Source organism: Trachurus japonicus, chromosome 22 (genome assembly GCF_045865225.1).
Source record: "Trachurus japonicus isolate A0001 chromosome 22, Traja_1.0".
Classification (NCBI taxonomy): Eukaryota; Metazoa; Chordata; class Actinopteri; order Carangiformes; family Carangidae; genus Trachurus; species Trachurus japonicus.
In genome coordinates, this window is record NC_140928.1 from 14,540,432 (window position 1) to 14,612,520 (window position 72,089).

At 40.4% G+C, this 72,089-nt stretch overlaps 2 protein-coding genes across 5 annotated transcripts; both read right to left on the minus strand.

Annotated features, from left to right (window-relative positions):
* Window positions 1-17,950: 17,950 nt before the first annotated feature.
* On the minus strand, window positions 17,951-40,774 carry ppp2r5ca (protein phosphatase 2, regulatory subunit B', gamma a). Of its 4 annotated transcripts, XM_085768375.1 has the most exons (16): window positions 40,420-40,774; window positions 40,256-40,321; window positions 38,751-38,901; window positions 26,964-27,163; window positions 24,858-24,968; window positions 24,610-24,702; window positions 24,395-24,525; window positions 24,228-24,287; window positions 23,869-23,977; window positions 23,523-23,576; window positions 23,248-23,418; window positions 23,015-23,142; window positions 22,440-22,541; window positions 22,175-22,247; window positions 21,229-21,345; window positions 18,374-20,394 (listed from the first exon to the last, which is right to left on the minus strand). In XM_085768375.1, the coding sequence occupies exons 1-16, from the start codon at window positions 40,444-40,446 to the stop codon at window positions 20,260-20,262; spliced, it is 1,728 nt and encodes a 575-aa protein (XP_085624501.1). In that variant the 5' UTR covers window positions 40,447-40,774; the 3' UTR covers window positions 18,374-20,259. The 4 variants fall into 4 exon arrangements, with proteins under 4 accessions (XP_085624500.1, XP_085624497.1, XP_085624499.1 ...); XM_085768374.1 differs by lacking the exons at window positions 38,751-38,901; window positions 40,256-40,321; window positions 40,420-40,774 and adding an exon at window positions 33,323-33,549 and having other exon boundaries at window positions 17,951-20,394; window positions 21,229-21,310; XM_085768371.1 differs by lacking the exons at window positions 38,751-38,901; window positions 40,256-40,321; window positions 40,420-40,774 and adding an exon at window positions 33,323-33,549 and having other exon boundaries at window positions 17,951-20,394.
* An 18,397-nt stretch (window positions 40,775-59,171) lies between these two features.
* Window positions 59,172-62,152, minus strand: htr1d (5-hydroxytryptamine (serotonin) receptor 1D, G protein-coupled). Its single transcript, XM_085767639.1, has one exon. The coding sequence runs from the start codon at window positions 61,129-61,131 to the stop codon at window positions 59,968-59,970; it is 1,164 nt and encodes a 387-aa protein (XP_085623765.1). The 5' UTR covers window positions 61,132-62,152; the 3' UTR covers window positions 59,172-59,967.
* Between the last annotated feature and the right edge of the window lie 9,937 nt (window positions 62,153-72,089).

Below are 72,089 nucleotides of genomic sequence, written 5' to 3' on the forward strand. Positions count from 1 at the left end.
TGAAACCTACAGCCTTGTAGACTAATTCCAAGATGTTTGGTGTTATTATGTTTTAGTAAAACATGGACTGAGATGAAATAGTTTTGATTAACATGTGGTGTAAATTTACCATTATGTTTACATGTGTTAAATGAAAATAAAGTGTTTGGTAAAGTGTCCATCTTCAGACAGGAGGACACTTGTTTCCTCCAAAGACCTTTTCAGAATACTGGTCTAAGTTGCATCCCCTATGGTGATGATTGTTTACCCAGTGCAGATTTACCTTGGATGAACCAAAGTATTTGGCTGCGGGTAGACGTGGGCGAGAGAGAAAGAAAGAGGGAGAGAGACACAGAGCGAGAGAGAGAGACACAGAGCAGTGTGAGCGATCTGAGCAGGCTGAGCAGCAAGAGGTTGATTTATAATTAGAGTGAATGTCTGTTCAATACCCCTGCTGTTCTGGTGATGGCTCCATTGCATAGAGAGGCAGCTTTGCTGCTGTGAACTTAATTTGAATTCTGAAGCACCACACATCTTCCAGCATTTACGGATAGCCCTGCACGTCTTGGATGATGAAGACTTTGAGCAACATTTTCATTTTTGGATGCACTACACTACGTCTTGGCTGTGACAGTCACGTGTAGCAATATCAAATCTAAAAAACAGCCTGTCTAAAGGGATTTAAATGGATTTAAATGGACACATTTATTTATGAAAAGCACTGTGGGGCAAAAAGCTAAACGACATCAGAGTTTACACTCCTGCAGACTGTAATATCAGGGATCATGTTAAAGATAGAGTGAGTCCATATTGTTTTGGTCAATACAATGTATGTTTATTGTTATTTCCTGTTTGGTGAAGTGTGGTGAAATCTTGGTCAAATATGTTCTGCTGTAGATAAACCAATATACAAGTATTCTGACACATTTTGCAGCCAGATACTTAAATAAAGAAAATATTTTTTCTCCTTTATCAATCATAATTTTCGAGATCTATGCTGTGACACAACCCTGTCAGTGAGCTCTGCAGGCTGAGGTTGAGTTCAACACCACTGAAAATGTATTTCAAGTGTCATAGGAAGGATCTGAAACTTTCATCAATGTGATATTTTTTTTACTTTTAGTTCAAATTTGCATTACTTTTTTATTCATCATCTTGGTGTACTAAAAGTTGATTGATGAGGCAAAAATTATAATCAGTATGGCTGCAATGTAAATATCAGGTGTGAAAGCACGAAACTCATCTTCATAAGAAAAACAAGGTACATAGATACTGCACTAGAGTCCCAATATTCACAATCAACCATTGAAGTTACAAACTTAAGTTTATCATATTCAATTTACATATCATTGATACCAAGTCATGTAAACATAACAGCATCTTAAGACACTCATCTGATTCACGAAGCATCATTGTGTCACTACTGGAAGACAGCTAAAGAACAAGGACCATGTGGAACTGATTTACACACTATGACAAAACCTGTTTTTATGACTATTTGGTAACTGCTGGCCTATAAAGAAAAAAGCTTTGGCACATTGACATGTAAATAATTTACATTCAAACTACAGAATCAGTGTCAGGAAAAACATTTTGAGTAAGCAGAGATTTCAAGAGAAGCATATGCTGGCATTTAGGGGACAAGGATTGCTGCCAATATGAAGATATTACTTGGCAGTCTTGACAGTAGAATTTACACACTGTTAAAGACAATTAGTTGATTTGATGTGTTTTGATGTTTTCAAGGCTTAAACTGTAAAACAGCCTTTGGAATTAAAATGTCTATAGTCTGACCTAACTTTGAATAATGATGATATAGAAACTAACTTTAACAATCACAGTTACCAATGTTTTCCAAGGACGTGCACATACAGCTGGAGTAACCAAAAGAAACAAGGAAAGCAACACTAGGTGCGTTTCCATTACCCCTAGAAATGCGCAAAACCTAAATATCGCAATAAAAAAATGGTGATGGAAACGCAGACATTTCGAAAAACCTCTCTAATATCGCTAACCTCTCATGAGGTGGTTTTTCAGACGTATCGATATAAACGTGTATCGCAAAAGTGCTATGGAAACACTTTTTTTGCATTTACATGTCGACGGAGTTGTGTGTGTCCAGCTGGGTTGGTTTATGTGACTGGAGGGGACGAATGAACAACATGTTTTTGGGCATGCATTGCTGACCTGGGCATTGTTTCTCAATGAATTAGAAAAACCTTTCCTATCATTCCCCTTTCCCGTGCATGGTTGAAGGAGATTGGCTCGCATCGACACTCCACTCCCTCCTGCGCCGAAATGTCCCCTCCAGTCACATAAACCAACCCGGGTGTGTGGACACAACCACCATATATAGTTGTCAGCACCTCATCAACGTTGGTGTCCCTTATTTGTGGCCGCTGCCAGTGCCACACGGGCTTTGCCTTTCGGCAATCAAGCACTGTTTTTGTCTTTGCAAAAACAATAACAGCAGGAGCTGTAGGCAGCTGAGATCGCTGTACCGTCACCACGGAAACGCAAGGCGCTTACGTCCATCTTCCTCAAAGTGAAGTCTCGCAGGGCGAGAATTACGGGATATCGTGAGACTAGATTACGGTTAAAACAACTTCCAATGGAAACACCTGCAAATAACAATTGTACTTTTTCAAAATTTCAGAAATATTGCTTTTATTTTGTGAAAATCTGTAATGGAAATGTACCTACAGAAACTTCTAAACAGTAATAAATATAATAAACTATAAAAATATAATAAACATACTCAGGTAAAATTAAAGATATTTAAAATTACAAGTACACAAAAAACCTACTCGATTACATTAACGTGAGTAAATGTAATTCATTACTTTCCACCTCTGAGGGCAACTCATCAGGATACACCAACAGTCAAAATGTATCAAGCTGAATTAAGCTGCTGCGCTTCAACTTCTTTTCAACGCTCTGTCTCTTCCAGAATGTGTACAGAATACAGATCCTATTCAATTTTAACCAACATGGTGTGGACATTAAACAATCACACCTGGAGACACTGTGCGTATACAGGTATTTGCTTGCAGCATCATATCCAACAGCTGTCTATGACCATGCTGGATTTTATGAGGAGTTAACTGCCAGTTGTTCTCATTAATTTGACATCAACATACAAAACACCTAAAAAAACACATACAACACATGTTAGGCTGGAAAGGAGTTGTAATCACCAGCTCTCCCAATCTCTATACCACCCAAGAGGTTTGTCTGTAACATACAGTCTTTTTTCCTAAACTATACTTGCAAGTGTACATTTTCCGGTCATTTGTAAGTAGTCATAATAGCTTTCTGCATGTTTCTGTTTGCACTGGGGCAAGAGTTTGACTTATAAACACAGCACATATACATTCTCTGTCATGTGGCTGTGGGAGTTTACTGCTGAGGTTCAGGGAAGTATAGTAAAGAATGTGTGTATCCATCTATGCTGTCTGAAACGTTTTCTTCAAAGAGATGTATAAACACTTAATAACTATACACAACATGAAAAAGGACAGTTGGTGATGGATGAACTTTCCAACCTTCCCATCATTAGGCGTCTCAAATTTGATTTAATCTCCAGGATATTTGGCCTATAAAAGAAAATTGAACCCTTTTGCACCTCGTAAAACGCACAAATGAACCCACTTTCTCATATTTCAGAGGAAACTGCAGATTATGGAGGGGCATCAACATAGTTGTTGTGCAACCCAAGCTTTCAGCTCAACTTTGTGAAACTGTCAGTATGCCAAGCCATAGGATGCGGATGTATATAACTCCACAAACGTGGTCATTACAGAGGTGTCGGTGTGAACATACTGCCTTCTCATTAATGTGAAAATTAAAAGATCAAGCCACTAAGCTCCTATATCCAAGCAATATTCATAAAGCACATGAATTATACACCTTATGATGTGAAACATAGATGTCTCGTAAAGTTTGCAGCCCCCTGTATGATTACAGATCAGTGATCAATGGCTGTCAGTAACTTTCAAATACTCGCTCCTTTAACATTCTGTTCATCGCAGGCTTGAAATTGATGGGGAAGATGGGTGAAAGATGTGAGAGGCTGAATGCAAAATATGCACAGACTCAAACTTATTTACCATATGGAGAGATCAGTGGGAGCCATGAATGCAATAAAAGCAGATATGTCAGAAAAACAGGTTGTGTGTGGGAGGAGTGCATGCCAGATGAGCATTAGTTAGTATGTTGGACATTTTCTCAATCACTGGTAAAAAAAAAAATAATAATAATAAAAAAAAAAGTTGACAAAGAGGCTAATCATTTCAACTACTACTGATGTTGTAACATACAAAGCTCCATCAGCATTGTAACATAATTATCAAAATAAAAGTAATAAAACAAATATTAAATTTATAAAAAAAATTAATAACCTTTCCCCTGGACACATCTCACCATGGGATCCTACAAATTATACTATTTCTAATTCTGATACTTTGACTCTATTCTCATTAGCCCACTTCGCACATCGCGACGTGAACCGCAAGGACTGTGATTGGTCCGCTCAGAACGTCAGTGTGGTAAATTCACCCATTCAGCCTCGACTGGTCGGACAGACCACCTCCGCAAACATCTTCTTCGTCGCCTGCGTTTCAACATTGCAATAAAAACGTTTGTTTTTCAGTTGCCATTGTTTACTGTGACCGGAAGTTTACTGTTCCCTGACGAAAACCAAGGAATCCGATATGAGCCCCCCGAAACCACACAAAGACACAGCCACACCCCCCTAGCGGTTTGGCGGTAAATTGCAGAGCAACGCGCTCCCTCGACGCAGAACTTCGAATGCTAAATGACGGCGCAGGGTCGACACCGTAGCTCCGCTGTCGCCGCAACAACTATTCATTATATTGACATATACCATTGCTGATTTGAATATGGTTTCCAAGTAGTAAAACCATCTTATCTTTTAGTTTTTTCCCCCAGTTGAAATCTATTAACCTAACATTAAGGAAAAAGGTTGTTCAAAGTGTTTGAGGCCCCAAATAAAAATAATCTTTTTATGTTGTGTTATTCTGAACACATGATGTACTCTGAGGGAGTAGTTTTGGTTTCATGATCACAGGAATGTGTCCATACAAGGACATCTACAGTATATGCCACCATTACAGCATATGATGATTCATATTCCATTCAGCCATAGGTTACATATGTAGTATGTTAAAGGACAAACATTATTGTAAATAATGTAAATATTGTCCATGTTAAGCCATCTCAAATGTACATCTCATAAGGTCTACCTCGATGGTTCTCCAAACAGTTCACTCTTCCAGGCTGTAAATCAAGCATAAATAAAGCAAAGTGTTAAACCTCGCAGACAGCGCAAAGAGGTTCAGTTACCACTGATGTAAACATTACAATGGCAAAGAAATGACCTGAACCATTGCGAATGCACTATGAGGGTGTGTATCTCCTGGGATTTTGGCCCCACAGTGTATAGAGTACTAAAAAAGTTGTAAACAATGATTCATCCTGTCTTCCAAAAGGTCCCGTTCAGTGTGAGAGGTCAGAGGTGGGGTGAGTTCAAGCTCACAGTGCAAGGTGTTCTTTTATTAAAATTATCCATCATTTGCTTTAAGAAGTGTTTATCGGAGAGAAGATTATTTGCCAATTCATCTTCACACAACCTATTAACCACCTCTGGAGCTGTATGTATTTTCCTTATTAATTAATCAATATAGGAAAATGTACAAATGGCTTATCTGCTACTAGCAAGATCTAACGCTAAATTGTAGCTGTAGCCTTGTTTCAACAACAGGTGAATGAGTTTAAGTGGATGAGCAGGATCACTCTGAGCTCTGAGTTCACCTCCACATCACCCCCAGCTTTGAGTTACCCTCCACATGCCTCGGAGCTGCCACCCACACTGTCTTTCTATTATTGTTGAGATTTTGAGTGTCAAGTTCTGGTGACTGACAAATGTGCGTAAAAATGACAGAAATTAAGAACTATATCGAATCCTCTTGTAAACACAGGAGAAATGTGTTTCTACTTTGTTCTGCTCTGATCTGAATGCTGGGTGTCTTGGTTGTTGCCACAGTGCATGAACCCGTGGAGCAAACTGTAAAAATATTAATTCATTGAGGATTTAGCTTTGCTAAGTCTTTTTTTCACTTCATGTTTCATGCAGTACATCTCATGCAAACAAAACTGACAATCCTGGTAAAATCGATGGTTAAAAAATCCCATCCTATCATTTTATTCCACCACGTTTCTATTTTGCACTGCATCTAAGCAGACGTCTCTCACCATATCCACGCAAACCTTACCCTCTAGGTGGCACCCATGAATGTACACTGCTGGGGCTCCACAAACAAGCCTTAAATAGCCGTAAATAACTCAGCTCAGCCTTCATACATGAATTATCCAGATTACAATGTTGATGATTTGACATAACTCTGGATTTATTGATTCTTCACAGCAGATTAAACTCTCCTCTGGACACTGTTGTCGGAGCAACAAGTCAGTCCTGACTCCAAACCCAAACCTGCAACAGAGCAGTTTATTGTGTAGGTAGTGGGATTCAGTAACTAAAGTTTCATGGTGAAGAAAACTAAATAAAAGTCATATAATAAAGACAAATTTGACTAAAGGACTATTAAGATAAGAACTGAATAATTTGACAACTTTTGAAGATTGCTCATTGCAGAACAAAATAACACCAGTCACAATCAAGGGTTGCGTTGACCGAATATTCCCATCATTGACAGGTTTTTTAAACCGTAGACAGAAAAATCTGAAGGCTATCGCTCATTTTAACAAATTGCAATCAACACCCATGTCCAGTTGTTGGCGAGTGCGCATATAAATTAGCTACTGTCTAGCCGTTACGTATGACCTCGTTGGCTGCATGTGGCAAAATGTCACAGTTGTCAGAACGTAGTTGATCATGTATCTCTATGTTTACAGATACTTAAGTGTTGATGTTGTTAGCGGGCACTAGCTAGCCGTCATGATAGTGGGCAGGCTGAGCTTCGGTAACATCACTGTGCTGGCTCCCATTGTCTAAATATTTCCTGCGGTCAAAGTGGCGTGAGCGGCGCTTAATGTCTTTATATGTTCATGGTGAACACATGTAAGTGATGGCACAGTGTGGATGCCTCTGTTATAAATGCACAATTTTCTGATTGAATATTAATTAAGAAATGACTGAATGAAAATGAAGTGCTATTGATTATATCTTTATCATTTTAAAACAAAAATTTGATTATGACAGGATTTTATGACCCTGTCAGTCAAAATGACGGACAACGAAAAAGTCTAGGGCAACTTCTGGTGACAATGCAGAAACAGATGTAAGATGAGACTTGAGTCTATGTATCTATTGTACATTTGCACAAGGAGAGGTTTTGCAACATATGCAACCATATGCAATTTCCACTCAATTTATCAGCAGTCAATCTTGTGAATGCTGATCAACATTTAAAGAGGAACTAAGCAGGATTTCTCCTGTGGCTATGCTACATTTTTGCCTTAATTAAAAAGCTCCGGAGTAATTGTGATCGTTAACTACATGACTTGTGACTTATTACGACTGAGAACGGAGGCTCTCTGCCTTCCACCTGGTGTCTCACGGCTGAAAACCAAACTTGCAACATCAGTGTAAGTTACTCGTTCTCCGCCCCGGTGTCCCAGCTCTCGTCTGCACACCGCAACACAAACGTGCTCTGTAACTCGTAATCTTTTGTTCATGATGGTTAAGACTACACAAACCGTAACATTGTTTATGTTATGTAACGTTTCAATTCATTGATTTTTCACCGGCTTCGTTGTAAACAAATGCACATGGCTGAGAGCAGCATAACCGGAACAGCGGAAAAGCGAGCAGACTTGCATAGTTCCCCTTTAAACACCAGTCGACCAGTTTTCAAGAGCAACAATCAACCCTCAAACTGCATCCAAGATGCCACATTAGCTCAGAACAATGACAGCATGTTAGTTTCAACTACTTGCGTCATATTTGAAGAAAAGATCCCTGGTGTCTCACAGGAGCAAAACATGAAACTGAAAAATCTCCAGATGGTCAACTTCCTGAAGAGGCCTTTAATACACTACGTGGCTTCACCAAGGAAAGTGTCCAGCTAACATGATAAGCCACCCAGATCCTGATATAGCCTATCATCTCATCAGACTATTCACTAACCCTTTTTTGTGTACTGATTTTAGCAGACAGATCATCCTGTCCAGTCTCTAATTTGGGAATACATAACCACTTAGCTATATGGACATTTTGTTGCTGTGTAGCCATTGAAGTATTGTAGAGTTGTGATGTAATTTCAGTCTGTCTCCTTGCAAAGAACAGATTTATTGTGAGGAAATACATGTCATATAGAGTTGATATTTGGCAGCATTTGGCGCAAACCAAAGCTCAGCAAAGCAAACATTTGGGAGTGATGATTATAAGGTTAAAGTTGGCGTTGGCATGAGTGCAACCAAGTGTGGTGGCAGCTTTCACCACAGAGAAAGAGCTCAGTAGTTTATGACATGAAGTTTAAAGAAAGTTGACCATCAACTCGCATTCAGGTTCTCAGTAGATCAGAAAGTACGGATAAAATTATGTAAACATGACTACCTGTCCTTTAGTCCTGTATCCAGTAGACATGTTGAGTTTCCCATTAAGCTAGTATTATGACAGCAGTCATATTTGCACATCGTCAATGTCAATATTAAACTCCTCTAGAGACCCAGGATTTTTGTGTAAACAGGAAATGGAGGGAAATGTGCCCAAGAACAAATCAAGCCATAACAGTCAAAACACTGTTGAAACATCACCACTAATCAGCAGCACCATGAGCGCATCAGACTGTGAGCCAAACAACAAGCATCAGAAACCTGATCTCAGACACGACAAGAAAATTACTTAATTCACAGCTAACACCAAAACAAATAAACAAGCCTGTTGCCTCCTAGGTAATTCATGTTGGCAGTAACGTTGAAGCACACATAAGACATTAGCTCCTAGCAGGAATGTTAGCATTAGCAGCTAATACGAGAAAACGTTGTAAAACCAGCTCCACTCCCGATCTGATGGTTTGAGGCCGAGAACTGATGTGAGGAGCTACGAACGAACGAAGTTAAAGGATAACAACAGCGGGAGAATATTTTTCCACTCACAAAGTCGTCTTGAAGCCAGGCGATCTTTCAGGTGAGCTTCAAGATAAGGTACTTGCACTGTGGTAGCAACCTAGCAACAGAAAAGAGTGAGTGTGACAGTGATCGTCAGCGTCATTTAAATATCCTAACATAGCTACTGAAAAGTGTGTGTTGGATACTCAGGTGACATTCCTGAGTCCTGCATAGAAAGCTAAAATGAACTCAGCCCTGTGATAAATCCTGGACAACAACAGGCACAAAAAATAAAGAATTCAAAATGGTCAAAAACTGCTCCAACGAAAACTTAGTCAGTGGTGGAAGTATTCAAGCACATTTACCAAATAGGCTACTTCAATTTTTAAGTAGGCTATGTGTGCGTTACATGTAACATTTCAAAAGGGAAATATTGTATATTTCAATGTGACTTTGCAGATTCAGACTTAAGAGATAGAAAATATAATGTGTTTAACGTGTTTGGTTGACATAATACTTTATGGTTACACTTTTATAATGCAGCAGCTGCTTAGAGAGTAAGTGTGTGTTGTATCAATCATGCACCAATAAAATACTAATCGTTTTCCCTGCTGATACGTAGCTACAGTAAAAGAAGCAAGTAAAGCAATGCAACCAGAGAAATTATAAGACAAAACATTGGGCATGAACACAGATTAAAAGAAAAATGTAAATAATGCAAATTGTCAGTTGCATCAATAAGTCACAGCCATGTGTAAAAAAAGAAAAAAAAGAAGAAGAATCCACTATTACCTGCTGCAATGGGCACATGTGAGTAATTATAATCCAATTCATTATAAAATACCATATTCTGAAATGTGCCATTTGGCTTAATGAGAACTTTTTATTCTACTTTGCTGAGCAGAAACACTGTGATACATTGTGATATTAGTGCACATTAGACCTAACACTTGTGATTGTAGCCTAATGAATAGCAGGCTACACCGCATTTTAGCGTTTATAGGTCTATCAAAAAAACAAGAAAGGCCAGGGAGAGTCATTCATCTTTTTTCTTTTTAGTGGACACAATGTTTCTAAGTCTAAGTCTCATATTTGATAAAAGCTCAACCCATTCTTAAAAATGTATGAGAGCACAGGGCAGTTTTAGTTTTAGAAACGATTTCTATCATTATCATCCTCCAAAGGCATAGCCTACACTGGGCCAGACCAAGAGACACATGCCTGACAAACTCACGTGACAGACGAGACTTCAGAAGAACGACAAATGTGGAGGATTATCCGTGTCGTCAGCTGGACGTCCTGGCGTAAATTGATTAATGTAGCGAAAAACAAACAAACAAACAAACAAGCAGCAAAATAACACCTGGCTCAGGAAATCCGTGGGCGTGGCCTATACGGTTTGCCGCCTAAAGTAGGCTACGCAACATCCGGTTGGTGATGCTTCCCGGTTTTACAGTCTATGTTCCCGGTCTGCTCCATGGATGTAGGCTATTACTGGTAGGCTATATTATACATTATTATAATGGATTCATGGTCTGCTCGCGCTTATTGTGGATATTTCCGTAGGTGGTCCGGGTTTTGCCCAAAATCTTCTATCGTCTTGTGTGGGTTTGTGTAGCCTAATTGAACACATTGAGTGATTTGTCAAACACAACCACTAATTTCCTGTCTGATCAAGAGACTCCTTTCAGCAGCTTTATGACCCAACAATAGACACAGATTTGTTTTTGATGCTGTGCAGTTTAGTCAGCACAGACGCCTTTTAAATGAAATGGGTAGACCGTTGTGGTAGGCTTAATGTTAAAATGGATATGGATGGAAAATGAGTGGAATCATATTAAATTGCATTAGAGAGAAGTGCAATGGTGTAGTCTACACCATTGGCATCCACTTTGCACTGAAGTGGTTTATAAGCATGCAACGCCAGACCAGTGCAGTTCATTACATTATCATCTGAAGTTGGTAGAACCCCCTGTTAAGGATATTGTTACCTACAGGACAAGTAGCCTAAAAAAATTAAAAACCAACCACAAACAAATACACTAAACCACGTCATCCTGCAGGGGGGGAAATGTGCCTGTGTTTATCAGTTGTTTTCAGACCTCTACATTCCTGATTGAAGATAATGAGATGAGGCACATCACTTGAAAATGAGGAATGAACTCTTCTCCATTCCCAGAAAATGAGACAGAGAGAGATGCAGGGCCGCGAGAGTCTCTGAAACAGCTGATTAGATTACCCTGCGGGGGCTGTGGCGAGGCTTTAGGCTGCGGCTGCCACCCCGCCACTCACCTCAGCTGCCCTTTTCCTCCATCTCTCATCTTCCATGCTTCCCAGGGCTCGTGCGCCAGTCCCTGCAGAGTAACACCTCCCCCTGTAGGAGCAAGGCAGGACTTCATCCAAGAAGCCTCAAACGTCTGGCTGCATCATATGAAGGCTTCTGAGATTACTAAACCGCATAGGCACATGTTTTCAGTGGGCTCTGGAGCGTGCACAAAAGTCAGGTGAACAAACATTTTCAAGTTTTATAAGAGTCACTGCCAATCAATGTCAAGTGCATCCAGATGTCTGATGTCCTATTTAAATATAGCATTGGCATTACATGTTGAGGAAACATCAGCTGAGCAGAGTCCAGAGATGATGTAGCTATACTAGTCATTATTCAGCCATAGAGGCATTTAGATGTAGCGTATAATGAGTCTTTATGACTGTATCATTTTCTATTTTACTCCTGTTGTAAGGAATACGAGGCAACAAACACATAAACATTACTGTCTGTCCCATAAATACAGAGTTAAGCAATCCCTCAGACAGTGAATTGTGAAATGAAAAGCTGCAGTGTGTCTGCTGCTTGTGGGAAGCACCAAATGCCTCAAATGTTAAAGATCTATGTGAACTCCAAACCAGCTTCCATCGTAACATGTAATTGTTCTGATGCCTGTTTTAAAGGATTGCTGGCCCTGACGTGCATTTAGTTGATGGTCCACAGACCTTTGAATTAGAGAGCACAACAGTAACGATAAAGCTTCTGTTCCATGTAGATTTGTAAATTTAGCACGAGACTCTAACTGTATATGATTAGAATAAGAGACAGATTTTGTCTTGTCCCTGTAGGACGGCGATCCTGGATGCATTTCATGTGACTGTGTTGTCCCTGAAATACCTTTTCTCTCTCTGCTGTCACCTTTGAAATGAATTATTTCTCTCTCTAGCTCAGAAGGGAGGCAGGGTGAAATGGTGTAAGATTAAATGTTTGCCCCAAAAATGAAGTTACTGACATGAACAGGCAGGCCAATGTTGCACTACACATTTCATTTCATTTGTGCTCTGTCTGCCACCTATATATAGAGAAACATGGGAAAACTCCTCTTGAGACAGACTCCTTCCCAGTGTGTTTCCTGTTATAAAATGCTCAGATTTTGTGTTCCATTTCTATTTATTGCACTTCTGGGGGTTTTTTTTTCCCCTCAGAAAATCAGTTATCTATTTTTGATTTACTAATAGAATCCATCTTGTGGTTCATGTTAGTCTGATATCACTGGATTAATTCACATAGACTTTTCCCACCACACTTCCTTTTATAATACAGCTTTCTTCAGAGTTAGACATCAACAGCCTTGAACAAACTGTGGAAAAAAAGACCAAAAAACAAAACAAAAACATTTCTTGTCTTATTTTTATTGCAAATTTAGTATCTCTGGGTGGCGAACTGTTGGCTGAACACAACCCGGTATTTTAAGATGTTGATTATGAAAATAATCTTTGGCTTTAGTTATGTTAAAATCTGGTTAGTGTTCTTCCTCTAGATAGATAGATAGATAGATAGATAGATAGATAGATAGATAGATAGATAGATAGATAGATAGATAGATAGATAGATAGATAGATAGATAGATAGATAATCTCCTCCACAAAAGGCACTCACCGGATACTGAGGCTCATACAATAGTGAGGGGATGTAACATTTTGTCTGGCCGTGACTGTTTCTGGCAGCCTGTGATGTTCCAGATGGTGGCAGGTTTCCCTTCCAGCAGTCTGTCAGTCTTGGCACTGAGCCACCTGTGAGTCAGGTAGGGCAGGTGAGGACAGCTTGGCAGCAGTACACTGCGATACACATGCCCAGGAGATGCTCTGGGATTTGAGAGAGCAGGCTGGTCTCTGACCTGGATCAGTAAGAATTAATTTCGGCATTGCCTTTGTTTCACCAACACATTACATAAACAACAAAGTAAGTTTGTGTAATGTTACATTCCTTTAAGATGTAAGGTAGTATAGAAGCATGCTCGGTGCTATAGGCTTTTCATGTTGTGTGTTCTGCTTTTCAACTCATATTACCTAACTGTGGGATTTAGGTGTCAGAAACGTGGCATCTTTGTTATTTTTTCTGCAGTGATTGTCCTGCAGAAAAGACCATACATTTATACCGGTAAAGTGAACACCCAGACTCTGACATTCATGCTGGCAGATATCCAAGTGCAGCACATATCCGATAATAGGTCATGGCGGGTTATGTTACCAATATAAATGTCAAGAGAAGCAGACATCACAGCCGTGACCTGCAGAAGTTATTTTCTCACAGCCCAGTTCAGAGCGCCGAGACACTTGATAAGCAAACAGTGTGACACCCTGGCTGCCGGTTCATTTCAGGTCGTGGTTAACATGCGTAACGCCAGACAGGGAGAAATTGCTTTGATAATCTTTCATTATTACTGAGGTCACGGCACATTAAAGTGTTCTACTTAGAGCAGATTGGCAGCTGTGGTTCCACGTCTGATTGTCTAACAGGGTGCAGAGGAGCATCAAGGAGCGTGACCTAAAAACATTTGGTATGACACTTAAGCTTTTTTCATTTAATGTTATAATCTGACCATATACTAATGTAATATATACAGAATGTGCATATTAGGCTACAATAATTAAAATTTCTACATTTCTACTTTTGTATAACCTGGATATAATCTTGCTGTCTTATATTTCTGTTACTGCACCATCTCCAGTCAGTGGGATGTTTTTATATTTTAACATGTGTTGTATCACAAATGCACTGTACATATAAGCATACAGAATACATCTGCTCCTATCTTATTCTTAGCCTTACTCTATATAATGCTGTCTTGGCCACATCTCTCTTGCAACCTAATAGGAGTTGCCAAATTAGATAAAATGAATATAGTTTTATGGTTAATGCTACTAAAAATAAAGCAAAAATTGCACTTGTATATAATATCAGGGTCAGTCTTTAGATTCATTTGGTTACATATTAATTTAAGACGTATATGCACAGCCGATATAACACATTGTATAATATAAGACTCTTAAACTTTGCGAATATTTTATGTTAGAGTATTTAAACCAGATTAAATAAAAGAAAGTTCATTCAGTCATTTAGTTTGGAACTTGGGAGACAGTTATTGTGTCAACGCTTTTATTCATTCGTCTTTTGAATATATTTGTGTATCGGTGATATCCATGTGATCACAGACTGGTAATGGACTACCAGTAGGCTAGTTAAAACTAAAGTTTCCTCAGGCTTCGCTATGCTGAATGAGAAGTGGAGTTAAAAAAGGACATTTCTATTGCAGAGACACAAGTGATCATATTCTCCTCAGATGTACAGGACGAAGTGATGAAAATTGAAAAGGATAGAGCGTGACAAGGGGATGAAAGGAGATATAACACAGAGGAGCCTTCACTGTAATGCCGAACCATGGAATTGCCATTATCACAGGAAAGGGAAATGTAAATAAATGTGTCATTCTCATTGGTGAACTTTGAACTCTAAAATGAAAAACTGATGATGGCGCTGAGGAGAAGAAATGAGCAAACGTTGTCGGTAAAACTCAGTGTCAATCGTAAAAAGCAGCCTAGTTCAGTGGTAGCTCTGTAGAGTAGATACAGACAATACATTAGTCAGACTCAGTACTTTCCAATGTCCCCAGTCGCTCACTTAGGCCCAAGTCCATTCATTCCTAATGAAGACTTCAATCTTTACAAATAGTCTGAGTTTTCTTCCAGCAAACTCTACAGCATTTGTTGAAGACTTTGTCACACTTAGCTTGTTGACGTGTTTTAGATTTGGAGATACACAGGCAATACTTGTCAATTGGGTCAAGTCATAGTTGGTTTCTGTCTTTTCACAGAGTTGTTTACACGGAAAATAAAGAATATCACTGAGTGTCCTTTGAAAAGAAATCTGGGGCACTGAAATGTGGTTTAAAATGGCACAATACAATCCTTTTTTTCTCTCTATTTGCAATTATGAGTCTGGTTTCAGCATTTTGAACAATTTGCAAAAAACTAAAAGCTTTGTAGTGTTTTTCTTTTTTTTTTTACAGACTGGAGGACATTTCTGTCGTCAGTCCAAATGAAAGATAGAGGCATGGAGGAGTTTGGGCTGATGTAAGCTGTGTCTTCAATATTCACTCATCGGACCAAAATGATGATCATGTACAATATCAGTAAGGGCAAAAGATAAATAATCTTGATTTGATGCATGTGTATTCAGGACGATAAATGTTCAAACACTTCTTTCAAATACTCCCTCAGTTACCTTCTTTAATGTAGTAAAAGAGAGGTGTGCTTACAACTATATGGCTTCAATCCAACTGTGTATTTCAGGCTGTTTCCCTCAGCTGTGTCAACTCAGGACAAAACAACAGATCTTGCGGAAATGTCTCGGGGAAATGTTTGGTTTCGCTGAAATCATCCCCATCCGAAAACAAATACCCTTGTTTACAAATGGCCTTCCGCTTACCGGTTCTTTGTGAGTCATAGCTTCACCGTCACCTTGTGTAACATCAAGATTTAATACTCTCTCTGAACTGGGAGATAAGCTACTACAGCCAACTGTTACAGGAACACATGGCTGACGACATCAAAACAAATACACTCTCATTACTGAAACAGGAAGTAATCCATAAAGCACGTGTTTCAACAGAAACACAGGTCGAGCCCTTTTTTTTTTTTATTCCTACGTCTCTTCCCACGAAGGAGCTTTTCTCTCTCATATCACTTTCTCAAACGTAATCAGCTCAGTGCAGAAGAACGATTAGGTCTCCATTAATGATCTGGAACTCCATTAAATTGATTAAATGCGTCTAACAGTCTCTTCCTGACAGCAGCAGTTCACCTCCATTGGTCATTTAGACTATTATAGTAAATAAACAGATTTAAAGCAATATACATGTTGAATTCAATGTAATGCTGTTATTTTTCAACTTGCTGATTGATTTCAAGATTAACTGATTAATCATTCTGTCTATAAAATGTAAATAAATAGTGAAAACTGCTTTAAATCTTCTAATCTCTGAACAAAAGACAAACAGGCCTATATTCAGTATCAGTATAACTATGTATATGATGACGATTGATGATGATAACGATAACTGAAAGTTCAATCAATGTGCAGTATTATGTAATGTTACAGTTTGATCTGATGTAAATGAAACGTACATACTGTGTTACTTTAGTCAGTGGTGAAGTTCCAGATGATTAACACGACAGTTAATTATGTGATGGTTTATGTTGCAGTCACATCCATCATGTGAGGGCGCTGCTGGAAAAGACAGACATGGTCACTGCAGTGTATTTGTGCATCTGGATATAGAGTAAATCTGAGTTTCAACTGATAAGTGGATGACTTATGTTGATGGTTACTGGATTCCACGTCATCTTTAAAAGCCTTCACAGATTAGATACTTGATGAAGCCGGCGGGATGAAAACTGCATCCAGATCAGCAGGAGAGTCTCTGCATGGTATAATAGAAAACCGGTAGCTTCTTCATGTTGCAACTTTCAACAGTGACTCCTGTTAGCAAATGTCCATTTCCAACTATCTGGCTCCCCCCTGTGTTCAAAACAGCCCAGTACATCTAACGCTGCCACGGGATCAAACCAGGTTAAGACAAACTGTACAGTCAAACCGGTTAAGACTCATTCCACTTGTTTGTCATAAAATCTTCTCATTGTAAACCATTGTTTTGTTTTTTATGACACTGGCTTTGCTTTGTAATTTTCACAAGCCCAAGGGTGTAAGAATAATCTTTGCAAAATTAACCTTTTTTTTTATCTTCTTCAAATGCCTGTGTTTTTATTTTAAACTCATTAAAACCCAAATATGTGGAAAAGTATTACAAGTGGTAACGCTGAAATTTTGCTCTTCATGCATGTATAAATCAAGCAAAAGTCTTGTTTTGTTTTATGTTGTAAATGGACTGTGCATAAACAAATACATAAACTCTCTACTTGTGATCACAAAGCCTGTGACAGTATTTTATCCTACCTTGTTTTTAAAGGCAAATTCATCAAGGAAGTCGTTAAGATTTTCAGCCTCATTAAGTATTTGGAGAGCACCAATGGAAAAGAAGCATTGTCAACAGGAATCACTGATAAATAATCAATGCAAACCATTGTATTTAACCAGGGAGGGACACATTACGTCTGTACCCAGCTCTTTGACGCCCTTAACAGAGGAGCATAAAATTCGTCAGAAAGTATCAAACTGTTAAAACCGTGTTAATCGTTTTGTGGGCTCTTGAATGACTGCGTCTGCCCAAACATTACTGGTAACACAATCCATGTTAGATCTCAGACTCATCTGTTTATATTCTACATTTAGGATGTGTTCCCACTCAAGTCGATTAAAGCCAAAATGGATGCATGGTTGAAAATATATATTCAAATAATCTCTTTATTCATTCTATATAGTTGTACACCACTAAAGACAGTGATCGGAGAACACAACGGGCTTGAACATTTGTCAGGTATTTGGAGGAGGGAGGGAACTTTGCAGATTTTGATAAGAAAAATAAGAACATTTTCTAAATTATTTAGTCACTGGAAGTACAGCCAGAGGAGGAGAAATAAAACGGTATGTGCCAGATTGACTTCTTTCACTTGCTATTGATGTTTTATTCTGTACAGAGGGACAATTTGTACAAAATTAATCTAGATATATAACACTACATGAAACAAGGTAAATCATATATACAATATTAAATGAATCATATAGTACAGGTCACATACAAAAGGACACTTTAAGTTATCATGTTTTGGAAATAATATGTTAAAATTAAAAGATCTGCAAAGATCCTGCAGAAAGAACAAGCCACCGAATCATTTTTAAATCATCTCTTGTTATCACGGATGACTTGTTTTCAGCACTAAAATAAACCTCTAACATCTCTGACTCAACTCATAAAATCCATAAAACATCTCTCCCAGCAAGCAGGACTGTTTCATAAATGCAATGACCTCAACAACAGAAATCGGTTTGGTGAATGGCATTCCTCCAGGGTAAAAGGTACATGTTTGACATGGTAGTTTTAATTTACATCTTTTTGCATTCAAGCAAATACAGTATTAATACAGTTAACAAGCCAAGTCACAATGTCAGTTTATTTTCAGCATCTGGCATTTTTGTGGCCATTTGATACCAGTCTGTTTCAGCGCTGGGCTTTTCTCAACGGCCAGAAAAAAAAGAAAAGAAAAACATAATTCAAAACCTGACATCCACGCTATTAACCTCCAGAGACAAGACAAAGAAATACAACACGTCAAATATGAAGAAATCTAGCAGACCTCCTCAGTTTAAACAATGGTACTGACTGGAAGATACTTTCCAACCTTAAACATCTTCCTCACTGAGAGGTGGACAATATACAAAAACCCGCAAACCAGTCAAATGAATCCAGGAATGGTAGCAACACAAACATGCCACACCTTTACATTGAAAACGGAGGATTTTGGTAGCTCATCAAATTATGTTGGTATTAATCGTGTCAGAATGTTAATAGCTACTGAGGTTACCAGGTCTCACGTTTGATAATAAATTAATTAATAATGATCATTATTAATTAACTTCTTTTATTTTATTTTTTTATTAATAATGATGATTTTAAAACCTTTATAACAAACAAGACCAATATAGCTTCATGCTCTTCAAAAATAAACATAAGGAGAAGAGGTCCTAGCTTAGTAATGGCTGCCAGAAACCATCAGTGAGTGGAGTATTTAGGTGTTAAAACACACGAACAGATCTGTGCCCCCTCTCACAGTAAAAACAAAAAAGATCATCTGACTATATTTCCTTTACACAGATAATCGTCACTGTTCATTTTACAGTATATATCTATATACCCAACACTCACCTTGAACATTGCACAGCCGTGCTCTCAGGTTTTCTACACAGCATGTAGCCATTATATACATGTTATAAAGCCCAGTATACTGCAACTTAGGTAGCGAATACATACAGCTTTCGTTCAGCTTTAAAGCCTCATCTACTAAACTCAAACACAGTGAGTACCATTGTTTGAACTGTCTAGGCATCACTATGGTCTGGTTTTCAAATATTGCCGATGAACATAAGGAAGCAAGCATATAAAAGCGGCATATGGCACAAAACAATAAAATGGAAAGTGTCAGATGTCCACAGGACAACCTCCTCTTTCCTTGCCATCTTTCCTGGACGTTACAAGGCTAAGGACAGGCCTCAGTTTGGTCTTAAGTGTGCTAAACTAAAATAAAAATAATAAAATTCAAACACCAGTGACCAGAAACAAAGGCAAGTGTCCCCGTTTAAGTCACAGATTAAAAACATGACACAAAAACAAACAAAGAGCACAACAGTCTTGGCACTGATAAGATGTCCGTCAGATTGAGCAAAAAAAGAAAAGAAAACATACAACGGATGACAGGAAAGTCTTGTCTTTCATTTGACCAATGGGTTCTGTTTTTGTTCCCTTTGACAGAAAAGAAAACCAAGCAGAGACCAAGAGACGATCCTTAGACAGTGAGTCAGTCAGTTCCTATGTAACCATGTCCGATCCTTTGCCAACAAGTTTGCAAAAAAAGGAATGAAGGAACCGGGTAAAAGGGAAAACAGTAGGAGAACACGCTGAATGTGGCGAGGGCTGAAAAGACACACAAAACACAATCCCGCTCCTCTTCAAATAAAGAAAAAAACCTGAGAAAGCAGAAATCTGAGGGAGGGTGGATACAGGGCTTCTGCACTGGGGCAGCAGGAATGAAGGAGAACTAAGGATTCTGGGTAAAATGACGGTGGGTAGGAGGATGAGCGCCCAGTGTGGGACACCAGCGTAGTTCTGGCGCCTGGGCCAGGAGGATATCCATGGCTGTCAAGGGGGGGTAGGAGGGGCAGTTGAACCAAGAGCCGGCAGGTGGTGGGACCTAGAGTCCGTCGTGGGTGGTCAACATGTCTTCAGCTCTGCGGTGGGACTCCAAGGCTTTTGTGGTGTAGATATCCTGAGGCAACTCAGATTTACGTCGCACCATTGGCCGCTCTTTCCGCTGGTCATGTTGCAACTGTCGAGACGGAGAGCGAAGACAGGGGGGAAGACGTTTAGGCCCATTTACAACATTTCATGTCATCATCTTCTGTCAACATGTCAAACTGTCCCTGTTCTGATCTTATCTATGAGATGAAGCACAACAACAGCTGGAGCTCAATCCAGTTACATATGTTCAAATCCAATTAACAGAGGAAAACACAGACTGACTGAGTTAAAAGCATGCTGTACTGAGGAAAGAAAAAATATTACAAAACAACAACTTTGACCAAAATACACCAATCACCCTAAACTACATTTAGGAGCACCAAAGTGTTCAATATTAAATAAACAACACATGATCAGACTCTTTCTTCAAAATCTTGTCACTTTGTCATTATGACATAAAAAGTGACACAATTAAATGAGTCATGATTATTTTAATTTACATGATATTTATGTTGTCACTTGTTATCATAAAAATGATGAAATCCCATTTCAGAATAATAAGCCAAGTTTGAAACGAGTAGCTTTTGCTTTTTTTTAATTATTGGTTCTTTTTGTAGACAATATTGAACACTCTGGCCTCCTTACTACTTAGACATCATGCAAGGGAAAGTAAACACACTAAACAGAAAAGTCTTGATTCCAGTGTTTAGTCCAGATTTGTTTGTTTTTAGCTTTTTTAAACAAACTAAAGAAAATAAAACAAAGACTATATTCAATACACACTGTATGCAGTGAGAATTACTGTAGTGTAAGTAGCTTCAGTTAAAAGACTTTGCAAACGTTGGTAATAGACAAATTTATCAATGTATGGAGTGATTAAAAGAGGAAAGATGAACAGAGACAGAGAGAAAGTCAGGTTTACCTGAGTCGCGCCCTCCTCAACTGTCTTTTTTAACCTCTGAACATCTTCTATCAAAGGGACATCCGTCTCCATTGCTACAGGACTATTGAGGTCAGAGGAATCAACATACATAGAGAACTATGATGAAAAGAAAGGGAAACAGAAAACAAAAAAAAGAAGAAAACACAAAGGGGATGGAGAAAAGACTTTCAGTCGCATGCAAAGTAGAATGAATCAAGAGGCTCTGAATGGATGAATGAATTCAAATAAGGGACTCTGATCTATTGTGGTTGTCAGGATAATGTGATTTAGTTGAGGTGTAGGATTAAAATCATGATCAGTGCCGATTTATTTGGAAATGGAGCAAATGGTGATAATGAAAAAGCCACTTGTCAGATATAGAGATCTTCAGCACAGTAGCTGGGCGGCTTTGTTGCATAATAATAGTTTGATATTTTGCCAATTGTCTGGACAGAGGTAGCTGTCTTCGTGCTAAGCTAAGCTAAATCAAGCTAGCAGTAGTTTCATATTTCTTTTCCTATTTCCTGAGCACTAACGTGTATTTCCTGAAAAGTTCCTTAAATAATTTTGGTGTAATTGCAAAAATCAGTTTTAGAAAGGGGAAAGAGGAATTTTTTTTTTTTTTTTTAAAAAGCAAGTTACTCTTGAGTCAAAGACTTTCAGGGATCCGGTCACACCATGCACCACAACTAAGCGTATGTTCAGAGCACTCGACAAAATGTCTCCATCGTTATCAGGGGAGGAATTTTGGGGAAAAAGTGTTGCATCAAAACAAAAGTAAACAAGATAAGATGGGAGGGAACTACAATTCAGAAACAGGAAGCGCAAGACACTCCTTATTATATAGCCCGGCCTACACACACACACACACACTCATACACACTTTAGTAGCGGGCGGGGGGGAGGTGGATTTTGAAATGAGTTTATTGCACACACTGCTCCTCACCTGTGGGTTCGACTTGGCGAGGTTCTCGATCTTGATCCAAGCCTCTTCGCGTTCTTTCGACTTTGCCTTCTCTCTGTCGGGACAAAAGCAAAACAAAACCTTCCTGTCAATAATCTGTTCCACTGCTGATTAAATGTGAAATCCAACACAACAATTCAGCCGCGCTGCTTAAAGGCCGACTGCAATTATGTGTCACTCAGACATCACAGTTATTGTAAGAGATTTCATTGAGTGGGAGAGGAGTCTTGTCTGCGCCGCTGCCTACTTGTTTTTCTCAGCCCTGAACTGCTGTGTGCAATCATCAAAGAGCTTCTGATTCATCTCCATGAAAAGCTTCAGAGCGTTGTAGATGAGGCCATGGATGGTCCTGTGAACACACACACACACACACACACACGCAGTCGGTCAAAGGTCAAAATTGTACAAAAAAACAGGCATAACTTGAATGGCCAGTTTAGTCCCTCAGCATCAAACCTCAATTATTATCAGAGACTGATATTCATTGACAAAAATGTTAAAATTTTGAATTGCTGTTGGTGATATTTTATGTTATTGTGAATTGGTTACGTGAAGCAACCTTTTAGAAAGTCATTATGATCAATACATCTGCTTTCACTTTCTGTGGCCAAACCCCATCTATATATATATATATATATATATATATATATATATATATATACATACACACACACACACAGCACACACAAGATATCACTATGTGAGCTATTTTCTTGGGTGTGGTGTAGGCTGGTGCTACACGCAGTGTGAAGTACATACAGTATGTTAAAGGGACATTAGCACTCTGTGCTGTGTGAAGGTGCTAAACTCTGGTGTCTTTACTTGTTCCAGTGGGTCTTTGAGTTGCGGTAAAGAGCAGGAAACATGATCGGCAGAATCTTTGCGGCGTTGTCGCTGATGAGACTCATGATGTACTCGTTGTTCCAGTAGTACAGAGCTCTCTCTGCCACCTACAGGAAACAATATGCAACGCCTCAGTCAGTAAGGGGAAATGAATAGTTGAAAATACCCAGAGTAATTATATTAGGGAAATACTGTGAATATGCAACATTTACCTGGAAGTGGGGGCTGGACACACACTTGGCCAGCTGTCTGAACAGAGGCTCCTGAACCTTGACAAACTCAGAGGGTTCGATGACGTCCAGGATCTCCTCCAGCTCGTTGAGGAACATCACCTCCTTAGGACTGTGAGTCTTTGGCCAGTACTTTAGAAGAGCCATTACCACCTGAAGGGAAGGTAAAGATGGGTAGATTAGTTTTATTTAATAACTGTTACGGCAGAAATAAAGAATGTAGCTTCTGTGTCTAAAAAACAGGCCAAGAGACATACCGGCTCAGTTAGAGTGCTGTCCTTTTCCAAAAACTGCACCACGCAGTAAGCCAGCTGCAAAACACAAACAGATAGAGACTGTTAAACCGTCACTGTATTTGAATTTACGCACAAGCAAACTAAAAGGTAGCGCGGCAGGGGACGCGGGGCACCTCAGGCACAGACTGGCTGGAACATGCACCACGAGTTTTTCGACAAACCCTGCCGCAGCGGAGGAGTGCACTTAAGGCAGGTTAGGACAAGAATATTTAAATACGAGAGGTAAATAATGCATTATGCTTTATCTCCAAAGAGCTTCTTAGTTTAAAAAAAAAAGACCCTCGATGGAGCTTCTTAACAAACTTACCTGTGGATGGTAGACACTGAGTGATTTGACTTTGTGCAGAGGCAATAAAACCTTCAACAGGAAAATTTTGTGCTCTTCTTTTAGTGGTAAGGCAAATCCATTGATTATGCTGCAACATAAAAGACAAAGGAATTGTAACATTTCAATAGCTTCAAATAGCTGGGAGGGAATTAAAAAAATACTTATGAAACATTGACATTATGAGACAATCATGAAATGCATTTTCAGCTTCATGTTTTGTTCCTTTGTGTGGTGATTATTGCATCAGTAGAAATGAACAGGAACCATTACTTATGATTATAAAAGTGGCCACCACAGCTGCACTCAACAAAGCTTGTAGCTTAAGTAAAAGCTCATACCTTCCAAGTATTTCCAGTAGTTCAGCTATACCATTATGGTGCTCTGTCTCATAGATAAACCTGTGAAAACAAACAGGAACCGATTTTAGGCGCGGAAAAGATGTCGACAGTTTGTCTTTGTATACACGATTAAAAACCAAACAGAGCAGCGGCAGAACTGCACCGACCTATAGAAAATGTTATTGATCTGTTTCCTGATGTACGCTCGCAGCCCCAGGAACTTTCCATAGATCCTGTGGAGGGTGGTTTTGAGGAAGTCTCTCTCCCTGGGATCCTCACTGTCAAATAGTTCCAAGAGCTGCGACGCCAGAAAAGTGAAATGTTACCAAAATAATGGCCACAATGAGAACTGTGTTTCTAGTTTACTTTTTACTTTTCCTACCTGCATGACGAATTTCTGGTCGATGTATTTCTTCGCTATGTTAGGCTGAAAGTCAGGCGATTCTAAAAACCTAAGGAAAAATTCGTAGACGAGCTGCAACGGAAAGAAACAGGTGTTGAAGCGGATTAGAGTTAATTCAGTAAAGTTCATGATTTCAAAGGCATCTAGCACACTTCAGTTGTGGGTGTTTCTTTGATTTGAGACACCGCTCATTGTTTCGAAGGTGATTCACTGATTAAAATGTCAACCTGGAGGTGTGGCCACGCCGCTTCAAGTGTCGGCTCATCTTCCTCTGGATCAAACTCGGCTCCAGTCGGGTTGGACGATGGAGGCAATGTCCTGAACATATTCACAGCAAACTGGAAGAAGAAGAAGGAGAAGAAAAATGAAAGTGATACCCTGAATGTTTGTTTCCCCGGACAGAATGCTATTCACGTCAGTGTCCTTTTATTTTTATAACCTGAAGGCATAGTTCATGTTTTTTAATTTAAGTTTGAAAATATACAGCTTGTGGCTCTACCAAGGTCGGTGAGGGTGTATTACAAAATGTTTTTAAAAAAAAAGAGAGAGAGAAAGAAAAAGAAACTGGACTTCCTGTCAGAAGTTTCCCACATGTGAAAAAATGTTTACTGTCGTGACATATGGTTAAACCAAGAGTGAAACCACATCAAACGACTGCTACTTGAATTCGACTGTTTTCAAGAAGCTGCAAATGGAGTGAAAGCAGCATCTCTGTTACTGAGCGTGTACAGCACAGCCTCCTCTGGGGAAAGTCTCCACACAGTCTGAAGCACATGGAGTCAGTTCAAAGCCAGAGGCAGATCATATACTAGATGCACTTGCTTGTGGAAAGTTTGCTTAAAGGTTGATTATAAATGCTGGCATCATATGAGGAGTGCAGCTAATTTATTCAGCTGCTGGCCCCTTGTGTTTAAAGATTAGGAACACGTGTTAGTGTCACATTTCATGATTTGGTTCCTCTTGATTCATCACCGCCTCAGCGTCTGGGACAAATTTAACTCAAATTTTTAGTTACGATTCAAAACGTTTTTCTGAAAGTGTCCCATCGTAGGTTATTTCTAAATTTGCTTTTCTTTTCAGGTTGATGTTAACTTTGAAAGTGGCCTCCAAGGGTTTGGCCCACAATAATCTAAGTGTGTTGTGTTTCTGGTCTCTCACAGTGTCAACTGACTCCCCTGTGGGCTGCTGTTCTCTGCCAGGCAGATCATGGGACACTGCAGGTGGCCTACTAAAACACTGGGAGCCTTGTTTGAAAAGACAAGCTACAAGGTAGATAGACCGTCCAGACTGTGCTGCACTTTAACCCAGAACAGGCTGCGGAGTCGACTGCACATTACCTCCACAATAGGACCTGTAAATGGGAATGTTATAACTGTGATTATAGCAATTCTGTTGTTGGTTTTAAATGATGAAAAGATAACGGCGGAGAAGTGGGAGAGGCCTAAATAAAACTGCAGCGTTTTCATTGTGTTTATAGCGGCCATTTCTGTTTCTCAGCACTCTCCAGACTGTGATAAAATAAAAACTGGAGCGTATGTCATCATAATATTGTTTTGCTCAGATTTGTTTAAAGTTTAGTTGCTATTAAAATCAAAGTAAAAGCAAAAGCACTGTAGCTTCTGCTGTTAATGTAAAATGAATTACCCCTCCCTGCGCCAGTGAAAAGTCCTTCACTGGGAAAGACCCTCTCATCATGACAAAGCGTTCATGTTCAGAGTGAACATTGAATCGATTGGCAATAGAGAAATTTGCATTTTATTACAAATCATCCTCCAGGTTATTCTATTGATTGAGCTTTTAAAGGAAATAAAAGACTTCAACATAATATGTTACACTGGCTTTAACCTTCTACACTCTGTCTGGCAATAACTTTATCACACCGCAGCTAGTTTTTTAAAAATCCATCCATCCAGTAGTTATACTCCTCCCCGAACTCATGCCCAGATTTACAACTACAGGAAATTAAGATTGTAGTTTGGGCTGCTAAATATCAGAAATAGGTTTTTAAATCCATTAGGTCAAAATGATCTTTGACTTGTTATTTCTGTCCAAAACCCAAACACATTCAGTTTAATAATATATACATGACAAAGCAAAACATAAAATCTGTACATTTAAGAAGTAGTTGCTTAAAAAAAAAAAAAAAAGACTGTAGGATGAGAAGTTGATACTTTGGGAAAACCAGTCCCAACAGGAAAAAGCCCCTATCATCACAAACAAACATCAGCTGGGACACAAACCCACTACTTCTCCGAGGTCGGCCCCTATCCTCAGTTTCACCCTCGCCCTCGTCTCCAGCTTTGACTGCAAACATAACCTCCAGCCGTACTGACCATGTGCACCACCTCTGGGTAGATGGGCTCTGTGATGACATTCCTGTTGTGGGTGATGTACTCCACCATCTCGCTCAACGCCGCCCGCTTCACTTCCTTCCATTTCAGGTCGCTCAGCGGGTCAGACAGGAAGTCGAAAAGAACGCAGCACTGCCGTAGCTTCTGGATGAAGAGCTTCTCCTGCTCCGCGGGGGCCACATCTAAAGAAAGACAGAAGAAGAAAAGGAAAAATGAGGTGGGTGAAGGGAAAAAAAAGAGAGAGAAGAGAAAAGAGTCCAGGGACAACCGAGAGAGAGAGAGAGTTGAAGGCGAAACACGGTGGTGATGAAATGTTGCGCTTGAGAATATCTGAGATCGGAGCCATGTTCAAAGAGTGAGGGGTCACAAGAGAAAGGAGGGGGCGGCTGCACTGTCAGGGATGACAGTTGAAGCAACAATGTGATGGAAATAAGTAACAGGAGGTAGCAAGAGAGTGATTTAGACCGGCAAATGAGTCATGAAGCCTTAAGTGCATTGAGAGAAAGGCTGAGGTGGTTAGAGCCCACAGAGCAGAGACCAGGACAAAACACAGGACGGAGAGGGAGCGCAGCGGAGGATGATGGATTTGGGAACTAGGTGAGCGGTCACACTTCGCACAAAGTTGCACCTCATTATTTAAGTCTGTCATTATACTTCTGTCCGTGGTGATTTGAGGATTTCCTCTCTCGCCTAATTTCCTCCCCGAGAGCACAGGCTTGTAAACAAACAGTCTCGGCGAGTCAACAACTTCACGCATGACAACGTAAGGAGGAAACCACTGTTGCTAAATTCCTACCTGCTCGTGTGGCGCGGCAATAACACGCACCGACACCACAATTATGTAGTTATGTGGCGTGGCTCTGACGTGGCCGGTTTCCCTTTCTCTTTCCTTAACAATGTTTGGCCTCGTCTTTCCTTTCTCCGTCCCTAAATTTTCTTCCATTACGAAAACAGCCAATTAAAAACACACAATCTTTGTACGAAAGAACAACTGTTGACAATGACATTTTAAAACGGGAGCCAGTGCCACCTTTGGCTATGTAACTCCTTCTGACAGATGCAAATAAACCTTTATCGTCCATAGTTAGACTGACATTTCAAAACAGCCCCTTACTCGTCGTTACAGATAAGATAAAAGGACATGTTTTTAAAAGATGATTATCTTGTATAAAACTCTGATGACCGCAGGATACAGACGAGTCCCTTCCCTGTATGTCTGATGGAGGTTTAGTTCTGTATTGCCCCACCTGGAGCTGTAATTAAAAAAAAAAGAAAAGAAAAGAAAAGGCAAATGAATGACGTCACAGTGTCCCTCCAGGTGTGGGGTTATTGCAAATGACAGAAGCAGCTGCGTGCAACACTGATAAGAAGATCGCCGGATCGAGATGCTCTCATGTGGCTGTCAGACGTAAATGCGGTTTAGTTTGCTCGACTCGTACCGACTCCTTCATTCAGGTCTGCTCTGGTTTAGGTGTGACCTGTGTGTGACAGAGAACAACAAACCAGACACTATTCTCTTAAAATTCAAAAGAAGTCGAGCACGGCCACAACAGAAGGTGGAAGGTGCTGAAGTGAGAATTATCTCACTGGGACATGAAAACCATACAGCATTAACCACCGTCAACAGCGTTTAACCTCATTGACGTGCAGCAAAGACTGTGTGTTTCCTCTATACCCCATAATTACCAATCAGTGAAAGGTGTGGTATTAACAATAGGGGCTACGAGCCGGCATGAGTCTCAGAGGCTGCTGGCACACGAGGAGGAGGACGCTGGCGCCGTGGGATCGGTTACATACAGATGGGAGACAAATTAAAAAAGGAAATACCTGAATAAAACGGAGGAGAAAATGCTGCCTTCCACGCAGACGCGCCACATAACACGGCACGGTGACGCAATTAAAATCCAGTCATGCTCTGTGGCACGTAGGAAAAGTGGCGAGAGGGCCCAGAGGAAAAGATCTAAAGTGACTTTGAAGGAGAGTTCATTGTTTGGGCACAGGATGGCAGGAGCCTCGATCACAAAGGCCGACCAGCGGTCTGGGGTTTCAATAGGAACAGCGAATGAAGCCACATCTGCATTTGGATCAACGGTAAAAAGAGGTCAGTGAACGGGACCAGACAATACGGTCCACAGCGCTGTGGCGAGGAGCGGCTCTTCCTCAGGTGACCGGTGAGGAATGTCAATACAGGACCTGATCAGACCGTGTCGGCAACGACGACAGCCTGTCGAGAATTACTCAGAGGGATGGGGAGGGATGTTATACTGGGATTGCGGTGCTTAAACCCTTCATTACAAAGATGAATGCACATTTGAGAGCTGAGCGGTGCAAAAACCATAGGCACTGGTGGTGAGTGGGGTGGGGGGGGTGGGATATGATCAAATGAGTCATCCTTCAGTATATTCTCCACAAGTGGGCGAGTGCATGTGTGTGGCGTTCGTTCATTAAAGAGAATGGTACAATGCTTGACCCTCTCTCTCAGTGTTGTCTGTCTCTAATCTAATGGAAGTGGTCTCCTCTGACGACGCCTCCACACAGTCTCTGAATACTTTGACGAGTATGACAATGACGTGAATCATATGCTATGGCCTTCACAGTCACCTGATCTCAATCCAGTTCAACAACTATGGCGGATTTTGGGGCCGACGGCATTCTCCGCTGCCGTCATAAGCTAATATCTCCAGGAGAGCGGTCGTCATCCCTGCAGCAGAGTCGATGTGAAGGAGTATTGAAGCTGTTCTGGTGGCATCAACACCTTACTGAGACACTTAGTGTTGTTTTTCCTTTAATTTATCACCCCAGTCTGCACATGGCGTACGTCAGAGGAAAAAAGAAAGCAGATGGATCCCATTCTTCTTCCGTGACTGTACTGTAACCTGTGGGCAGGAGGCTTCCCATTACTAAGATAGGCAAATCAGGTTTGAAGATAAACTGTGATTTATGAATTTGGCACCGGGATTAAAGAAAATGCATAAATAATAAGCATGTGATATAAGGGCAAAGGGCATTAATGCAAACATGCTGCATTGACTGATTGCATTAATGTAGGAAAACATATAACATATAACTCTTGAGTTATGTTAAATGCAAGAGTGTTAATGAGCAAAGACACAGACTGGAGTATCTGTCAATTTGGTCAGTGCAATAGGAAGGAAATACTTGCAGAGAAATAAGTGGCAGCAAGACTTATTTGCTGATGTCCGAATTTCAGTGAGAGTACACAAAAAGCGTCAAAAACCATAGATAGGAGCGCGCGCATTACACGCACACACACACACACACACACACACACACACACAGACAGAGGTGGTTGACATTCTTGCAAACAGGCAGATTCAAGGTAAGAAGAGATTTATCCTATTCAGACATAATGGAGACTTGGCTGGAACACACACACACGCACACACACAGGGACACACACACCACACTTCTGCAGTGTCAGTTTCAAGTCGGCCAATTTATCTTGATGACAGTGAGAGGCTGGGAATTCCAGAGGAGAGAGGGTAAGTGTGTGAGCCGCCATAATCGACCATTTCCATAAAGATTTGACAGCCAATGAGGCTGTCGCTGTCACGAGAGGAAAACACTGAGAGTCAAGTACTCCTGATTATAACACATTAGAGAGAGAGAGAGAAGGGTTTGTGATATTTATCACTGTCATTATGATTAATATCTGGTCAACATATAAGCTGAGAATTGGTTTTGAAAGTTGGAGGAGCACATTTCAGAGTGGTCCTTTCTGTTATGTTCATGCATATGTTTATCTTCTGGTGCGCCGCCTCTGACTCTTTGTATTGAAACATATTTTGCAAGTTGTGCTGGTTGCACTGGGACATGAAGCTGGACTGGAATGTGTTGCCATGCCTTGCACCCCTGACCGTGTCAGACTTGTGTTGCTCCTATTACATAAGTCTGTCTGCCTTGTTATAAAGTTTCTGTACACTCCTAAAATACCCAGCGGCTTGTTGTGTAACAGATAAAGGCCCAGTGTTGAGATCTCAAAATTGATGTTAAGCACAATGTGACTTCTATTAATGTAACTAACAGAAGCCTTAGGAGAGCAAGCATGCGCATGCAAAGACACACACACACACACACAAGTATCATGTTTTGGAGAGAACAGAGAAAGATCTATCTTAATGCCCCCCTGTGCAAAACAAAGATAATAAATAACTGGAGTCACATTGGAGCAACAGTCTCTACTTTTCTCTGTAAATAGGTCAAATTAACAGCTGCTAGTCTGAAGCTAGAACTGGTTTGCCAATCTGCTTTATCGACAACATGTTATGATCAATGTAAACATTGACCGATTACTATTTATAGATATGTAGAGGGTCAGTGCGTTACAGTTGTGAAGGCATAAAAAGTGTTCATTCATTTGAACTCCACCATGGTTTGTAAGCAGCGCCTGAAAAGTGCATGAAGCATTTGTACTTTATGCTGTTGTGTGAACTTCCTGGATCAACGCCCACTGGTTGTTTGAAAATAACTCTTAAGGTATGCATTATTGCCACACATGAGACTCACAGCAGCAAGTTGCAAGTAGAGTAGTAATGGCGAGGCCTGCTTCATTGTGTTTGTCATTTTGAGTCTTGCATCTCAAAAAATAAAATAAAAGAAAAGATGTAGGCTAATTTAAATACAGCCATGGATAGATGCATAATATGCTTAAAACTGTCCACAATATGATCTGGCAAATGAATTATGATTGTGTGTGTGTGAATAAAGCACTACTACTACTACTACTGAGGAAATGTTGAAAGATGGAGCCTGATTCACAGGTGGCCTGGGGTTCATGTGTCCAAACAGGTTAAGTGTGAATGCAAATCCACTCCAAACAGCAGTCCACTGCTTTGTAGTGTAGTGTGTCAAGATTAAAAAAAAAAAAACTAAACAAACAGTGGATGATGGTTTTCAAGTCTGTAGCTGGACTGTGACACCACAAACACATCACAATTGCTTTGGTTAGTAGTAGTTTCAATTCCCCCCCATGTGTGAGAAATGAATTGAAACCTGCTCTACAGCGGTCACTCAAACGTTACACTGAGGCATCAACCTGCAGCCGGTCTACACTGTATCTAGAGTCAATCTGGAAACATCTAGCCACGGGACATTTGGTTTGAACAGGGGTTTTGAATGATAAGGACACACAATGGGAGGGAAGAGATAGAGAAAGAGGCAGAGAGTCTGATTGTTCCCCAACACTGAGTTGTCATTCAAGGCAGTCGCCTCTGTGGCTCAATAGAGTGTAATCAATAATTGCCTGAGGCTTCATCTAACGCTGGGCTGCACCCGAGTACAGTGGTAACAGGCTGGGCCTTTCAAACATGACTGAGTGCATTGTACACATATTAAGAGGCCGAGCCCGATGTTGTAATCCTAAAACATTTGCTGCTCTGCTCTGACAAAGATGGCTGGGTCGCGTTTGACAGCCGTGCTTTGTTGACAAAAGATCTGCACTTAGGAGAAGAGACACATTGTGGTTTCTTTTCCTTCAGCCTTGTTTTGATGAGAGAGAGGAGGAAGACGAGGAAGACGAAAAAATGTCTTGAAGGTGCCAAAGCTGGAGGAGGGTAACAAGGGGGGAAAAGGGAGGGGAGATGGAGAAAGGGGGGACTGCTGCCTGCCTGCCTGCCCTGCTGCAGAGCAGTGGCTGTCTGAAGCCGACACACTATGACCAATTTGTGCCCAGATGAACTGGAGTGTGACAAAAACGCTGGGCCGGTGGGAGAGCAGCTGAGGAGGAGGACAGGCTGGGTTTGATTTCCTCTTTAGCTTCTCCTTGAGGAGGAGGAGGAGGAGGAGGAGGAGGGGTAAGGTGGTAGTGGTGGTGGTGGTTGGGGGGTTACGGCTCATAATAATAATAATAATACCTGAACACACAACTAGCCTACAGAAGCGCACAATTACAATCAAACAACATGAAAAAACTAAAAGGATAAGACCCTTCCCTGGGCTATGACCTCACTTCCTTTGACATCACTGGCTTCGGCGGGGGGATGGGCAGAAAGCAGCAGCTAGCTAGTAAAACCTGATTTTTATGTAGCTCCCGTGTCTCACACAGCTATGCACACAAGCCTCACAAACAACTAGTCCCCCCCTTTCCTCTTCCTCTAGCTCCCCTTTCACGTTCAACGGGGCCGTTTACCGAAACGCGCAAAAAACAACAACGACGTTATGTTAAAACGGCTGAATGCTGAGTAACCCAGCGGTAACCAGCGGAGGGGAACAGGAGCACAGCAACACACAGCACAGCTCTCTCCCTCTCTCTCTCTCTCTCGTTCGCTCGCTCTCCTTAATTCCCCAGGACAATACAGGAAGAATAATTCGTCCTTACGTACCTCTGAAGTGCATAAGAGCCACCGGCTGAAAAGGCCCATTGGAATTAGGTGCATCCACAACCATCCTGTCTCCAGATTTATTGCATGTCAACATCTAAACCTCAACCAGGAAGGCGATCCACTCAGGGCGAGAGGCCAGCCTCCATTTTAGCACAAAAGCAGATCAGAAAATGAAGCTCTGCTGCTGGAGGGAACTGGCTAGTTAGTGATGTAAGCAGTGAAGGCGCCCGCTGATTGGTCGAGCCGGGGCCGCTTCGGAGCAATGAGGGCAAAGGCTGCTGGTAGAGAGGGCGTGTGATTGGCTGAGAGCACGCAAAGGGGGCGGGACATACGTTGGAATTTTTTTTTTTTTGGTCTGGCCCCGCCTCCTCCCCGCTCACTGGTCTCTGGTGACGCGCTGCACGGCACGGCAGAGCCTGCTACAGATCTTAGATCAGATTGACTTAAGTCTCTTCCACAGTTTAACCATTAGCAGGGTTTTCAGCATAATCTGACTTAGGATAAGCATTTGGAAATAACTTACTCTTACTGCGCTCAGAGTAAGAGAGAAGGAGAGAAAGAGAGAGGGAGAGGCCCCAGCTGAATCTTCAAAGTCTTTCATTGTTTCCTCCTGTCATCTGTGCTTGGTTCTTTATCAAAGGGAGGTGGAGGAGAGGGTCAGAGGGGGCCTCAAATCTTTGGATTCAATGAAGAACAGAGGCAGATGAGAGGAAACCACATAAGGGGCTGAGGACAGGACGGGGACTTGGTGCTCTCTAGTAAGAGAAGCCGCAGAAATACATAGGAAGGTTTGGTTATTCACTGCACGAGATGAAAGAGCATGGCAATCGAAAGTGTAGTCTAATGCTGAATATTTAGGTTTAAATCGAACAAACTTAAAGACCCAGCTGAGAGACTGTGTTAGACGTGCTTTTCTCCAATAAGAACAAAAATGAAACCACAATCAACCACCTTCAGCAGCGCCACATAATGTACTTTGAGAGGACTGAGTCACACACTATTCGGGGGCAAAGGCAGAATTTGCTGCATTATGTTATTCCGGGTGATGTACTGCTTAGAAAAATTAGCTGTAAACAGGAAATGAAAGCAAAAGGATGGAATATTAAATGCACCCAACAGGAAAATACTGCAACTTCAAACAGCGCACACACGCGCACGCACACACACACACACACACACACACACACACACACACACACACACACACACACACACACACACACATGCAGAGCCTGTCTGCAACTTCTTCTAACTCTGTGTTTTTAACTATTCACTATTCTAAGTCATATAAGACAAAGGTATATTACACTTCTTTTTATAGGTCGTGTAGCCTATATTCAAATTAAAGCTAAAGTGAATATTCATTTTTGAATTCATCACCCCAACAGAAGTCCAACACTTCAAGGTGAGTAATCTGCATTTCATCTTTACATAATGAGGCAGTTTCCTCTGGTTTCATGTGATTTATCACAGGACACACTGAGCGGAAACCACATCCATGCCACATGGCCAATCAGAGTTTTCATAACATTCGGACTCACCGCACCATTTTCACAGTCCTTTCACAGGCTTTTAATAACAAAGGGACGGTTCTGTCTTCAAGCAATAGACACAGTCAGACAATTAATTGAAATTTTAATTAAGAGTTCAGAGAGAGAGCGGCTGTGATGATGAGCAGTTCTGCATCTGAAATGATCATTTAAAAAACATCACACTCAGGTGAAATGTTGACAACTGAATGTCTTAATTAAATAAAACAAATATCCCCAAGCACAAAACTACAGTATATAAACATTTTTAAGACATATGACTCAAAAAATAATAATAGGAGAGGAGAGTAAAAGAGGAGAGGAGAGGACGGTGAGTCTATAACTGAGCACTTCTCACTCTCGGCCATTACATTCCACAGCCATGACAACGGGCGCCGGTATTTGCAGAGAAGCTGCCACTTACTTCCTACTAGCAGGACAGGCTGGGTAAGAAAAAAATCTCTGAGAAAACTCTTGTGGCCAGTAATCTGTAGCTATATTTCATTGTAAACAAATCTAATCAAAGGACCACAACCAACAATAAACAAGTCTTCTGTGCAGCTCGATATGAAGTAGTAGGATTCTCTAGGCACAGACAGGTACAGGTCCACACCCTACCTGTCCTGTAGACTTGTCATTTACTGAGACACTAACTGAAACTGACACACTGTTGGTTTTGATCTTTTCCCGAGGTTTGATGGGAATAAACACAACAAATAGCACAAGTCTTACCATTCACATGAAGTCAATGTCTTACAGTAACTCAAACACAGAGGACAGCTGAAGATACTTCACCATGTCATTTTTTAACCAGAAGATGGCAGCACAGTCGCTGATGTCTACAGGAGCCGTCTGTAACACAAGCTCATCACTGAATGTTTCACCAACACTTGGAACAACGCACTGTTTATTCCTCCTCGTCATCAGACAGTGAGGTGCTACTCTCAAAGTCACATCCACAGCATCAAGTGACCAATGAGTTTCAGCGTTAGATGTTATTAAAGACTAGACAATGAGAAAAAAATGTATTATATTTTATTCCCTTATCAAAATACCCTATGTATGACTCTCATCTGATGATTTTACACAGAGCCATGTTTCCCCTTTATCTCTGTTACACACAGATACACAAAATGGCTCACACACACAAAGAGAACAAAAAAGTAACTAGACAGCCTGCAGCATTGAAGGGCCATTTGGAGAGGTCTGCATAAAAATGTTTTCTCTTGCAGTAGCAAACAAACACTGCCCTGACTTGGCTCTTGAATTCTTGAATTGAATTCATTTTTTTAGTAGTTTTCCCTGTAGGGTTTTTTTTTTTTTCTCCATGAACAGCAGTTATTTATATCATGTCATTTATATCATTTATATCACCAAATATCATGTGGTGAAGGTAGGACAGCAAAACATCTAACATATAATGACATCTTGTAAACACAGAATAGCATATGTGCTATGTTATGGGATATGTGCAATGCTGTTATGTCTTGTGTTTGCTGGGTTGATATGGCTGAGGTGTATTGTTTTTTTTGTCATTGTGGCCAAACGAATTTCCCTGAATAGGACAATAAAGTTTATCGTATCGTAAATTCTCTAAAAGCTAAAACAGGTAAACCAATTCTTTCCTGCAGGGAGGCCATAGATGCTTGTTTCTTAATGTCACTACATAAGATTGTCACTGTAAATGTGTAAATATTTCACTATCATTTGTTTGAAAGACAGACGAATCATACACAAATAAATAGTACAGAGATCAGGCAATGCTAGTGCAAAAGATAAGGATCTTTCCAGTAAATGATTATTTTTATCATTGATTTGTCTGGCAATTTTTTTTTCCAGTAATCAATTAATTGTTTGGTCTATAAAATGTAAGAGAATAATGATCTAGGTTATATTGGACTTTTTGCTTGAAAAATCAATTTTTATCAAATAATCACATATTTAAAGAGTGTTGGTTAACCCTACCAATCTACAAACGGATAAATCACCTAATGTTTCATTTTTAGTCAGTATTGAGGGTAAGTCGTCTGAAGTAGAAGTCTAAGATAAAACTTACAGACTTCAACATACATCATCAACATACTACATGCAACTACAAATTGCCCATTGTAAGTGGATGAGTGAACAAGTAGGCTCTTCCGTTTGTAGAGTCTGGAATCACAGAGCAGGCCATGAACTGTCAGGAGTGTAGTTTGAGATCGTGTTCAACACTCTGCCTGGTCATGCATGTCTCTTCAGGTCACTACAATCAGCTGAAGGGTCAGGGAGGTTGTTTTGTTATCCCTGAGATAACAGCTTTTCCAGCTTTTCCTCAAAATCACAGAAATTGAACATGTAGAACTAGGGATGTCACGATTACAATTTTCTTGGTACAATTATTGTCAGAGAAATAATCACGGTATTAAGATTATCACGATTAGTATGCATTAATTAATTTCACAACACTATGAATGTGTAAAATCAAATATAGTCAAAATATAATTACATTACTCATTGTTTACACAAAATATTTCAAATATCTATGAATATATGACCAATTATTAACCCCCCAGGGGAAGTGTTTGAAATATTCAGGTCATAAATTGTCATCTATACCAAATGTTTACATTTATTTTAATAATTTTTTGTTTTATTTTGTGTTTTTTTTAAATACAAATGGCACACTAACATTTAAATTCCTACCGAGTCAATGTTACATTAAATAAATGGACCAGTATCGGTGCATTCACCTTTATTTTTGCGCACATCTGCCGATAAGGTGCCAACATCATCTTATTTGGGAAGTGACGGTATTTAGGAATCTTTACGTTTAATTAATTGTGGCGTGTAATACCGCGATTAAATGTGAAAACAAGTAATCGTGACATCCCTATGTAGAACAGTAGAAAACAGAAATTTAACACAGTGTCTCCACATCCCCATCAAAGTTGCAAATCCCCTGGGCTGTGCTCCTCTGTTGTTCCTCCGCCATGTCACCCAGCTCATCCAGGTATGAGAACAAAGCATAGCTGGGTATAGTTTACAGGAAACCACTTAGGGTCAGATCCTGTCTGTAATGATGTGTGTAAACAAAGAAGCCATGAAAGATTGATGTAAATGTTCAAACCTCAACCTCACTGTGTTGTCTAAGAATTGGCATCCGTGTGATACAAATAGAGCCAATCAATATAATAAATTAAAACAGTGACAGTGGGGTCAGCTTGCCTTGCTATGATTATCATGGTTACATAGGCCTACTAATTGGTAATCAGTGAAATAACTTTAAAACAAGTCCAAGCCCTCATTGCAATTTTCATACTGCTTTGTCAGGCTGTATTACTGTATTTAATATTAATAACACACTCTGTGCTCATGCTAGAGTGCAATACAGGCTGGAGTGTTTATAGGATCCTGAGTTGCTTCCATCTCCCGATCAGGGTTTACAGTTTATGTTTGATTTGAGCATATGTTTTGAGTTATTATTGGATGACCCAGATTCTACTGTCTTCTGGTCTCCCATCCATGCAGTCTGAGTCAGAGTTATCTTACATGAGCTGGCCCTCTGGGGGTAATATCTGTTTCCTCCAGGTACGGCTGGAGATACAGCTGATTGAGCATCATTTGCATTACAGATAAAGCTGTTGGACAGTCTGCTTAGCTATAAATTATGTAGTGAGCAGAGACCTCAAGGTTAAAAAGGTGGTTATGAGGATCCACCAAGGCTATGAATTGTTAATATGATTCCCTTCATCCATATAGGCCAAACATGCAATCTAAGAGAGCTTTTTCCAGAAGAGAAGGGCATATGCTTATGCATGGATATGAGTTATTGCAGATGTGGAAAATATAGAGGAGCAGCACTTGAAGAAAGCACGAAGAATGGCTGCTTATTGAGATACTGAGTAGTGGAGGGGGCATACCTGCAAGTGCAGGTAGTTTCTGTAGTTCTCTGTTTGCACTGAGAGGGAAAGAGGAAGTGCTGAACCTCTTCTCCCTCTTCATGGCCGAATGTGACCCCGGCTGCTTTACTCTCATCAGCTGAATTGCAGGAGGCACTTTCTTATTGGAGCCCTGCAGAAACAAGAGGTGCAGATGAAGGGCTTGTGTTACTTGAGCAGGGATAGAGCAAGGTAGTTCCTGGCCCCAAGGAAATGACACAGGAGTCATTTTACTGAACTGAACTGAACTGAGAGGAGAGGAGAGGAGAGGAGAGGAGAGGAGAGGAGAGGAGAGGAGAGGAGAGGAGAGGAGAGGAGAGGAGAGGAGAGGAGAGGAGGGAAGAGGAGGGGAGAGGAGGGAAGAGGAGGGGAGATAGGGTGAGGATATTGTGGTTAAGGGTCAAGTTCCTTTCCGAATCAGATCAGGTGATTTTCAGTGAGGCAACCTGATCACAGCCGGTGGTGTGTTGCACTGCGTCTGTTGACAGAGTTTGTGATGGGCCTCAGTGGACAAAATAATTGAGCACAGATAGAGCTGATAAAGCCGTCGATGGGAACAAACAGCAGGTCCAACAGTCAATCAATCAGGTCTCTTCCAATCTCAATGTGCTACTCTCAGCGTCAATGTTGTACGTCAGAAATAATAAGGACAAAAATAGCTTCTACAATGCCTAGTACTATCCTCAGAGGCAAAGCGGGGCATGACGAGGAGGGCTCGGGTTCGAATGCAAGCAGTTTCAGAGAAAATAAAGTCATGAGATCCTGCTGCGATGTCACATGAGAAACTCTGTGTGCATTGACAAAAGGTCATTAAATCTAAAAACAAATGGATGATTAGCTGGTTTTCTAGGGAAGCTGTCAACAATTGGTCACAAAGAACATGTGTAAAATCAACTGTTTAAAAAAAGTAGTGTAACAAAATTAAGAGAAACAATGGGACGTTTCATATAGACAGAGTATATCTGACATGCATGTGTGTAATAGTCAGTTGTTATCCTCACACTGAAGCAATTGAGTTGAATCTCGAGTTGCATCTCAACATTCACTAGCCAAAGGCAAAAATAAAAAAATGTGTTCAGTAATCCTCTCCTGCTCCTGCTGTTGTGACTGTTTACTCATAACTTCAAGTAACACCAAAAGCAAATTCACTTATGCAAAATAAACAATTTTGCTTAAAAAAAGAGAGAGAGAGAGAGAGAGAAAAGGTGCATCAGCAAAAAGCAGTCTGCCCTAATCCAAATCTCTTTAACCATATTTACAACAAATAGCCTACTTCTCATAATACTTTTGATTACTTCTTGTTTTGAAGTTCACACTGACTGACACTTTACTTCTTTGAATGTTTTGTGGTATCCCCTGTAGCTATAGACGAGCCTACTGTTTGCAGCTTAGTGTAAAAAAAACTTTATCATATTAATTTTACATAGGCCTATTATTAACTAAAGTGTTCAATGCCAGCCCTCTCTCTGGACAGTGAAAATACTAACCTCGTGGTCATCTGCAGGCCCATTTTTACTTCCAGATTTTTTAGATCTTCCAGTTTTGGATGATTCCTAAACAACGAGGGAGGGAAACAAACAAAAACAAAGAATGAGAAAATGAGACAATGCAATAACATTTATTGAAGAACACGTATCAAAAGCCAGTTTACCTTCTCCTTTTTGCTCTTGTGAGGCATGTTGAGATATGGGAAACCCCGGTGTCAGCAGGTCGTGGTGAGGCTCTGGTCTCACGCCGCCGGCAGCTGATGCCTGGTTAACACGTCTGGCTGTACACACACTGATGTGGCTTTCACGACTGACCATCCAAACACCATGTGACTGTTCCACAACAAGGTGTCATCCTACTTCCGCGATGGCCTCGTCCCACAACTGACGCGTCTCTGAAAAGATACAGCTCATCATTGGCTAAAAAAAAAAAAAAAAAATACCGGTTAGATTCGCTGTCCACGTTCAACTTACTGCTGCCGAGGCTGCACTTTCTGGTACCCGCTGTATCATCCAGCCCGAGCAGGAGATGTGTGTCCTGTGCCGGTTGTAATACTCCATAACCACCACTAGGGGGTGGTGTTGTATCTGAAAAAAGGTTTTAGCGGACAAGGTGAAGGCTTGACCGAGGTCTGTGGTCCTGAATCAGGACTGAGTTTGAACTTTCACTTTAGGTGTAAATCTCTCATTTCATTTATAGGCTAAAAAAAAATGAGAGAAGGGGCTGAAGTGAAAATTTCTAAGCTTATTCTTTGCTAGGGAGTTGTTTTTTGTTCGATAGGCTAGATATGCTAGTTACATAACCCATTAAATTCAACCCCAACATGGTGGATAGATAGCTACTTTATTCTTTGCTCACTGTTTAGAGCAGCACAGTGCTCAGTGCTTCTGCAATAAGCTGTAATTCATATGCCAACTTTGACCTTCTATGAGATGTACTGATTTTCCCTTTTGCACCCACCTGACATTGCCATTTGTCTCTTTTGATAAGTCTTAGTGGGTCAATACCTCATAATAGCATCCAGATAGGGTCTGTCCCACTGGGAACTGGGTGGAAAGTTGTTTATTGTTGCCTACTGACTGTTTCATTATTTCCCCAAGCGCCAAGACACAAAACAGTTCTGAAATAAATTGCAAACGTATTTTTTTTAGTAAAAGGCTCCTCAATGTGAAGGTTTGCTAGTTTCCCCATTTTCAATGATAATTAAAACTTTTTTCACAAAATTGCTATTTCAATGTTTACCTGGGTTCTTTTTCCACTATGATCTCATATTTTATGGACTGAAGAGTTCAACAAATTGTCCTTGGTAGCCTTACAGTCTACTTACCGTAAGATGGAATGAATGGGGCTTCTCAATGTATACCTTACATGATAAAGTGTGAGGTTTAGACAGAGGTCGTCTTGGGGTTTTGACATATAGGCTACATGAAGTTATGTCACCTTGCTTGACCAAATACACGTATGTTAACAGTTGCCATTTGTCCCTGGTTTGATAACCAGAAAAGTTCACAAAAAGGTTCATGGTCCATACACAGTTTTCATATTTAAATGCTATACACAAACAAATCTTGAGAACAGATTTTGCATCTCCAGCTGCCCGGAACATGAAGAAATGCCACTTATTGCATTAAGATCGACCCTTTGGGTGGACTGTAAAAGAGAAAGAAAGGAAGAAAGATAGAAAGTGATCCCATTTATATTTAGTTTATTCCAATGTACTACCATCCATTTTGCGCCTTTATTTGAGCAGCCGTTGGTTATTCTAAAGTGCATGTCTCCTGGGTTGAATTTGTTGCATTGTTGTAAAACATCACTCTGACCAATTGGTGGCAGTGTTGTATTCATTTGAGTTTATTGTAACATTTATTCCCACTCTAATAGTTTTCATTTACCTCAGTGCAGGTGCACACACAAAAAAAATACATAAATCTTACAATTGGGACAAATTATTCCTTCTGTGTGTTTGTCTTTAGAAGTTTGTATAAAATTGTCAATGGAGATTACCATGATTATTTCTGGTGAGAACATAAACCTCATGATCATTTTTGAGCTAATACTTCCCAATAAATTATTTTGCCTGTACCTCTAGCTTGAAAAACTGATGCAGTCCCACCTAAAAAGATTTTAAACTACACCTTAACTAACCCAGTGATACAAGATACTTGTTTTCACATCTACAGAGAACACAAATGTTTAACCTTGACTGATTGGAGAAGAGAGTCCAGATTGACATGAGCAGTGAATGCATGTGTGGGCTACAAAGAGAGTAGGATTGTTTTCTGTTCTGGCTGTCGATGCAGTACACTGGTGTGTATTGATTGGGTTGTGAGTGTTCTGTTCTCTGGATCATTGTGTTTCCATCTCTGCCTCTGTCGTTGGTCAGAGCTTCATCATCAACACAGTGTTATTGCTGAGTGATACGGCTCCCTTCATTTCCTGTCTCGGCAACAGCAGAGAATGCAACAACACCTTGTGTGCATGTGTATGTACATGGTTGGGTGGATGTGTGACTGTGTGTGTGACGGCACAATATGTTCTTCACAAAGAAATGCAATAAATGAACTACAGGCTGCTGGTGTAATGAAGAATATCAGTGATGGGAAGAAAGATTTGTTTTTTCAATAAATAAAGCAAAAATAAACTTGCCCAATAGCATTGGCTTCAAGCTGAGGATGACTCTCAAATATTTATTTTCTCTCCTTCTGACATGTCATTACCTTGGGTTTTTAGCTTTTAAACTCTTTAACCTCTGCTCAACCACTGAACCTATTTTACACGACTCCTGTGCAACACGGTCAGTGAAGTGTGAGTTGCCATAACACCCGTTTGTTTTATGAGAAAGCTGTCCAGCCAATGGGGCTAATGAGTGGGGCTGCTCAACAAGCACTTGTTTACTTTTCCAGGAGAGAGAAATAGAAAGGGGGTAAAGGGAGAGAGAAATGGACAGCTTGTTATAATGGAAGAAAATTGGCAGAGAGCACAAAGGAGAGCTGGGGTGGAGGGTGGGGGTGTGGAGGTTTGGTTGACTGAAACCATCATGTTGTATCACAGGTGCACAATCCCCAATGATAACAGATAAATGTGTATTGATTGTTACACTCAGAATCACACTTACATGTCTGTTTACCTGCTCTATTGTGAAAGGGAACTGTCATCACCTGGCAGATTGATTAGGGGAGCGTGTTGTGTTTTTTAGTTGGTGTTGTTTTTTTAATCATGAATTTGATCTTGACTTCTCCTGACTTTTCATCAACTCCTATCAAATGATCAGTAAATGACATGATACATCTTTGTCTAAAACAAATTAATTCTCGTGTTCAGGGGTCAGTGATATCAGAGGTGTCCATTCTGCCAGTTTTGAGGTATGTGTCTTAACCCAATTCACATTTATTTGTAAATTAACTAAGTCTGACTACCCATAGATTCTTACAGCCTGGTTCCCGGGCCTCTGAATTACTACCCACATGTCAATTTTTAACTATTCTGACAACCAACTGCGTTTCCTGACAAAAACAATTTTGTACGTGTAGCTGTGGAGCTTTTGATTATAACACATGATATTCAGCAGATGGAGGTCTCTCAGTTGTTTGTTCAGATGTCCTCTTTTCCCCTCAGCACTTGAAGATGTCATCATTAAGAGCATGAACATCTAGTTGTTCCAAAGATTTATATTAACTCAAAAGATCTTCATCATCAGATTAAATTCAAATAAATATTTTGAAGATTAAAGTAGATTAATCAATGTATAGTCTTCCCTTACAAAATGTTACTTAGCATGAGGCTGAAGCAAGAGGAAAGGCTGGTATGTTAATATGCACATTAGGACATGTTTATGTTTAGCATGATGGAGGGGCCTTACTCTGTGTACAGAGATAGCATCTTGGTGCCCTCACCTTGCCCCAGCAGATGCCTTGTCTGATGGGCTTGGAAGAACATCATGCACTGCCTACTTCAGAAACATCGTCCTTTGGGATTCAACTTTCCAGTTTTTCCAAGGTGACCTTATAGTCTTTTCGCCCGTAGCTACTTTCAGCAGTCACCTTGCTGTTTCATACTGGATCTCACCCCGTGTTCTGAAACCTACAGCTTATGCTGCACTAGCTTCAACCTCTTTTACTTTCCCTGGGGGTTTTGGAGCACTCCCTAGATATCACTTCCCTGGGCTCTACCCTTTTGTATTTGTGCTGCAGCCTGGTTTCTTCTTTTTACAAAGATGTGGTACTTTCAGACACCTTTTATCAGCCAGCCTGAAAAAGAAATCTGGGCTGACTGTAGATCTAAGGACATTCAGTTTAAAAACACATTGGAGTTCTTTCTAAAGCTTAAATTTCATGTTGACACTAATACTGATAGCACAACCAAAGACAGGATGTGTCTTCACACTCAATCTCTTCACACTTTTTGAATGCAGTGGTATTCACTAACACAATCTTTAAAAAAAAACAAAAACAAAATGTGAGTTAATGGATGTTAACATGACTCATAGTTATATGATCAAAACATTTCTGCTTGGCCTTTAAAAAATTTGTCTCTTTTTTAGCTTCCATTCATTACATGTCATAGTGGTTGACAAGTCACTGCAACTCCAGAGCTTTGTTGAGAATATGCCAACCAACCTGTCTATTGACTGAATGATTTTGTTACACTTTCAGTAGACTTATACCTTCATACTCACCTTTATCTGGCTGTAAAAGTTGCATCCCTTTTCAGAGTCTGACGGTACATACATTCCCCTTTGGCACCAGGACCCGGCATACTGACCAGCATTTGTAAGGTGTGTGGGCTGTACAGGCTCCTAAATGTATTTTGAGTGTCGGGTTGCGAAGAAAGATTAATCAAAAAGTTAATTTTTAGTAAGTGACTATTCACTATCAGTCATTTCCTTCTCTAATAAAAGATATAGATAAACTGACACTTAAGTTGGCATACCATAATCTTCAGACTTCTTAAAGGGATAGTTCAACATTTTGGCAAATTGGCCCATTGCCATAATCGCTATAGTCATAGCAGTAGGTTCATTACCTTTAATTGTAGGTGTAAGCTATTTTCAGTACGGCGGAGCGAAGCAGCAGGCTGCTCAGAGCTACGCTATGGAGGCTAACGGAATTTCTTGGTTTCCCTCATTAAACTCATCAAATTCAACATCCCAAAACTCCACAGCGCTTTTGTAGACAAGTTGTGACCTGCACAACCACCACGCTATGAGATAATGACGGAACGATACGAAACGGAGCCGTTTTCGAGGTAAATACAGGGTAAATACGGAGACTGCTTGCTGAAAAACTGTCCCTGAACGCAACGCGCATCAGCGGTTTTGTATGAATTTACCTCGAAAACGGCTCCGTTTCGTATCGTTCCGTCATTATCTCACAGCGTGGTGGTTGTGCAGGTCACAACTTGTCTACAAAAGCGCTGTGGAGTTTTGGGATTTTGTATTTGATGAGTTTAATGAGGGAAACCAAGAAATTCCGTTAGCCTCCATAGCGTAGCTCTGAGCGGGGAGCATACGTCAGTCCGACTGCCCAAAAGTCCGACGGCTCATTTCTCCGACTACCCATCCTACAGTGTTAAGGTTAGGTCTAGGGTAAGGTTAAGGGTTAGGGCTACTTAAGTCGGAGAAGTGGGAGGTCGGACTGATGGACGCAAAAATAAAGAAATGTATGGTCGGAGTCGGAGAAATGGGTGGTTGGAGAAATGGGTAGTCGGACAGACGTCATGCGCCCGCTCTGAGCAGCCAGCTGCTGCGCTCCGCTGTACTAAAAATAGCTTACACCTACAATTAAAGGTAACGAACCTACTGCTATGACTATAGCAATTATGGCAATGGGCCAATTTGCCAAAATGTTGAACTATCCCTTTAATAGCCAATATGGTTTTACAGTTAGGGTTATGGTGTCACCTGTTGTTTTGGTAAGCTGTGATTTAAAAAAAAAAAAGAAAAAGTAAACTTCCCGGTTTAATCAATACTCACATATGTGTGGACAAAGCCTTAGATTCTTGCATCATCCCAAGTGTGGAAACAGCATCTGTCACATTGTGAACTTTTTCACCTTCATACAAATATGTGAAGCATATTTAAAAACAATCACAATTTAATTAAAGCTATGAACCAAGACAGTGCTGTTTCGGTCCTGAAGGAAATGGCATGCTTTGGCTGCATCACTTAGCAAAGTGTTCATGGGGAAACCTGAGATTTCAGCTCCTTCCCTTGAGCCTCCAGCTAGGACTGAGGTAATAATGTGATTTTACCTCCGATATTTTTTCCCTTTTATCTGGAAGGGCTCGAGACAGCAATAAAGTGAGTCTGGAGAGCTTGGTTATCTGTCAGGTGGGTATGACGCTTAACGGAACCATCATCATGCACATGTCCTCCCCACCTCTGAGACTTAGATACATATACATGCACCAACATTCATTTGAATCATCTCCATGTGATGATGTTTGGGGAAATAACCTAATTTGTCTGTTGGTAAGGAGCTAGATGAGAATATTATCTATCCAATCAATATGAGGTGGAAGACACTTTTTTGATGGATTAGTTTAGCATTAAGTTTGGGAACATATATAAAATGTAAAAATATGTTCAGATTCAACATATTGGTGCATGAAAAGGGTTTTTTTGAGTGGTATGTGGCTGTTAACCTGTGGATATCTAAGATTATTCATACACAAGACAAGGGAGCGTGTCTTGTGCTTTTATAAAAGCATCTCCACACCCACACATGCCTGTTAGGACAGACGCTGATCATCACATGCACCCACAAAGATTTCGTTCAAACATAACATCATCCCTTTGACAAGGCCCAATTATTGTACAGTGCATTATGTACAGGGTCATGGTTAACTCTCCCCTCTGCTGTCATCTGTTTTTGACTGACTCCTTCTCCTGGAAGCGACTGACAGTTCAGACAACATCTACAGCTGTCACCTCATTGTGATGTTCAGCCTAACCGTGGCTTGTCAGGCTTTGGTTGTAATGAAAGACACAGGGTCAGGTAGCACTGGGATCCCATGTCAGATTTACCTCTACGGTTGCTGCACCAAGAGAAAGGATCACTCTTATCAGCCAATATGAAATCTGCAGGATCCTCTAACACTGTGGAGAACATGTGAACAAGGTACTGACACCCTCTCTGTGTGGGGCATGTCTGTCTTTTTCCTTGCCTCTCTTTATCTATTGTAAAAAGAAAAATTAAATAAAAAAGTAGGAAAGGGGAATGAAAAGGCCTAGCTGGCACAGCTGCAGCTGTCAGTAGGCTACATTATGTAGTTCAGTAAAGTAAAGAAAGGCTGAAGCAGGGAATGGCTCAGACTCAAAGGCTCTAAATTAATCATCAGATTCGGAACATCAAACGAAGCAAAAGGTGCATTTCAACTTAAAAATACTAAAATTAGCATATACATTTACATTACAATAAAATATCACCAGTGTCACACATATTTGCTATTTCTTGTTTACTGACAGGAGGTTTGCCTTACATGTATGAAAGACACCAATAACACCAATTCATCTTTTTAACACCACAGGGAAACGTCTAAACGTTTAATCAAAGACACAGCCAAGTTCTTTCAAACATAAATCACTGATTTACATGGGACTCCTGTCAAGAGAGACAGTAAAAAACACTTATCAGTATCAACCCAGATGTGGTGGTATCTGACGATCATGTTATATGAGTGAAAAAAAGACACAAAAACTGTGAAGTTTACTTTTGAATTTTCATCTGGGAATGTGAACTGATTTATTTTAGACTTCTAATTAACAACAATTAAACATGGATTTTCTTCAAAAGGCTTGCTACCTAAACGGCACTTAGCGTTGCACTAATTTGTATATACACAAAAAATGACAGGAGCAGCTGTGCAAATAATTAAAGAAAGAAAAGAGAGTAGGCTATGGGAGAAATGTTTAAACCCTGAAAACGTTCTCATCTCGCCACACATGACCGGCCCCCGATGTTTCCTTATCAGAAAGTTGCACTGGAGAGGTGTCACGGGAGGGTTTTCCCATGTTTTCCGGCCATCTAAAAAGCCCTTTGTTTGCAGCACACTGACACTATAAAGGTTCTTTAAGAGGAACTCTGCCAACCTTACACATCAAAGTCTGTTTACATGTGTTGAGGAGTACGTGATGAAAACAGTGACTCTGGAGGGACCTGTGTCAAGTCTGATAAGCTGCCTCAAATGATCAACAGTTCAAGTCTTGTGTTTCTCCTCTAATTTCTTGCATAAGTTGGAAACTTTGTTTATTTTCAAAATGCCGTTGTGATGTACAGAAATATATATCATGAGGCAGTCGTGGATGTGAAGGTTTTCTTGTGTTTCTGCTTCACTTTCATCACCACATTTCATGAGAGATAAAGTTCCACTGAAAAGTGCTTCTGAAACTAAATAGGCTCGAATCTTCTGTCAGTCAGCGCCAGCGGTCCTTTTGACTCCTCTTTCCTTCTTTTCTGCACCTATGACTATCTCAGACTCTCTTTTCTCTCGCTCTGTCCTATTCACATTTCTTCAGCCTATCTCCTCCTCACGCGGCGTTCGCTCTCGGCCTCAGTTCAGTTCCTCTCGGCTGGGGAAGTTGCTCAGGTCAGAGAATGAGCCAGCTGCCCGGGCTAATCTGGAGAATACAGGCGGCTGGACACAGAGACAGAGGTTGACAGAAAGGCCAGCTTTTCCACAACGATAAAAGGCTGTGCTTGTGTCTCAGATCAGATACCAGTCGACTTGACCTATAAATGTACTCGCCACAGAAACAGAAACGCAGCTTCATGTCTGGCGAGGCTCCATCCCTAGACATGAAGTTTCTAATCATGCTGAAGAAGTAGAAATTTAAATTCGGACATTCGGTTTTAGAGTGATGAACAAGATGACGCTGTGTGTTGGTTGTTTTAAAGGATTAAATATAGGGAAGTATTCTTACATCAATCAGTTGCCTGTAAATAAGCATCTTCTTCTTTTTTGCAGGTAATTACATAATCGCATGTTACTGCACGTGTGGGAGTGGTAGATTGCCAATAGGGGTTTTGTAAATTCATGCTTTAAAGAGTTTTTATCTCTGCACTGAAATGTTTTGGGCTCATCGTCTCAGCTCGAGGCACAGATTCAGAAATGTAAAATGAGATTCCTGCCAGGTATGGATTCACATAATTAGGCATTTTAAAATGTGCAGCAAACCAGACTTTTTGTTTTGCCATTCCACACTAATTAGTCCCACTGTTACTTTGCAGGCACTATGAAAATGACTCAACCATTTTATCTCACCCTCAACCCATTGTTGTATGGCAGCACTTTACAGAGATAGGGAAATGGGATAAATGTATTCTTCAGACAAAGTTAAGCACTGAAAAAAATTCTTGGAGGAATTCTACTGCCCTTTGGGTGGAGCAATGTTGTGATGGCTGCCTGAGCGCGTGTGTGACTGAAGGGGACACCAAATTTTCAGTGTTACTCTGAATATTTCTCTGCTGTTAAAAAGGCAGTTAGGTTTGTTGGTAGAAAAAGAAAACTTGTTGAAATGAGAACAGATTTATTCTTAAATTTCCAACAAACATCTGCATAGTTTGTTTATGAATGCCAATAAAGAAGTTTGTTTTAGCCATGGTAGCATCTGTCATGACATATTGTATAGGCTTACAGATACTCATGATATTCAGAGGTTCTCCCATAATGATTTTTGTGATCCTGTACCGCAAGGTTTACACTTATTCTGGATAGATTGACACGAGATATTTTTCATCATTCTTGGAGGATTAATCCCTGACTTGTTCTAAACACAGCTTTAGAGAACTACTAGTATGGTTATAGGCTGTGGTCTTGCTGGGAGTGGGTTGACAAGAGCTTCAGTTATCGCTATGTTTACAAGAAGTACACCCTTAGATTATGGGTAACAGTGTGTTGCGATTGGAAAATGATCAGAGAGGCTGATTACTAGCATGCTAACTTCAGTACAAGAAAAAAAAAGAATGATAGAGAGAAGAGTCAACATTGCCATTGCTTTCCACCACTGTAGACCAACCTAAAACAGCCAATCCGCTCAATGTGAAAACAGAAACAGAACTCTGCAGGTGTAGTGAATCTTGATTGACAAAACAGTCTGAAGAGCAAGATTTTTTCTTAAATCCGTGGAAGAGCTTTCCGGAGGAGAATGAGCAGTAAGTATTTGTTGGTGTAGTTACTGGACAGTGTACAGGAGGATCACTGATGCTGCATTGTCCACTCAGCTGTGCAGTTGCAGCCCACCACTCATGGCTTACCTCCTATTGAAACTGAATTTTGCGCTGAAAATGAGGCAGCTTTAGCCCCTGCCCATAAAGACTCACAGTGAGCTGTAAAGATTTAACAAAATGCTAAAAACATAATCCCACCACATTCTTCAAACATGCAGTCCTTGGCATTAGAAAAAGATACTATACATGCAGACTATCTAACCATTTAAAATCCCAATAATATACTCTGGTTGATGAATTATTCTGTAAATATTGCCAGGTTAAGTTAGGAGATTTAATACCAGTTTGCATCAAGATCGAAAGACTTGTACAGACATCTTTTGACTTGATGAGAAATGATCTGTCTATGATTAAATTGCCTCTGAATAATTAATGAAATACTTTCTCGTTTCGTTATTATAATCGCTGCACATGATTTAGAAGAAAATAGCTATGCACTTGTTTGGTTGAGGTCTCAGATGTGTGTGTGTGTTTTACAGCTGGTCTGTGGGCATTAAATGAACGTTAATCCAATCTTGCTTAAGTGTTATTATCATTATACATGGCACCAGCTCCCAGTTTGTGCAAAATGTCACTAAAATAATAGACAAGACCAATATTACTAATTATTGATACATAATCGCCCTGGAGGTCGTAGTGAAAATTACTTTTTTTCCCCCTCTGCAGTAAACAATGAAAAGATGAATAAATACATTTTTAAGAAAATAAACTGGGATATTGCTATTTTTGTTTAATTTCTCAATTCTGCAACCATGAGCTTTCTCTTTTTCCTTAAATAATTTGAATAAGGAGTACTTCATTAAATAAAGATGATTGCAATGCCTCATTCCATTTGGGTTCAGCTGTGGTTCAGCTGCACTAAAGTAGATAGATCACTGACTGGAACAGACAACCTGTGGGCTGTGTCTCTGTGTGTCCATCTGTCTGTCTGTCTGTGTTTATATGTGTCTTTCCTCCCCCCCCTTCTCCCCCTCCAGTTTCTCTCCCTTCTTCTCACATCTTAAAACCTCACATTTTCTCTGCCAGGAGCTCCTCAGTGTGATTAACATGGTTGCGATCACTAACACACCGTCACCGTGGAATTGTTATTTCTGCTCAAGGTTTGTGCAACCATCTGTCTTTGTGTGTCTGTATCTGTGACCTGTGCATGCAGCTCTTGTTCCCAGGTCTGTGCAAGTGAACATGTGCATGTATGTAAACAGGTATATTCAGTTTCTGTTGTTATGGCAGCTGACATGGCTCTTACTCCCCCACCTGCTCTTACAGTACTGAGTAAACAGGCGGGTATATTTACAAAAGGGGTTTATAAGGTTAATCTGCTCATCCATAGTGACTGCCCATTTCCTTTATGAAAAGGCTTTATCTGCCATGTGTTTGCTAATTGCTGAAGCTTTAATGACCAAAATGTAGTAGGGACCTTTAGTCACCTTAAATATCTTGACCTTTTCCTGTCCAGCACCTCGCTGTTACCAAAAGAAGAAAATGTCCAAAGGCTAATTGTGTCACAGCTGTGTAAAACTACAAGGTTGACATTATGCAGTGCAACTTGAATACGGATTCAGGTTTGAGAGGGTCAGTGGTGTTGAACCAGATTTATTTGCAACTTGAAACTGTCTTATAAAGCACTCAACAGTTTCCAATGTTTTGGCTCTAACAGGCTACTATACTCACACTATTCAGCTGAAATTCTTCTGTTCACTATTTGGTTACTCTAGATTTCAAATAAATTGTATGAATTTGAAGAAATTTGACATAACTTAGGCGTGTTTCTTTCTGCTGGTATTATGTGGATATTAGTTGACTGAACACAAACATTAAGTCTCCATGCGGAAGGAGGGCAAGAGTGAGTGAGACTGTTTACAAGGACCTAGATTTTATAGGTCATTTTTATAGGCCTATACTGTATATGACTTTGCTGCAGGTAGCAAGATTAACTAGAACATATATGATTACAACCATCATTCCTTTCAAGCTCTGTCTTTGGTAGCCTAACTCTTTTCCTCTCAATTTCTTTTGATACTTAAGTTAGCATGTGAAGCAGTTAGCCCAGAGCTGACCGTACATTCTTCATTGATGTCTAATACTAATTTACTGTAGCACTGAAGACGTAGCGCTGCTCCCAGTGCATATACTTTTCTTGTCTTGTAAACAACACAATTGCTGAAGCTTTTGGCATCACTGGGAAGAAAATGCTAATGTTGGCTATGTAGCGATAGCAGATAGCAAATTGGTCTTTAAAACCTCACAGAATACTTAAAAGAGGTTTAGGAAAGGAATACAAATGTTTTGAGATGAGGTCTGGAGTATTCAGTGAAGATTAACTAAAACCAAACACTAATTAAGTTCACAGGATTATGTTCTGACATCCACTCAGGCAGAGGCAGCTGGGAGAGAAAAGGGAATAGAAGGACAACTGACACAAGCAAACCAGAAGATTTATCCAAAATCATTCCTGTCGGAAAGAGATTGCTTGAGATCAGGGGCATCATAGGTCGGTGTAGATCCAGCAGACAACATGAATTGTCTAGAGCCTTTAAACAAATGCAACACCCACTGCATTACACCTTTTGGTTACTTGTCATAGTAGGCTATGCGTTGCCTGTCAATGTGCTGGGGCAGGTAGAGCAGGTAGACCACCAATTGGAGAGTTGGTGGTTCAGCTGGGTCCTCATTTAAAATTTTCAGCAAGACACTGAACCCCAAATTATGTTTAAGTGGGTGTGTAACAGTATGCATAGGAAATGCAGTGTGTGAATAAGTGAATGTGGCTTGCAGTGCAAAGCACTTTAAGTTGACTATAAGACTGGAAAAGTGAAGTCCATTTAGCTTTAATAAAGAAAGATGGTTGAGTCATGTGCATTTTGTCGACTGATTTACTCAGCTCTACATTCTGCTCCTACAGCAATTTATCACGTTTTTAGTTCCTCTGTCTGTGAACCATGTCGCTTCTGCTGCACAACCCTGCCTCCGAGTCCATTTCCTTGCTTGGTTAAACTTCAGTCCAATCTACGGCTTCTTGTAGAATCAGCAAATTCTCTGCGCTTTCTTCATGCAGCCTGATTTGAACTCCCTCTTTCACAATCTCTTGCCCTGTCATCTCAACAGGAGCTCTGTCTCAGTCAGGGTTGCGTAAGTGGCGAACAGGATGTAGTAGCGATGGCCTTATAGATGTTATATCAGAGAGTTGAGATAAACCATGACACCTTAAAAAACAAAAAACTCCAACGGTAAGAGGTCGAGATAAATGTATCTGAGGCTCATACATGTTTTAAACAAATGTTTTTATGGACTCCCGCCTTTCTCGTTCCATAAATGAAACATGAATTCTTGGGTTGTGTGGAAAAACTGTTGGCTGAGTGTATACACACATGGGAAGGGGAACAAAGAAATCTTTGAAACAATCGCTCAACATTACTTATTCATTTCTATTGTGAGTTGTACTACACAAAAGATATGAGCGTACTCAGGTGATATTGATCTTGCAATTTGCTCATTTAGCTGATTTTTTAACTTCAGATCACAGGCATCGCAGTTTTCCTGTTCGGTTCATGAGACATGTTTAATTTGCCAGTAAGTGATTATTCAGTTCATGTTGCGTGGGTGGTTTTATTTACTCTCCCAGAGTAAAAAATATTTCTGTTTCTGTGTGAATTTTTTTTTTAATGGTATCACAATAATGAATTTCATTTGAGTTTAATTGAAGCCAGCACATTTTTCCATCCATTACCACTTCATACTATTTCCTTTATGCCTTAACAGTGTTGCGCAAGACACATACATGAGATGTAAAATATTCATTGGGCCTCCTAAATCATTTATCCCCCATGTTTACGATCATGTATGAGCCAGTAAAGGTGTCTCTGTGAGTGTGTATGGAAGCATATAGACCACTTTGAAGATGTGTTTAGGATGCAACTGCACTCTGACTGACTGCATGTGCTTGTCAGCATGCATATGTGCCTGTTAATCAAAATGTGAACCAGCCATGGACAGCACTCCATCTCATACTGAGAACGGCTGCATAATTTATATACTGTATCCTCTCTTTCCTATACCACAACGTATTTCTCCGACAGAGGAGGAAAGGGAGAAACATTCAATGATCTGTACCGTCAGCTGTCAGGTTAAACCAAATCTTTACAAATGTATAAAAATTCAAAACATACAGGAATATGAAGTAAGAAGAGAGTAGAAACTACGTATAAAGGGATGTTACTTGTAGCCATGTTGGTAGCTGGCTTGAGCAATGGTAACGACACTTTATTGGTCAACCACTTTCATCCAGTGGAGTCAAGTGGACTGATTACATTTTTTACAGTCATTCATGGTTCAGCAAGGATGAAGCCTGCTGGGACTCAGCACAAGTTCAATTAGGAAAAGTGTCATCAAGTCTCATTCATTCACGACTCTCTCTCTCTCTCCTATCCACTTTCTCTGATCGGCTGACTATGGCCGTTTTCAGCCAATCATGCCAGTGCTTTTAAACTTTAAAAGTGTTTCCCCTCTCCCCTGCTGTCAGCTGTCACTTAAGTGCAAATTGCTGCAACACTCCTCCACACCATTCAGTGCACAGGTTGAGGTCATCAGAGTCCACTCAACATCTCATATCCAGATGCTCATCTTCACTTCATTTCACCACCACTACAAGTCTAGACCCTGGGGGGTTCCTATATAATGCCACCCTTTTCAAAATAATCACGCAGCAGTGGGATTTAATTGGCAAAGACTCTCATTTTTCTTTTCTTGTTACGCACATGGTAACGTTTTTTTTATGACTGAACGGAATTTTCTTGACTTTTGCACTGGCTCTAACATTTGTCATTTGAGTGAGATGTCAAAATAACTATCAGATGCAGATGAATTGTCTTGCAATTTGAGTCAACTGTGATAACGTTGGTGAACTCCTGCTTGTCATGCAGTGCCATCAGATCTTTTTTTTCTTGGCCTTTGCTTTTTTTCTTGGCTTTATCAGTAGACTGGGCTATTCTTCTGGAAAACTGGTGAACTGTGCTGGAGAGATAACAATAATACCAAACTCTCTGGGAGTTAATATAAGCAGGCACTTTGGATTCCAGACAATACACCAATAAAAAAAATTGGTGGGTACTAGACAGTGCCTGTGGTGACTTTTAAAAATGCATCTACCCCACAGTGACAAATCACCACAACAACAAATCTGAATGCAGGTGTTCAGTCCAGCGATGCAGAGGACACTTTCCTAAACAAACCAAGCCAATCATAAACAGCAGCTTATAGGATGACGCTACTCTGGTTATATTCAAATCATTTTAATGAATTACGGTATGTCTTAGTTGTCTGAGCTCGATTTTTAAGTAAAGGTACAAACTGTACATCTGCACAAGATGTTCAAATCCCTATTGCTGCAACTGAACATCCAACCATCTATTAGTTTGCTACCTTCTAGTGTCACAAGGGAACTGGAGCCAATACCACCTGACACCCAGGCTCAGTGATAACCACTGCAGAACCTTGCTGCCATGCAACTGATCAATACATTCAAGCACAGAAACAAATCAAATAGAAATGGTATAGAAAAGCAGCTGATAAGGGGCTGATCTATCTGTAGGACTGTTAGCAGTAACATACTGTGTGTGTTCATGTGGCACCTAATAATCCTTGGGTGTGACTGAGTTTCCAGTGTCTGCTGGACTCTGCCTCAGGGGGCTAATTTTGTTTGTTTAGGAAGCTGTCGCTGTCTTTCCTTTCACCTCCCTCCTCTAAACGCTTTCCTCTGTGCTCGCTTTCAGCGTTACTCCTTACACGAGTCGAGAAGTGACAGTCTCCATCCCATGAGGTTAAGTGCATCCTGACCTTTTGGTTTCACTGCTCAACACAGACTAACGTTCGCAGAAGCCGTCTCGTACCCACGCTGATTCAGACTGACAGGACTACTTTCCTCTCCCTTCCCCTTTTTAAGTCTATAATTTCTTGGCATTTTAGCCTTTATTTGATAGAGCACAGCGGAGAGAGACACATGCGACCTGATTTAAACCCCTACTGTGGCATTTGCTGAACCAAGTCAGCTATATCAGGAAGACAGTTTTGTGTTTTACCTTGGGACTGTGCTGGGATACGTATTCCTTTTATTGTAACTTGTTCCAATTTTGTCTCTTCATGCTGATTAATTAAGACACATTTGCAATCCTTAGTGATTCCCAAAGGCATAAATCAATAGCTGGTGGGCTCATTGTGGTATCTTCATGCTGCATCCCGAATAATTAGGTTTTATTTGTCTAACACTGTTAAATGTGACCCACCTATAAATTCAGAGTGCACATTCATTTTGTTACACCACAAGGGTAATGTGGTCTCTCTTCACAGAGCCTGCCATATTCACTGCATAATTAACTTGACACTCTGAAGGTTACATTAGCCATTAGCTTCCATGACAATTGATTATTCTGCTTAAAACCATAGCTGGTGCTTTAAAAGTGAACATCTGGAAGTGTCTTGTCCTCAGTTTTACATCTGTCCCACTTGCAAGCATCCTGTGTGCAAGTGACAACTCCAACCAAAGTCTAATTACATTTTTGAATCTAAAAATGACATTAATGTTTAATTTACTTATTAATACTGACATCATATATAGGTAATGTAAAGTTGTGTCCCAATATGCTAGATGCAATTATCTTTTTATTAAAAAAATGTAAATAATTAACAGGCTATATCATTTTTTGTAATGGAAAATGATTCAATTTGTTAGTTCTAATTAAAAACAAAAATAAACATCAACAATTTTGAAAAACTTTTCTGCTTTCCATGTTTTTCTTTCATTGCCTCCAACCATTTGTTTTACAGGTTCTGATTTGTATTTGGATACAAACCAAAGTATTGGACAAAGTAAATGCTTTGATGGTGGCACTGGATGAAAAGTTGAAGTTTCACCAATGTTGCTATGATTCATCCTGAGTAGGACACAAAAGAAAAACCAGCAATCTAGCCAGATGATAGGTGTTCACTCCAAACCACAAATATTAACCTGATGGTGGCAGAGAGGAGGATAAGTCAGAGGCACATCAGGACACTTGAATAACAATTGGTTTCATGGCAATTCTCCCACCAGCTGTTGAGATGTTTCAGGATCAAAGCGACTCAACAACATCGCTGTTCATCCAGTCCATCATGTTGCCAACACAGCTAAAAACGAACTGATTAAACACACATTTAACATCTGTAATGGTAACATTTTATATGCTGCTATACAGGGGCAGGGGTTCAATCGGAGCCGCTCTTTAGAAATGTCAACAAATTAATATTTCACATCAATAATAAATTCATTGTAAGAGGTTGAGCTGGTTTCTACTCTGCTCCAGCATGATTGCATGGACTAGTTCAAAGATTGCTCACTCCTTCCAGCCACCCAGCCAGTCATGTAAAGACCGGAGGCTTCATCGAGATGGACAGTATATACAGTATGCAGTATATACAGAAGCCACTCTAAGAGATGGACATGAAGAATTAATGGCAGAAACAGATGGAGATCCATTAGGTCATCCTATGTTGTTGCTCCAGGGGTGGAGTCATGCAGTATTTTTTATTTAGGATATGAATGTCATATTTACGGTATACTGCATAACCTACCAAGCAAATATTATCCAAAGACCAAGAAACTAAAATTTTTATTTAATACAGTATTTGCAGTTGCTTCTTAATTTTCCATATCTGATTGGATTGAACAAAGTATCAGAACAAATCTCAAGGTCGTCCAGTCCCAGTTGTGCACCACCAGCCCTCTGAACTCATGCCTGTAGCTGGCACACACTGGACTCTGACCACAGCAGTGGTCTTTAATGAAATCAATCCATTGGACAAACACGTGAAGGTCATCCAGCTCCTTTTTTGTAAAAGTTGCAGGACAAAGTCTCAATTTCAAGAAGTTTTTGTGTGTTTGTACATTAACAATGAGAATCTATCTCTTGATTACTCCACTCATAAATGACCAAATCCACATTACCATCAATTCAAGTTTCACTCACTGCCAGTGAAGTTACTTTCTTTTGTTCTTCTATATTTTGAATAGTAACACCTGAATGCAGTAAAGAACAAAAGACCCAAAGCTCAAACTACACCTCTAACCACCTTTCAATACTGAACATTAAAGCCTCCAGGAGGGCTGTTTTCTTTTTGAAGGAGTGTTGTATAAGACTACATTTATATGATTTCATAGCTTTTAGAATAAATCACATCTGTGCCAGTTACAGTACTTCTATTTTCACCAGTGTGAGAATGTAACACATGTTGTCTTTACATATTTAATATAGTAGGATTGAACATTTGTTGATTCACACTGGAGTTGGTATTTAGTGACAACTGATATACCGTAAGTAATATACTGGTAATCTTTTTTACTCCCTTTTATCTTTTGATCTGTTATACATTTTGTGAGCTGAATCCATCATACACCTCAGAGTATTTTTGAATCATAAGCCTTACGTTGTCAGGGATGAGCATGTCAGCAGAGCAAACACTGAAATGATGTTGTTTTTTTCATTGTCAGCACTTTAACGTTGGCAAATAAGTTTTCCAGCAAGGCCGAGCTTCTGCCAAAATTTAAAAAATCAAGTTCCTCAACATTAATATTTCACCATTTGCTTTTGGTACTCTGATCTTTTACTATCACTATATCTTTTTTTGTTTGAGCTTATCATAGCATAGGAATTTTCGGAGAGGTATATTTATTTCTAGTAACACAAGCTGTTACTTAATATTCGGAGGCAGAGTAAAAAATGCTGTTCCCATCTCTCTGTAATGATGAGACAAACCCCGGTGGAGAATAGCACGCATACAGTAAATGTCAAACACTTGACAATCCTCCCCTCCTCAAACACGCATATATTACAGTGCAGTAGCTACATTTACACACACACACTGCTTTCAACTATAATTGCACATATGGAGACACTTTTGCTGAATCTCTGGAGGATTGACTTTTTACTGTACCACAGAAACATCATATGGGAGCAGCAGCATACAGTATGACATAGAGATTGAGACGACATAGATTTCATGGCTTTTCATTTCCACTGGATTGACTCCAGTCACTCTGAATTTACCTTTCCCATACAGATGCACCAGTCTTTGTTTTTTCTTTTTTAATCTTTGCTTTTGTTCAAGAAATATCAGCAGTGTCCCCTTGACATGAAATAGACTTCAAGTCCTCTTTATTTATCTTTTTAAGATGAGAGCCATAATCACTGGCGGTAAAGATTTAAATCTTTTAAAGCATGCATGCATAAGTCTATATGACGGCTATACTTTAGGTATCTAAAGAGCTATGGCACTGAGCTGTTGATGTAAAAAAGAAAAAAGAAACATATCACACTTAGCATGTGTTAACAAGATGTTACATTTAAGTGTACAGTACTTTCATTATCATTATAATTCATATTCTTGTTTCATAACTTGTGTCTCTTTCACTCCCTGTTTCCCGAGAGATAATCAGTTTTAATCCACTGCGATGTTTTTCACGAAAACCGTCTGAATTTGATGAGTTTTTGGAATGCCTGTTTGAACTCGTCGTTGAACATGGTGTAGATTACAGGATTGATGAGGGAGTTCAAGTATCCCAGCCAGGTAAATATATCAAAAAGCACCGGATCGAACCAGCACTCTTTACATATGGCCATGACGAGCGTGCCGACAAAGAATGGGAGCCAGCAGATGATGAACGCGCCCAGGATGATGCCCAGAGTCTTGGTTGCCTTCCTCTCCCGGGCTGCACACAGACGTTTCCTCTCCAGCACGTTGTCTGCCAGCTTCACTTTCACACTGTTCATGAACAGAGGCGATCCTCCTCCTCCTCCTCCTCCTCCTCCTCCTCCTCCTCCCACGTTGCCAGAGTGTAGGTGTGCTTCCTGGTTGGAGGCGGAATTCAGAGAACAGAGGGACGAGCCTGCAGAGGTCTGGATGAGCTGCGCTGTCGTGAAACGTTTCCCAGAGGACGACGGCGTCTTTAGGATGCGAGAGCGGGCGGCAACATAGATCCGTCCGTACAGGATGATGAGAAGCACTGTGGGAACGTAGAAGGCTCCAAAGGTAGAGTACAGGGTATAAGAGATCTGATCTGTATTCACCATGCACTCCTTCAGCTCCTCGTGGGCCTTGGCCTGCCGCCAGAAAAGTGGAGGCATGGAAATCGATATGGAGATCACCCACACCACGGCAACCATCATCCCCGCCCGGCGCATGGTGCGGCGTTTCGAGTACTCCAGAGCGTCTGTGATGGCCCAGTATCGGTCCAGCGCGATCACACACAGGTGCAAGATGGAGGCCGTGCAGAAGGTGATGTCAGACGACAGCCAGATGTCACAGACGATCTGCCCCAGAGACCAGGTCTTGCTGACGGTGTAGACGATGCTAATCGGCATCACTAAGATAGACACCAGCAGGTCTGTGACGGCCAGGGAGCCGATCAGGAAGTTGGCGGGCGTGTGGAGCTTCCTGGTCAGAAAGATGGTGGCGATGACAAAAGCGTTCGAAAGCACGGTGGCTAGCGTGACTATAGCCAACAGCGCCGACAGGGAGACCTGCAGGCCGAGCAGCGTGGCCTCACTCCATGGCGGAGCGGTGGTGGTGTTTGGGATCTCTGTGAAGTTCCCGATGAAGTAGTCCAGTGAGTTATTATCCATCTCGCTCCGGTTCCTTTTAAAACCGTATTTCTAGAGGGTATAGCACAGCCTCATCATTAAAATCTGAAACTGTTCAGACATGGCACTGTAGAAGGCGAGACTCTTTCATGGCACTGTTGGTTTCGTCTAAACAGGAAGTATAAAAGGTCGCCCTTTATCTTCTTTTCAGTAACTAAGACAGTATTTCCTTGTATTCCGCATCCTGTGTATCACAATCTGAGGTTATGCCAACCTTTAGCAAACAATTCACACTTCACTACTGAGCCTCCTGTAATTGAAGCAAACTAATTTGTCCATTTCATTTCTCCAGTATTGATTGGCTTCACTGGTTTAGCTGCAGGAGAGACAAAACCCTAATTTGTATGCGTCTCCCGTCACACAGCCACTTCTTGTGCCTCTTCCCAGTGCTCTTATCTCATCTCCTAACACCATCCAGCCGGCAACAACACCTTCAGACCGAGCCTTCCTATCTATCAAATGCTTTAACGGGCTCCTCCTTTTCAATAACGCTAAGCAGGGAGCTGCATGTGGGAAGATGATGACGACAGATACACTGGTTCGCTTGTTGCCTCTCTTATCTACTCTGAAGTCCACGTGAAGCCTTCTAAATTGAGGTTTCTATTGAAACTCGGCCGTGCCTCGTGTCTTTGGTGATACTGGAAGACGTGAACATTACATACATGATCAGCATCAAAATCAGACGAAGAAATATTCAGTTTGTCCAGGCTGCTTGAAGATAATTGTCGAATATCCACATGGTTTGGACGGGTAGGTAGAAATTTGAACTAAAGTGCCATGATCAGCAAAGCTTTTCTGCTCAGGTTCCTGGTATTAACTGCTTGTGCATTGAGGTTTTCCTCTTCACAGCATTGACTGTCAGATAAACTTTCAGTTGCAGCGTCCATATAGATAAGAAGGTTTTGTCTGACATTCATGCAGCTTCCTCTGCAGCAGATTCATCCTGCCAAGAAAGAAATGAGAGAGAAAAATAGTAGGAAGATTAGTTGTATTCATCTTTCCCCTCCCCCGTGTTCTGCATATGCACACACACACACACACATAAACATACCACCTACATGACAAAGCGCACACATTAGGGGCCATAAATGCACACGAACAACCTGTAAACTCAACCTGGACCTGAATAAGGAGCATTAAAACTTGATACATGGACTTAACACCCACACACCTTCTGTCATTGTGTTGATTTTCTTCTTTTCTTTTTTTTTAACAGGTCCGACACTGGAGAAGCAAATAAAGACGCTTTATCAGTGTTACCATGACCAGTTTACTTTACTTACTAACTCTATATCAAACTATTCACAACACAGATGCTTTACTGAGGAATCCAGTGTAAATTCTTAGCATTTATATTGATAATATTCCTTCTGGGTTAGGGTTAGGGCAACTGTTAATAATTCACAGCTATCTGTTGGCCGTTCATTTTAGCATCCACTTGGTTTTCCAATGAAAATGCTTCAATAAAACTGTCTAATTTTAAGTTGCTGCAACATCAGTGGTTTGAAATCAGCTAGGCGACTTGTCATTTCCTGTCTTTTATGTCACTTAGAAAGTTCTCCTCTAAAACAATGCACAATTGACTCAGATATTTCCCACCTCTGCCTCACTGCCTCAGGATGTTGTTTGGATTTTATGTTAAAAAATATGTTTCACAGCACATATTATTAACCACTGCAACAACTCCAAGGCCCCAGATAAGGTTACATACAGTATAAACCTGCTGTGTAACACCGCAGCACATCACATTGCTGTTAATGGTGCTCGGAAACTGGAGCAGAGTGGTACAAAGAGAGATCGACCATGTTGCCTCCAGGTGGGAGTAACAGAAAGCTGACTCACTTTTAACTACAACAGAATAAGTAGGAACTGAAATGTGGAAACGTGGTATTCTGTCCCAGTGGAGATGAGTTCTTCAAAGTACTGTTAATAAACACAAAATGTTTCCCTCCCTGCTGTTTGTCATAGATAAGGTTTGTTTTAATTTGTTATTTAAATGCAGCGGCATAAATACTGATTATTCATCATCCAGAGGAGACATGGAAAACATGCAAGTGACATGATGACTTCATTGCAGCTGAAATGGGACGTTACGACAGCTCAGACACATGTTATCGTATTAAAACCTTCACAACAAATGCAGCAAGAAACTTGACAGAAACTACACCCATATCAACCTTATGGCAAATTAAAATGGTTAACTTTAAATATTTTCTTTTTATAAACTTTTAACATGGCATGCTTAAATGAACGAGAGGGATTAGGGACACAAATTAACAAGATTTTTGCTATTGGAGTGGGGGTTTGTCTACTTGTTAATTATTTTCTTGGGAATATTTTTGCATTTCACACATCAACAAGCTATGAAGTGATGCTGGAATACAAAGAAGCAAAGCTGCCGGAAAACAAACAACGATGTGTGCTGCAGTAATTAAAAAATGTTTGCTTTTTTATTTCCACACTTAACACATCCTTCTGCCGACACATTACAAGCATCAAGACTGATTTCTGAGTGCGTGTTTGTTCCTGATACAACCCTGCGAATCACCTCCATTAACTGGAGTGTTGACTGGCAGCTGGGCTCTTGAGGGGGATTATTGTGCTCCTGCTTATGACAGCAAATAAGCGACTTCAGGAGTAGGCTGTCTGTTTAGTGCATTCTTTTGCAGACTCTCAGGTGAGCATGAACATTTTCATAAACCAAACTGAGCATTGATTGGTTTGGAGCACTGTGAGTTTTTCATATGCAGTGCATGCTCTCAGTGGAGATAATCTTAGGGAATCACTGCTGGAAAACTCCTTCAGCTCCATTACATTTAATTCACTAATCTTTATAGTAAACAATTCATTGTTGCTGAAATGAATGAGCTGTCCCAGTAATTTACGATTTCTATTTGGAATATGACTTGTTCATTAAAGTACAAATTAGCAATCATAAGAATTTGGTTCCTATCGCTAATGAAATGTTTAAACAGTGGTGTAATATATAAACTAATATACCACTAGACTCAGAGGACAGATGTTTTAACAGCTGCTCAACAAGCTAAACCTGGAGTGGAGTTGACCTAAAGCTCCCTATAAAAACCAACAGATCATCAGACCTCAAGCTGTAGTTATAGGAACCGTTCATCGAGTCCTCTCACACTGACTGTATATATTATGCAAGCATATGTTTTTGTCCCTGCTTTGTCCGGCTCTAATATAAACCTGTGCCATGACATTAAAATGGCATAAAGGGTAATGGACTACTGGTTGCCCTCCATCGAAGACCTGAAGATACTGTTTAACAGCGAGCAAAAGGGCACAGATCATACCCACCCAGGCAAACACGTGCAGGCAGCGCTGGTCTTACTAACCTCTACTCATCTGCACTGCAGCTTTTATGAATTATAATGATGCCCCAGAAAAGGAACAGCTCCTTTAGTTTGTGTTAGTGTCATTGGTTTCTAGTCATGTGAGCATCCACTGCTGTTCCTTGAATCACCAGCATCAGTTCTGTGTAGTTCTGTAGCCACATCAAATGCCTCGTTCTCCTCAAGCAAACAATTGTTACCAGGGATCCAGACACTATACAGTAGGAGTGTGAAGTCTGGGTAAAAGATCATTTGAGAAAAAGTAGAAATGTAATCCACGATCTGGATCCTGTCACAGTAGTTTTATTTTGAAAGATCTGACTGGAAATCAGCCCTGGAATGTCCTGCTTTGTAGTTCCCTGCCTGCAGGCAGGTTTCTGATCTGGTGTTCACTAGTTCACTTCTGACTTAAATCTATATATTTTTCAATGGTCAAATAAATTTGCAATTCAAGTTTTACTTTAAAAAAAAAAAAAAAAGAAAGAAAAAGAAACAAAACTTCCTTTAAGTATGCATCACATTGATCTCTAGTGAATGACAGGTAAACAAAGTTTGATTTTTGCATTCTGCACTTTCCTAAACAACAGGCAGAAGCTGAAGCATCCCAGCAATTTATATTTGCACTTTACTTCAAAAACAAGGAGATAACAATCAAAGTAGTTTGGGTATTGAATTCAAATTCCTTGTACTTTGGATCCTTCATTTCGCATACAGTCGACTAAATGTTTACATCTTTCAAACTCCACATACCTTGGCTGAAATGCTTTCAGCCTAAACTGAGATTATCCTGATGACAAAACAGTGATGGGTGCAGTTCCCTATAAATCTATTTATCTGGTTATGAACATATTTCTTTTGTGTGTTTACTGCATAAGCAAAATTGAAAAAAAAAGAAAAAAAATTCATAGAAAACATCAGCGGCAGACAGATGGCTGATGGGTGAAGCATGACACAGCAAGAGTTGTAATGCTGCAGCTACTGAACACACCACGCAGTGAGATAATTTGAATGTGTCCTCTGGTACTGTAACATATTAATGGATGCACACAGCCACACACACACACACACACACACACACACACACACACACACACACACACACACACACACACACACACACACCTATGTACAGTAGCATGCATGATAGATGGTCACACAGCTTATCTGTTTACACATCACACAAGTCAAGGACAAGGCTTATCTCCAAAGGGTCTGGTGCACAGCACAATGAGATAATGAGCTTCATAATGAATGGATGAGAGGAAAAGATTTTCAGTCAAGAACAGGCCTTGCCTAAATTGTTTGTGTGAAATATATTAGCGTCTACATCTGGCTTTGAAATTGAAGATCTAATACAGCAAGTCATGGCTCAGCCCAATCAGGTGGGATTTGAATTCATCTTCCAAAAAAAAAGAGGATGCTCTTGGTTTGTTGTACCCCCCCTCCCCAAGGTCACAGTAAAAACAAGAACAAGATTTTAAAAGTGTCAAGGAGAGCCATATGCAATATCACAGCCCTGGCTATTGGCTCCTTTGCATCACACCCAGTTCACTGCAAATCCAATTCATTCCTTTTCAGACTTGGGCCAAATCCAAGCAAATGCTGCGGAGTGTGCTGTCTGTTGGTCTGGGTGCAACATTAGAGTACAGCACTGTACAGTAATACCCTGTGAACCCAGCAGGCCTGCAAACACTGCATGGCCCCGCTGGAGATAGGCTAACTGATTTAGCTCAGAGGAGGCAGAGGCATTGCTACCCCTGCTGTCAGCTAATGTCTGCTGTTTACTCGAGCGCACACTATACGGTAGGTGAGCAAGGATCTACTGTGTGTGTGTGTATGGGAGTGGACAAGGGGCTGTGGGGAATGTGGGGGTGATTGAAGTTTACATCAATGAGGAGAGGGAGAGGCTGTGGGGATTGATGATGGGGTAAATGGAAGAATGTTTGGATAAAGCGGGAGACCCGGGGAGTTGAATCTTTACACAGAATCACGCTGTGAACCGTTTTGTAATCTTCAACTTCAAACAAGTGTGTAACTTCCACTGGGGATTTATCTCCACCTCACTTTCTGGAATTGTTTCAGGTGGAATTTTTTTTTATTTTTTTATTTTTTAAGTGTAGTCTGTGAAGATCATCCCGTTACTGCCCTGTATGGTCAGACGAGAGAAGGTCTGAGTTTACAAAGATGTTGAAATGCTGATCTGACCTGCCTTCAGTTAATACTCCTATTGCAACTTGCACACTGCTTTTGCTTTCAGGTGAACGTTGACAGCCTAATGGGAATACCTCCAGACGCTACTCTGGACCAAGGGGGCAGTTGTCGGTCTGAGAAGTGAAGCTCACTTCCGCGTTCAAAAAACTGCAATCCTCTCGGCTGCCACTGGGGGCTGGTGTCAGAAAGCAGCATTTCTCCATAGACCCCCATGTTAAAATCGCTGATTTTACATCCTCAATAAACATGATCAAAGCCTGGTGCCATCATGTTTTTTGGTCTCAACCGATAGTTTCTACCCCCGCACACACTCTGAGGGGGGTGAATTTTTTTTAACTCTACCGTTTTACTATTATTAGGTTTAAAATTCTCGCCAATTAGGGCGCGGAAACGCTGAGTGACAGGTCCGGAGCGGTCTGGAGACAGCTGCTTCGAGGCCAGTGGGTGGGTTCTCGGCCAGTAAATCCAACATGGCGCTGTTCAGGCCGCCATATTTGAGTCACAAAAACGACTCCCCAAAACCAATGGGCGACGTCACGGATGCTACGTCCATATTTTTTTTTACAGTCTATGCTCTATAAGATATTTCAAACTTAAATCTTCATGCACAGTTGATATTCTCACTCACAGCCAATGGTGAGCTGCCCTGCCTCAAAGCTGCCAATGACCGTGGCTCATTTTGCTGCAGGATGCTGTTGTTTGATTTACAAACAGATTTTTTTCTTTTTCTTTTTACAATCCAGATTGCCCAGTGCCATACAAATAATGAATTATACATAGGTTGGTTGCATCATATATGCGGGAAATGAAACTATAAAATATAGATAGGTAGGAACGTTTGAACAGTCGACATGACTTCAGACTGAAAGTAAACGTGTCTACAATCAACACAGACAGCAGAGAGACTGAGTCCTTGCCTATGGAAGTCAGAGTCAACAGAAAGAGCAGCGCAGCCATGCAGAATAATGGAAGTGTATTTCATGAATGGTTGGCGTACACTATATGAAGTGTACAGTAACATGCTGCCGTGTTGCACCGCAGTTCAGGAAATAGCAAACAGAATTACATTACTTCTCGAGGGTTTGTCATATTCCAGCTGTTACTGGTGCATGGGAACGAGGATCGGAGGTGTTTCTCTCAGGCTGTGTCTCTCAGGCTGTGTCTCAGCTTGCACATACACAATTGCATGTACAGTGTACGTGCACCATTTGCAGCACGCTCCAACCGTCCACCACCAACACACCCACACATGCGAATGCAGTCGTGTCGAACGTGAAATACCAAACAATTAATCCTCACAGGAACTCGAACAGGAGGACACTGGAGGGGCTTCACAGGTTCGTGTTGATTTATGGTGACTGATTCGTGTGCTACTGTAACAAATGTACTGCGGAGAAGGCGTACGGGAGTGGAGCTAACTAGTGACAGTGGTCTGTTCAAACCTCTGGGTACAAACCTCAGGACTCATTATAAAGCCTGAGAAGGATAATCTCAGCCCCTCTAAAGCTGATAGGACAATCTGTTCCAGATTGTTGAAAATGAGCCAATTTAACTTCTTAGCAGGAAAATGAGGATTTCTCTGCTCATGAAAGTTTAAAAAACATGTTTTGTTGCAGTAATGTTAAAATGCAGGATGTTAAAATGCGGCTTCCAACACATTAAAGCCTCCCACTGCAGAGACATCCTTCCCACCGATGTTTCTTTTTCTACGCTAAAGTAACACACTCCTCACACTCGCTGTATGTACTTGACCCTCAGAAAGTGGAACAGGTCCAGTGTATATCTAGGACACCTGAGAGGCCCTTTACTGAGAGTGGGCCTACGATGAGCTGATGCAGAGATTATCTGTCACAGCCAGCTATGTGCAAATCTATGTGTGTTAGGAAGAAAGAGGAGACAGAGAGAAAGGATCTGGTTTAAATCTGAGGGGTGATGATGGAAGAGGCTCGTGATTAGAACATTCTCAGCATTAAATATGTTTTAACAAAACAGATGATAAATTTTAGGTATGGCCTTGTGCAGGATCACAGAAGTTCACTCTTTCTTAGTCTGGTGTTACTTCCACCCCAAAATAGGTGAAACCTCGTCTTAAACAAACCAAATTCCTTCCAAACACATTGATCTCTCAGAGGATTTCTATTCTATTTTGAATATCTGTACCTTAAATTAACCATTTAATTGGAGCAGCACACAGTTTGTGATTAATCACTGTCATCAATAACATTGAATTGCCCAGCTAGTTACAGTAGCTGCACAGATTAACAAACAGCCCCATTAATCCTGTTTACATAACTGAACTAAATATCCACTGAAAATGCTGTAAAAATATACAACTAAATGAATCTCTCCACGTTGCTCATTGCAATGACAGGCGTGTTTGTTGTAAGTAAAAACACTATATTTCAGACGGCTGACACAGACTGAGGCCTGACGAGAGCAGGTGTGAGCTGACGTGTCTGCTGAGTCTTCACACTGTCAAGTCTGTCTCCTACAGCAAAATCCCAAAGAGCAGAGGAGCTACATGATCAGAAATAGGACATGAGAAAACAAAGAGACTTGTGTTCTTTGTAAAAACAAATATGTTTTCTCCCCATAATGCCTGGGAGCAGCTGTACCTCCTCACCAGATTACATGCATGCCAGATTTAGCCACTGTGTAATTTGAATGTTGGTTTACTGTCTTGTCTTGGGTGGTTCTGATCCCTGATGACATATGCACTCCTGCATATCACTTGTGCATGTGTATCCCTCCGAATCCCCGAACGATAGAACGGAAACAACTGAGCATACATGTTTTTTAAAGGCCATATGTGCTCCACATAAACGCCTTAAAAAACTGGGGTTGATACAATAAAGAAGTTGAGAACTATAACCTTAAAGATGTCAAATGCAACCTCTATCCTGCCTACTTGTGCTGCATTAACATCTATGGGACGAAGGAGATACCATACAATTAACACCATTTTGTTGCAGGTGAGTACAGTGCAATAACACCGCTTGTTGTCACTCATTGAAAAGTGCAATTTCTTCATTGACTTTTGTGGATTAGATGTGGTCAGAAACATTTAAGATGCCATTAGAGAATACATTTATTGTGCAGGTATAATGAACAAAACAAAAATAATGACTCTTCCCTTAAGCCAGTGATTAAAATAAAGTGAAGAAGATGCATGCCCAACAACACCAATCTAAATTTGATATATTCAAGTGAAGAAGCTCTGCAGTTAGCATTCATATCAGTGTTGGGTGACAAACAGTAGTGCTTTTATCTTTATTGTCTGTGTTTGAGTGTGTGTATGAATCATAAAAGCAAAGGGGCAGAGGTTGGAAAAGAATGTTCCCTCTGGGAGACAACAACGGATGTTTGACAAGAGCTCAAGAGGACAACCTGAAACCCTGTTAGAGGCTCAGTATATATTGACAGAAAGCGATGAAACAAACAGAACTATACAGGGTGTATATGACTAAAAATAAGAGTAGGGTGCAGAAAATGGGAATAAAATTGAATAGTTTATATTATATTATATTTATGTATGTATTTATTAAAGCCAGTTCAGATGTGTTATAAGCTATAGCTCCTCTATTCGTTAATAGTTCAACTGCTGATCTACTGTTGAATGATAATAGAAATTGTGATGTGTTCTGTAGACATGTGTGCCCACTCAGCTCCACGCAAACCTCCCCTCTCTGGACTTATTTGAATTTTCAGTCTTTTATAATGGATATTTCCCATAGGTAATTAATCTGTGATTAAGGAAATTAGACAAGAAACCTGTCATGACACATTAAAGACAAAGGGCACTCCGGTGATTACGTATCACAGGTTTGAAAACTTGCCAGAGATAGATTTTTTAAAATAAATTAATAAATAATAATAATATTTTTTTGGTATTTATAGAGCACCTTTCAAGCAAAGTTACAAAGTGCTCAACAATGAAATAGTTAGTGCAATTTAAAATCCATGACAGTATAACGTTAAAATACAGGAATACAGAATAAAAAACTAAAAAGATTTAGTTTAAGAAGGCCAGACCATAAAGGATGTCCTTTAAAACAGGACACAGAGTTTTCCTGCCTGAGATCAGAATAAAGGTACAAAAATGATCAAAAACATTTTTTCTCTCTCAGACCGAACTTCCTTTAAAAGCACGATTAATCTTGATGTGAACAGATGTCAGATCCCTTTTGAAAGGTTATAAAGTTAACTTGAGTTTCAGGCGAGCTTGCAGATGGACTGGTATCATTACAGACCTTCAAACTTGCGGAAGGAGCGGCCATATTTGTGGAGGTGTATAACACATAAGAAATCTGCTGTCTTATCTTAGAATTCTGATGAATGTTTACATTGATTTCTTTTTAAAAATTCCATAGACTCTAAAGATAACGATCGTGTTAGATCAGAAAACAAAAACAGGATCTTCTACACCAGCTCTTACAGTAGTGGTCTCAGAAGAGGCGTTCACTGTGGGCTGATTAGATCTTGTACAATATGTTTAGCTGTAGTGAACAAGATCTTATCAAATAAAACCACACAATCCACAATCTTGAGTGCTTGTGCATACAGTTAACATGATGGTTAAAACACCTGAAATGAGTCAGCAGTTCTTGATAACAGACTGTCACTAGTTACAGCAACTTCCTGTTTGCTATAGGCACCATAACTGAACTTGAATCACTCAGAAATGCAATAAACTAAATTAGACAATTAGACACCAAGATCAATTGCTGTTTTTAAGAAGGGATGAAAGTGAACAGACTTGGTCAACAAGATGCATGATGGACTAAATTAAGTGTTGAGACCAACTCGCTTGCTTGTGATTCTAAATAGAAAGAAACATCTTTTCAACATGAAAATAGATTCAAGCAGCTACACTGTTTACTTGGAAAAGTGCTACAAGCTTGAATTTCATTCAAATAATAATTCCTCTTATTAGCTTGGTCAAAAGTTTACTTTTGTACTTTTGTTGTTTCTTTAATCAGTTTTTAGAAAGCAGTCAACGCTGGGATTTATTTGCAAATTACAGTAAGCAGGACGGGTCCATGCTGCATCACAGAAGCCCAGAGAAATTGTATGCAAGTCCTATTAAAAAGAACAGAAACCTTGACATCTTGACTTTGAATTTGGAAGAAGCGTTGAACAAAATAAGAATCGAGTTATTGACAGAAAAGATGGGCCTGTCAATTAACACACCGAGCTACTCTAAAATAATAAAAAGAAAATGGCAGTGAGGCACTAACAACCCTGCAAAGATGCTGCAAACTTCAATGTTATATGCTAATGTGCTAAAGCACAGAGGCAGAGAGAGAGAGAGAGGGAATTCTATTCAAAACCAACTTCATCTAGTATCAAATGACTCACCTAATTCTTTAAACACAC

Excerpts from the sequence above, each read along its gene's own strand:
- ppp2r5ca (XM_085768375.1), bottom strand. The coding sequence starts at position 40,446 with ATGCCTCACAAGAGCAAAAAGGAGAAG. Across the intron at positions 27,164-38,750 it reads GAAACTACCTGCACTTGCAG|ATGTGGCCCCCGCGGAGCAG; the intron begins GTATGCCCCCTC and ends GTCTTTCTTTAG. Across the intron at positions 23,577-23,868 it reads TCAGTGTCTACCATCCACAG|CTGGCTTACTGCGTGGTGCA; the intron begins GTAAGTTTGTTA and ends TGTGTTTTGCAG.
- htr1d (XM_085767639.1), bottom strand. The coding sequence starts at position 61,131 with ATGGATAATAACTCACTGGACTACTTCATCGGGAACTTCACAGAGATC.